The following is a 72,089-nucleotide window of genomic DNA, read 5'->3' as shown; positions in this document are numbered from 1 at the left end:
CTCATCGGATGAACCATGATGTCAAGGATTCAAGCAATCCCGCATGCAATTCCCTTTGTCAATCGGTATGTTACTTGCCCGAGATTCGATCGTTGGTATCCCAATACCTCGTTCAATCTCGTTACCGGCAAGTCACTTTACTCGTTCCATAATGCATGATCCCATGACTAACTACTTAGTCACATTGAGCTCATTATGATGATGCATTACCGAGTGGGCCCAGAGATACCTCTCCGTCATACGGAGTGACAAATCCCAGTCTCGATTCGTGCCAACCCAACAGACACTTTCGGAGATACCCGTAGTGCACCTTTATAGCCACCCAGTTACGTTGTGACGTTTGGTACACCCAAAGCACTCCTACGGTATCAGGGAGTTACACAATCTCATGGTCTAAGGAAATGATACTTGACATTAGAAAAGCTTTAGCAAACGAACTACACGATCTTGTGCTATGCTTAGGATTGGGTCTCGTCCATCACATCATTCTCCGAATGATGTGATCCCGTTATCAATGGCATCCAATGTCCATGGTCAGGAAACCATGACCATCTATTGATCAACGAGCTAGTCAACTAGAGGCTCACTAGGGACATGTTGTGGTCTATGTATTCACACATGTATTACGGTTTCCAGTTAATACAATTATAGCATGAACAATAGACAATTATCATGAACAAGGAAATACAATAATAACCATTTTATTATTGCCTCTAGGGCATATTTCCAACAGTCTCCCACTTGCACTAGAGTCAATAATCTAGTTCACATCACTATGTGATTGTAATGAATTCAACACCCATGGGGTTTGATCATATCTCGCTTGTGAGAGAGGTTATTAGTCAACATGTCTGAATCTTTCAGATCCGTGTGTGCTTTACAAATCTCTATGTCATCTCCTAGATGTAGCTACCACGCTCTATTTGGAGCTATTCCAAATAATTGTTCTACTATACGATTCCGGTTTACTACTCAGAATAATCCGGATTAGTGTCAAAGTTCGCATCGGCGTAACCCTTTATGACGAACTCTTTTACCACCTCCATAATCGAGAAAATTCCTTAGTCCACTAGTTACTAAGGATATGTTTGACCGCTATCTTGTTATCCATTCCTGGATCATTCTTGTACCCCTTGACTGACTCATGGCAAGGCACACTTCAGGTGCGGTACACAGCATAGCATACTGTAGAGCCTATGTCTAAAGCATAGGGGACGACCTTCGTCCATTCTCTCTCTTCTGCCGAGGTCATGTCTTGAGTCTTACTCAATACTCACACCTTATAACATAGCCAAGAACTCCTTCACCGATCTATTTTGAACTTCTTCAAAATCTTGTCACGCCATGTATTCATTTGTCACATCCCTAGCTTCTGGTAATGCTCTAGGCTAGCTTCATGTGTGCATCATGTTTAAATTCTGAAATTTGAACTGAGGGAATTTGGAAGCCTCAAAACCCTAAATAAAAGAAGGGCAAAAACCCTAAAAATCTCATTCATTGCTCCAAAACGCTCTTCTTAAATGTTTGATAATTTTTGGTAAGGGTTCTGGTCCCAACCAAAATATTGAACATTTTTAAGGAATTATTTTTGGGACTTTGGATTTAAATCATTAGCTATTTGAATTTGAATTATATTCATATAATTAGAATATAATTTCAAATACCCCTGAAATATTTTATAAGCTTTTGGAAAAGTCCATCTAGCAATATAAAATATTCAGAGGAGCTTTGGCATTGTTTGAATTATTATTTTAATTCAAAACAATGGCAAAAGAATTAAATAAAAGAAAAACAGAACAGAATTATATAAAACGGAGCAGAAAGCCTACCTGGCCTTACCCGTGCAGCCCACCAGAGCCGGCCCAGCTCCCCCACCTGGCCGGCCCAGCCCACCTCCTCCCCCTTGTCATCTTCCTCCCCTCGCACCGAAGCAGCTCGGTGGCGAGCGCCGATGCCGCCTCGGCCACCTCCTGCTTCCACCGAGGCGTTCCCGAGCCTCCCCCTCACGCCTCGTGTCCCCTCGCCCCTCTTCCTCCCTCGCTGCTCCCTCTCTCTTCCCCGAACACTCTCCCCCTCCTCTGTTTCCCTCCCCGAACGGAGCCGCCGCCACCGACGAGAGCCACCGTGGCTACCGGCCACCCCACGGCTCCCCGACGCCTCCCAGAGCTCCGCCGGTCCTCCCTCTACCTCCTCAACGAGCCACGAGGCCCCAGACGTGCCGCAACACCGCCCTCGATGTCTTCTTCAACCTCGGGACCGCCGGCCATCTTCGTCAAATTCGTCGGCTCCGGTGCCTCCCCGAGCTCCCCGAGGCCACCGTCGCAACCCCTGTGAGCTCCACTCCGTTTCCCCTCCTTCATTTTGCTCGTTCCCGTGCCGTAGCACCCCGGCCACATTCCCGAGCACCGCCGTCCGCCATGGCCGCGTAGCTCTCCTGACCCGAGCCCCTCTGCTCGAACCCGTGGCACCAGCGCGCTTCTGGTGGCCCGCGGATGCCGTCTGGACCATCAGTTTCTCTCCTAGCGCGCCGCAGCCCAACCCCGCACATGGCCGAACTCCGGCCGCCGCTTCGGGCTCCACTCCGGCGAACCCCGGTCACCCCCGCACCTCCCGTTGGTCCCCCTAGATGCGCACGGGCGCGGGCTACCTCCTGGTGCCCTTGGCGCGTCGATCCGATGCCCCTAGCGCAAGTCCGGCGTTCCCCGCCGTGCTCTGTGGTCGTCGCCGGCTACACTCCGGCGAGAGCTGATGTGGCCGGTCATTAGGGCCTAACTACCCCCGCTAACCCAGGCCTTAGCCACTGACTGTGGGCCCCACGCCCTTAACTAACCACGGTTAACCCCCTGTTTAGTTTAAGTTAACCACAGTGGCCCCACGCGTCGGAATTGACCTAGCTGACGTGGCCGTTGACCGGTCCCACCTGTCAGTGAGTTAAAACAACCCTGTGTCACTGACGTGTGGCCCCCACACGTCAGGTTTGACCAGCAGCAGCGTCTGTTGACCTGCTGACGTCACGGTGACGCACTGCTGACGTAATAAATGTTTCTGGAATTTAAATAATTCTTAAATGATTTATTAAATTCAGAAAATGCCTAAAACTTCTAAAATTCATAGAAATTCAACCGTAACTCCAAATTAAATAATTTATATATGAAAAATTATCAGAAAAATTCAAGGAATCCATCTGTACCATTTTCATGCATGTTAGAACAACTTATAGCTGCTGTTTAGCACAAATCAATTAAATGGCATTTGAATAATCACATATGGAGTTTGAATTTGAATCTTGTATTCAAACCAACTTCATTTAATCTGTTGCTAGTTGCATTAGCCCAAAACACATTCATTTTGCCATGTCATGATCATGCATCATATTGTGCATTGCATTGATTGTGTTCCTTCTGTGTTGCCGGTATTTGTCCCCTCTCGATAGACGTGATACCGATGATGTGATCGTTGACACTGATGAAGACTCAATGTTATCTTCAGAAGTGCCAGGCAAGCAAAACCCCCTTGTTCATTCCGATACAATCCCTACTCTCTCGCTCCTGCTCTCTTTTACTGCATTAGGACAACAACGATTCATCTGTTACTTGCTGCGGTAGCTGAACCCCTTTATCCTTTGCATGACCTGTCATTGCCACAGTAAATAGATGAAACCCACTAGCATGAGTAGGAGTTGTTTGAGCCCTGATGTGCCTACTCATTCATGCTTGTTTGTCATGCCTGCTACTGCTTAGAGTTGAGTCAGGTCTGATTCATCGGGGATGAATCAGAGGCGTGTGAACATGTCCTACTGTGTGTGAGCTAAGTGTGTGAACACGATTTGGTAAAGGTAGCGGTGAGAGGCCATGTAGGAGTACATGGTGGGTTGTCTCATTGCAGCCGTCCTCAGGAACTGAGTTCTGTGTTTGTGATCCATGATCAGTTACTACCACACATTGGGCTCCGGGCGCTCCAAGCCCTCTCGACTTATTAATCAACTTGATCTCTGTCCAGGAGTTGCAACTAGTTTCTGGTGTTTGTAGGTAGTGTTAGTAGTCTACCAAGTGGCACCCGGTACAGGTGGGCTTGGGACAGACTAGGCACAGTGGCCCGGTGTACCAAGTGGCACCCGGTTGGTGGGCTTGGGAACCCTGCACACATCGTTTGGGGCCGTAAGCGACACCCCGGCCGGATCTCCTTGCGGATGGAACCCGAATAGGCGATAAACCTGGACTAGAGACTTGTTCGGTTAGTCAGGTCGTGGCCGACTCCCTCGCCCGGCTTCCGCTTGAAGGTTGCCGAGGTACATGACGTGTACAGGGCGGTAAGTGGCGAGAGCGTGTGTGAAGAAGTACACCCCTGCAGGGTTATCATTATCTATTCGAATAGCCGGATTCCTCGGATATGGAAACTTGGACCCCTTGCATAGTTCATAGACAAGTGAAAGTGGACACTCTAAAATACGCAAGATAAGCGTGAGTGCTATGGATGGCGTTCTCGTAGGGAGACGGGAGCGGATCCATAGTGGTGTATTGATATGGTGAATATGTGGACTCGTGTGCGCCACCTCAAAAGGGTTACTTGCAGTCGTAGTTCAGGTTAGCCACCGAGTCAAAGCTGGCTTGCTGCAGTCAAACTCCACCATCCCCTTTGTTGATAATGATGCATATGTAGATAGATCTGATGTAAGTCTTGCTGGGTACATTTGTACTCACGTTTGCCTATTTTATGTTTTTGCAGAGAGACTTCAGTCTCACTAGTAGTTCCGCTTGGACTTCGACGTTTAGCTTGTTACCTCAGCTACGATCTTGTGCCCTCGGCAGGATCTGGTAGATAGTCAGGCTTCTCAGCCTTTTTCATTTATAGATGTCTGTACTCAGACATGATAGCTTCCGCTTGTGCTTTGACTTGTATGCTCTGATTGTTGGGTCATGAGACCCATGTTTGTAATATCTCGCTCCTCGGAGCCTATTGAATAAATTACTTGAGTCGTAGAGTCATGTTGTGATGCCATGTTGTATTGCACATATCGAGCATATTGTGTGTATGTTATTGAAATGCTTGGTATGTGTGGGATCTGACTATCTAGTTGTTTATCTTTAGTAGCCTCTCTTACCGGGAAATGTCTCCTAGTGTTTCCACCGAGCCATGGTAGCTTGCTACTGCTCCGGAACACTTAGGCTGGCCGGCATGTGTCCTTCTTCGTTCCTGTGTCTGTCCCTTCGGGGAAATGTCACGCGATGAATACCGGAGTCCTGTTAGCCCGCTACAGCCCGGTTCACCGGAGTCCTGCTAGCCCAGTGCTACAGCCTGGATTCACTCGCTGATGACCGACACGTTCGATGCTGGGTCATGGATGCCTGTCCCTGTAAGTTTGTGCCACTTTGGGTTTACGACTAGCCATGTCAGCCCGGGCTCCTTATCATATGGATGCTAGCGACACTGTCATATACGTGTGCCAAAAGGTGCAAACGGTCCCGGGCAAAGGTAAGGCGACACCCGTGGGAATACCGTGCGTGAGGCCGCAAAGTGATATGAGGTGTTACATGCTAGATCGATGTGGCATTGAGTCGGGGTCCTGACAGCGTTGGTATCAGAGCTTGACTGCCTGTAGGATTACCAAGCCAAACTGGTCGAAGTTGAGTCTAGAAATTCTTTAGTTATATAAGGGAATTGATTGTGGGATGGAACGTAAGGCTCTTTTTACTCCTTATACCTCATGGCCTTCTGATCTGAGTCATCATCTTCTCTTCTACGGGGATTAAGAACTAGGCCATCTCCTTTTTCTATCAGGATCACGTGTTACTAATCCGTAGACTTGTAAGATTGTTGGATTTAAGCCTCAGTCCAGTTCCTACTATTTCGATATGTCTCTGATGATCTCGAAACCCTGATATTGTGCTTCTGAGTGGTTATGCCACCATTTTTGTGAATGTCTCAAATCTTTTCTGAGCATTTACAGCCATTATGCTGTCCGAGTCATTCCAGGTTTCTAAATAGTCGGATGCATTTGCAAAATCCTTTTCCTCTGGTTTCGATGCTCCTTTATGCCAGCTCAATCACACTAATTGTTGAGTTGAGGTATCCTATTGCCTTGACATTATGTTGGAGATATTATTATGACCCTAGGTGTCTCAGGGGATCATCTAGTAATTTAGCCATGATTTGTGTTCCCAGTGTGATGATTCTGGCCTTTATCCTCGAAAGCATTCTGTGATGCTACTTAGTAGTAGGTATTCTACTCCTGGGTTCTGAACCCGAGATTCACTCTACCTACTTCATGTTGATAGTAATTGCTAGTGCCTTTAGGATATTAGTAACCTTTGCGATAGTCCTTGGAGTCCGTGGTATCTTCTTCTTCCAAATACCATGAACTACTTATGGCAGAAGTTCCTCGTTGGACTGAACGATCACAACCAGAGTGCTCTTGATGAGTTCTCCATTATATATTGTGACTCTGCCAGTTCTACCTTTCTGCATGGGTTATCCGGAAGAAATATGTTGAATTCGTTCGACATGCTAGTCCATGCATCCACAACTTGGAAAATCATATGTTCCTTTGAGTTGTCCCTCTTTAGTTGTTTTCTGGCCCTCGTCTATCAATTGATAGTCAAGAGTATGCGTGCGTTCGTTTATCGATGCCTATTACTCTTGTGGTCCGTCAAGCCATTCTGTCCTGAATGACTTGGAGAAACAAACTCCAGTACCTCATCCATATCCAGGATTGGGTCAAAGAAGTTGTGCTCCATAGAACAAATTGCTAATCCAGCTTTTGGTTCTGTTCTACCTTGGAGTATTACCCCCTTTATGTCAGAATTGTCATGAGAACTGCACCAACTCTCATGAATTTTGACGTAGTGATACTTCTCACCATCATTAGTCATTCCTCGGCCCTCGTGTTGATGCAACCGGAATACCGACAAATGAATTGTGATGTGTGAAATCAATACTCCCAGCAACCTCGTTGCTTGGTAGTTAAAGGATAATAATTTCATTCTTAGCGTGTTGGTTTTTGAATCATCCTTCTAAGACTGATCGTGCTACCTAGTCCTTATTTCGGTACACCCTTCGATTGATGAGTTAGGATCTTGTCAAGTCCTCACCCATTTGATCATATCGTCTTGCCCTCAAAAGCGAGATTGTTCTCGAGCTTAGTAACATATCGGTGGTTCATGATTTCCGAAGATCTTCTCGGAAGTATTACCAGGTTGTCACCTGACCGCTATGTTGAGCTCGTGATCAAGTTGGTTTCTTGTGAACCACCTTCTCTCCAAGAATCGGTGTTAGATATCCCTGAGCCAGTTGGTTAAGCTAAACAACAACTTGGAGAGTTGGAAGATAAAAGCTTGTCCGACTTAGTTCATGTTAAGGGATATCTTTTTGTGTGTGTGTGTGTGTTGAAGAAAGATGATATCCTCATCAATTGGTCCTTGTGATCAATTGTTGGATCTATTATCTTACCCAAACCTTTGATTGAGTATGGGCTATCGTCAAATCAAATCAGTACCAACGATGCTCGTAATGTTGTCTTATTCGTGGTTGATCCCTCGAGCATACACCATTACATCTTTGGTCTGACCAATGCTATCACCGTGTTCACTTAACTATGGAATTCCTTTTAAAAGGAAACCTAGATGAATTGTTGTTGAGCCCATTGACAACATCCTTATCTCCTCCATGATTTTGTTGAACATTAAGCTAGTGTTGGAAACTTTTGAAAGCATTTTCTTCATGCTAGTTCATGAAGTATTGTTTGATGAAAGGAGTGACTTCCTCTATTCACGTGCATTTGATGCAAGTTGCCGCCATGAATTCGAGAAGCTTGTTTTTGCTCCTTTGGAATCATCCCAAGTCAGTCATGCACGTGCGAAGAATTCTGTGGTCTGTTAGACTGATCATCTTCATTCCATATGTATATCCTAGCACACCAAGCCACTGATTGACTCGTTCAAGGAAAAGAAGTCTATGCTTGGGATCTAATCCATGGACTTGCGTAAAGACTTCGATATCCTCGATGATGGCTCCCAACCAGAACTCGGTAGTGTTTTATTGTAAGACTACCATGTGGGCATGCTTGTCTGGAACAACGTGTTCACATGTTTGCAGCAGAACCAGCTCATGTTTTGGAGCTTGCTATCGTAGTTCATTTCCTGAGAATCTCGCAACGTCATCTCGTCGATTTGTGTTGCAAACTTTCATTTTTCTTCCTAGACTCGATGAGTCTGGAATATCCTGACACCAACCAGATCTGAGTCTCAGGCAGATATGATGGTTGGAATATTTCCCAAGAACTATAATATTGGTCCCTCGATAACCGATAAAGTGGATGTCGTGGCCAACACACCCTGCCGGAAGACCTATTATTGTAGTATCTTGTTTGAGGAAGTTGGCCACCTCCCCATAAGGATTTCGTAGGATTTACCTCCGTAACTGTTCCTTATGGATTCTATTGCTCCCGAAGTCCGACCTTTACTTGATGTTCTAGTTATCAAACCATATCTATGAATGGGTACACTAGCACCTCAAGGAGAACATTAGAAGCGGAGTGCTAAATGTCTCTCGGTCGATCATCCAGATTTTATTTCCTTGTCCCTGCCAAGGGTGAAATCTGAGAAGGTGTTATCTTCCTTTGCATCTGCATCCTCCATCATCATTCATCATGGTAGCAAGTTGTGTTGTCGGACCCTTGACACGGATGTTGGTAAAACCTTGATGATTATGGAAATGCTCAAGTTCTTGAGAGCACGCACAAGTGCTAGGTGTTTTCATCGGCACTAACTGGGTTTGCTCTCAGTTTCCTCGGCAATGCTATGATCTTTTCAAACAGTGAATTCACTCTCTGTTGTTGGGTTCCTCCCCAGTTACCAGAATCATTCCCAGCATTTGCATTTTGTTTCTAGCTTGCACCGCCAATGTGCCATTCTACCATGGGTCTCTTCCATTTCCGGTGATAAGCAAATTCATCCATTGCGTTGTCTTCAACAAGGTAATCCACATCATCCAAGTCCGAGTATGCCATTCTACCGACCCCCTCCAAACGATCGTTGTGAATTGCCTTAGGCTGGTATGAAGAGTTTCAATGATCTCTGAATCAAAGGTAATTCTTTTTGCCACTTAAGGGGATAATCTACGAATCACCCTCCTTCAGATGTTTCGTCGTGGTATCATGGCAACTCAACTCCTCGCTACATGGACAATCGTTTACCACCTTCTTAGGTGTGGAATCGTTGTCTACCTAGTGAACCTTCGTCATCCGTTTCTCTCCACCCCTCTTGATGTGTATCTCGTGTCTCAACCCGAGAGATGGTCATATGTCCCATTCCGTGAGATAATCCTGAGTTGTTCGTTCTTTAAGAAGATTAATCCTTCTAGAGTTTTCCTTTCCTCTTCTTGTCATGTTAGCTGGAGTTCTCAGAGCAAGACGACAAGACAAAGATGGTATTCAAATCAACGTTCATTTGAAGTGCAACCTGGATCGTGAAGATTGTACTAGTTTGCGTTTCCCCTTCATCCTACCCTACGCTTGAATCTCGAGACGAGATTCTTGTTTAGTGCGGGTGAGTTGTCACATCCCTAGCTTCTGGTAATGCTCTAGGCTAGCTTCATGTGTGCATCATGTTTAAATTTTGAAATTTGAACTGAGGGAATTTGGAAGCCTCAAAACCCTAAATAAAAGAAGGGCAAAAACCCTAAAAATCTCATTCATTGCTCCAAAATGCTCTTCTTAAATGTTTGATAATTTTTGGTAAGGGTTCTGGTCCCAACCAAAATATTGAACATTTTTAAGGAATTATTTTTGGGACTTTGGATTTAAATCATTAGCTATTTGAATTTGAATTATATTCATATAATTAGAATATAATTTCAAATACCCCCTGAAATATTTTATAAGCTTTTGGAAAAGTCCATCTAGCAATATAAAATATTCAGAGGAGCTTTGGCATTGTTTGAATTATTATTTTAATTCAAAACAATGGCAAAAGAATTAAATAAAAGAAAAACAGAACAGAATTATATAAAACGGAGCAGAAAGCCTACCTGGCCTTACCCGTGCAGCCCACCAGAGCCGGCCCAGCTCCCCCACCTGGCCGGCCCAGCCCACCTCCTCCCCCTTGTCATCTTCCTCCCCTCGCACCGAAGCAGCTCGGTGGCGAGCGCCGATGCCGCCTCGGCCACCTCCTGCTTCCACCGAGGCGTTCCCGAGCCTCCCCCTCACGCCTCGTGTCCCCTCGCCCCTCTTCCTCCCTCGCTGCTCCCTCTCTCTTCCCCGAACACTCTCCCCCTCCTCTGTTTCCCTCCCCGAACGGAGCCGCCGCCACCGACGAGAGCCACCGTGGCTACCGGCCACCCCACGGCTCCCCGACGCCTCCCAGAGCTCCGCCGGTCCTCCCTCTACCTCCTCAACGAGCCACGAGGCCCCAGACGTGCCGCAACACCGCCCTCGATGTCTTCTTCAACCTCGGGACCGCCGGCCATCTTCGTCAAATTCGTCGGCTCCGGTGCCTCCCCGAGCTCCCCGAGGCCACCGTCGCAACCCCTGTGAGCTCCACTCCGTTTCCCCTCCTTCATTTTGCTCGTTCCCGTGCCGTAGCACCCCGGCCACATTCCCGAGCACCGCCGTCCGCCATGGCCGCGTAGCTCTCCTGACCCGAGCCCCTCTGCTCGAACCCGTGGCACCAGCGCGCTTCTGGTGGCCCGCGGATGCCGTCTGGACCATCAGTTTCTCTCCTAGCGCGCCGCAGCCCAACCCCGCACATGGCCGAACTCCGGCCGCCGCTTCGGGCTCCACTCCGGCGAACCCCGGTCACCCCCGCACCTCCCGTTGGTCCCCCTAGATGCGCACGGGCGCGGGCTACCTCCTGGTGCCCTTGGCGCGTCGATCCGATGCCCCTAGCGCAAGTCCGGCGTTCCCCGCCGTGCTCTGTGGTCGTCGCCGGCTACACTCCGGCGAGAGCTGATGTGGCCGGTCATTAGGGCCTAACTACCCCCCGCTAACCCAGGCCTTAGCCACTGACTGTGGGCCCCACGCCCTTAACTAACCACGGTTAACCCCCTGTTTAGTTTAAGTTAACCACAGTGGCCCCACGCGTCGGAATTGACCTAGCTGACGTGGCCGTTGACCGGTCCCACCTGTCAGTGAGTTAAAACAACCCTGTGTCACTGACGTGTGGCCCCCACACGTCAGGTTTGACCAGCAGCAGCGTCTGTTGACCTGCTGACGTCACGGTGACGCACTGCTGACGTAATAAATGTTTCTGGAATTTAAATAATTCTTAAATGATTTATTAAATTCAGAAAATGCCTAAAACTTCTAAAATTCATAGAAATTCAACCGTAACTCCAAATTAAATAATTTATATATGAAAAATTATCAGAAAAATTCAAGGAATCCATCTGTACCATTTTCATGCATGTTAGAACAACTTATAGCTGCTGTTTAGCACAAATCAATTAAATGGCATTTGAATAATCACATATGGAGTTTGAATTTGAATCTTGTATTCAAACCAACTTCATTTAATCTGTTGCTAGTTGCATTAGCCCAAAACACATTCATTTTGCCATGTCATGATCATGCATCATATTGTGCATTGCATTGATTGTGTTCCTTTCTGTGTTGCCGGTATTTGTCCCCTCTCGATAGACGTGATACCGATGATGTGATCGTTGACACTGATGAAGACTCAATGTTATCTTCAGAAGTGCCAGGCAAGCAAAACCCCCTTGTTCATTCCGATAAAATCCCACTCTCTCGCTCCTGCTCTCTTTTACTGCATTAGGACAACAACGATCATATTGTTACTTGCTGCGGTAGCTGAACCCCTTTATCCTTTGCATGACCTGTCATTGCCACAGTAAATAGATGAAACCCACTAGCATGAGTAGGAGTTGTTTGAGCCCTGATGTGCCTACTCATTCATGCTTGTTTGTCATGCCTGCTACTGCTTAGAGTTGAGTCAGGTCTGATTCATCGGGGATGAATCAGAGGCGTGTGAACATGTCCTACTATGGGTGAACTAAGTGTGTGAACACGATTTGGTAAAGGTAGCGGTGAGAGGCCATGTAGGAGTACATGGTGGGTTGTCTCATTGCAGCCGTCCTCAGGAACTGAGTTCTGTGTTTGTGATCCATGATCAGTTACTACCACACATTGGGCTCCGGGCGCTCCAAGCCCTCTCGACTTATTAATCAACTTGATCTCTGTCCAGGAGTTGCAACTAGTTTCTGGTGTTTGTAGGTAGTGTTAGTAGTCTACCAAGTGGCACCCGGTACAGGTGGGCTTGGGACAGACTAGGCACAGTGGCACGGTGTACCAAGTGGCACCCGGTTGGTGGGCTTGGGAACCCTGCACACATCGTTTGGGGCCGTGAGCGACACCCCGGCCGGATCTCCTTGCGGATGGAACCCGAATAGGCGATAAACCTGGACTAGAGACTTGTTCGGTTAGTCAGGTCGTGGCCGACTCCCTCGCCCGGCTTCCGCTTGAAGGTTGCCGAGGTACATGACGTGTACAGGGCGGTAAGTGGCGAGAGCGTGTGTGAAGAAGTACACCCCTGCAGGGTTATCATTATCTATTCGAATAGCCGGATTCCTCGGATATGGAAACTTGGACCCCTTGCATAGTTCATAGACAAGTGAAAGTGGACACTCTAAAATACGCAAGATAAGCGTGAGTGCTATGGATGGCGTTCTCGTAGGGAGACGGGAGCGGATCCATAGTGGTGTATTGGTATGGTGAATATGTGGACTCGTGTGCGCCACCTCAAAAGAGTTACTTGCAGTCGTAGTTCAGGATAGCCACCGAGTCAAAGCTGGCTTGCTGCAGTCAAACTCCACCATCCCCTTTGTTGATAATGATGCATATGTAGATAGATCTGATGTAAGTCTTGCTGGGTACATTTGTACTCACGTTTGCCTATTTTATGTTTTTGCAGAGAGACTTCAGTCTCACTAGTAGTTCCGCTTGGACTTCGACGTTTAGCTTGATACCTCAGCTACGATCTTGTGCCCTCGGCAGGATCTGATAGATAGTCAGGCTTCTCAGCCTTTTTCATTTATAGATGTCTGTACTCAGACATGATAGCTTCCGCTTGTGCTTTGACTTGTATGCTCTGATTGTTGGGTCATGAGACCCATGTTTGTAATATCTCGCTCCTCGGAGCCTATTGAATAAACTACTTGAGTCGTAGAGTCATTTTGTGATGCCATGTTGTATTGCACATATCGAGCATATTGTGTGTATGTTATTGAAATGCTTGGTATGTGTGGGATCTGACTATCTAGTTGTTTATCTTTAGTAGCCTCTCTTACCGGGAAATGTCTCCTAGTGTTTCCACCGAGCCATGGTAGCTTGCTACTGCTCCGGAACACTTAGGCTGGCCGGCATGTGTCCTTCTTCGTTCCTGTGTCTGTCCCTTCGGGGAAATGTCACGCGATGAATACCGGAGTCCTGTTAGCCCGCTACAGCCCGGTTCACCGGAGTCCTGCTAGCCCAGTGCTACAGCCTGGATTCACTCGCTGATGACCGACACGTTCGATGCTGGGTCATGGATGCCTGTCCCTGTAAGTTTGTGCCACTTTGGGTTTACGACTAGCCATGTCAGCCCGGGCTCCTTATCATATGGATGCTAGCGACACTGTCATATACGTGTGCCAAAAGGCGCAAACGGTCCCGGGTAAAGGTAAGGCGACACCCGTGGGAATACCGTGCGTGAGGCCGCAAAGTGATATGAAGTGTTACATGCTAGATCTATGTGGCATTGAGTCGGGGTCCTGACATCATTTGAAAGTATTATTGAGCGTTTTTGATCTATCCTTATAGATCTTGATGCTCAATGTTCAAGTAGATTAATCCAGGTTTTCCATTGAAAAACATCTTTTCAAATACCCTATATGCTTTCTAGAAATTCTATATCATTTCTGATCAACAATACATCAACAACATATACTCATCAGAAATTCTATAGTGCTCCCACTCACTTCTTTGGAAATACAAGTTTCTCATAAACTTTGTATAAATCCAAAATCTTTGATCATCTCATCAAAGCGTATATTCCAACTCCGAGATGCTTACTCCAGTCCTAAGAAGGATTGCTGGAGCTTACTTGTTAGCATCTTTTAGGATTGTCAAAACCTTCTGGTTGTATCAGATACAACCTTTCCTCAAGAAAATCATCGAGGAAACTATATTTTGACATCCTATCTGCAAGATTTCATAAATAATGCAGTAGCTGCTAATATAATTCTAACAGACTCTTAGCATCACTACGAGTGAGAAAGTATCATCGTAGTCAACTCCTTGAACTTGTCGGAAAACATCTCAGTGACAAGTCGAGCTTTGTTAATGGCGACACTTACCATCATTGTTTGTCTTCCCTTTTAAAATCCATCTGTACCCAACAGCCTTATGACCATCAAGTAGTTCTTCCAAAGTCTACACTTTGTTTTATACATGGATCTTCTCTCGGATTTTATGGCCTCGAGCCATTTGTCAGAATCCAGGCCCACCATCGCTTCTCCATAGCTCGTAGGTTCATTGTTGTCTAGCAACATGACCTCCAAGACAGGATTACCGTACCACTCTGAAGCAGTCCGCGTCCTTGTCGTCCTACGAGGTTCGGCAATGACTTGATCCGAGGCTTCATGATCACTATCATCAGGTTCCACTTCAATTGGTGTAGGTGCCACATGAACAACTTCATGTGCCCTGCTACACACTAGTTGTAGTGACGGTTCAATAACCATATCAAGTCTCCACCATCCTCCCACTCAATTCTTTCGAGAGAAACTTTTCCTCGAGAAAGGACCCGTTACTAGAAACAATCACTTTTGCTTCCGGATCTGAAATAGGAGGTATACCCAACTGTTTTGGGTGTCCTATGAAGATGTATTTATCCGCTTTGGGTTCGAGCTTATCAGGATGAAACTTTTTTTCACATAAGCGTCACAGCCCCAAACTTTCAAGAAACGACAGCTTAGGTTTCTCTAAACCATAGTTCATACGGTGTCATCTCAACGGAATTACATGGTGCCCTATTTAAAGTGAATGTGGTTGTCTCTAATTCCTAACCCATGAACGATAGTGGTAATTCGATAAGAGACATCATGGTATGCCCCGTATCCAATGGGGTGCATCTATGATGTTCAGACACACCATCACACTATGGTGTTCCAGGCGGTGTTAGTTGTGAAACAATTTCCACAATGTCTCAATTGTGTACCATACTCGCAACTTAGATATTCATCTCTATGATCATATCATAGATATTTTATCCTCTTGTCACGAAGATCTTCAACTTCACTCTGAAATTACTTAAACCATTCAATAATTCAGACTTGTGTTTCATCAAGTAAATATACTCAGTATCTACTCAAATCATCTGTGAAGTAAGAACATAACGATATCCATTGCGTGCCTCAGCACTCATTGGACTGCACACATCAAAATGTATTACTTTCAACAAGTTGCTTTCTTGTTCCATTTTTACTGAAAACGAGGCTTTCAGTCATCTTGCCCATGTGGTATGATTTACATGTCTCAAATGATTCAAAATCAAGTGAGTCCAAACGGTCCATCTACATGGAGTTTCTTCATGCGTATATACCAATAGACATGGTTCACATGTCTCAATCTTTTCAAAAACGAGTGAGTCCAAAGATCCATCAACATGGAGCTTCTTCATGCGTTTTATACCAATATGACTCAAATGGCAGTGCCACAAATAGGTGGCACTATATCATTACTATCTTATATCTTTTGGCATGAACATGTGTATCACTACGATCGAGATTCAATAAACCATTCATTTTAGGTGCAAGACCATTGAAGGTATTATTCAAATAAACAGAGTAACCATTATTCTCCTTAAATGAATAACTGTATTGAGATAAACATAATCCAATCATGTTTATGCTCAACGCAAACACCAAATAACAATTATTTAGGTTTAACACCAATCTCGATGGTAGAGGGAGTATGCGATGCTTGATCACATCAACCTTGGAAACACTTCCAAACCATATCATCATCTCACCTTTAGCTAGTCTCCGTTTATTCCGTAGCCTTTTATTTCTAGTTACTAACACTTAGCAACTGAACCGGTATCTATTACCATGGTGCTACTAGGAGTACTAGTAAAGTACACATCAATATAATGTATATCCAATATACTTCTGTCGACCATGCCAGCCTTCTTATCTACCAAGTATCTAGGGTAGTTCTGCTTCAGTGACTGTTCCCCTCATTACAGAAGCACTTAGTCTCGGGTTTGGGTTCAACCTTGGGTTTCTTCACTAGAGCAGCAACTGATTTGCCATTTCATGAAGTATCCCTTCTTGCCCTTGCCCTTCTTGAAACTAGTGGTTTCAGTAACCATCAAAAACTGATGCTCCTTCTTGATTTCTACTTTCGCGGTGTCAAACATCGCGAATATTTCAAGGATCATCATATCCATCCCTGATATGTTATAGTTCATCATGAAGCTCTAGCAGCTTGGTGGCAGTGACTTTGGAGAAACATCACTATCTCATCTGGAAGATTAACTCCCACTCGATTCAAGTGATTGTTGTACTCAGACAATCTAAGCACAAGATCAACAATTGAGCTTTTCTCCCTTAGTTTGCAGGCTAAGAAACTCGTCGGAGGTCTTATGCCTCTTGACGTGGGCACGAGCCTGAAATCCCAATTTCAGCCCTCGAAACATCTCATATGTTCCGCGATGTTTCGAAATCGTCTTCGGTGCCTCAATTCTAAACCGTTTAACATTACTGAACTATCATGCAGTTATCAAAACGTGTATGTCAGATGTTCGCAACATCCACAGACGACGTTTGAGGTTCAGCACACCGAGCGGTGCATTAAGGACATAAGCCTTCTACGCAGCAACAAGGACAATCCTTAGTTTACGGACCTAGTCCGCATAATTGCTACTATCAACTTTCAACTAAATTTTCTCTAGGAACATATCTAAAACAGTAGAACTAAAGCGCGAGCTACGACATAATTTGCAAAAACCTTTTGACTATGTTCAGGATAATTAAGTTCATCTTATGAACTCCCACTCAGATAGACATCCCTCTAGTCATCTAAGTGATACATGATCCGAGTCAACTAGACCGTGTCCGATCATCACGTGAGACGGACTAGTCATCATCGGTGAACATCTTCATGTTGATCGTATCCACTATACGACTCATGTTCGACCTTTCGGTCTCTTGTGTTCCGAGGCCATGTCTGTACATGCTAGGCTCGTCAAGTCAACCTAAGTGTTTCGCGTGTGTAAATCTGGCTTACACCCGTTGTATGTGAACGTTAGAATCTATCACACCCGATCATCACGTGGTGCTTCAAAACAACAAACTTTCGCAACGGTGCACAGTTAGGAGGAACACTTTTTTGAAATTATTATGAGGGATCATCTTATTTACTACCGTTGTTCTAAGCAAATAAGATGCATAAACATGATAAACATCACATGCAATCAAATAGTGACATGATATTGCCAATATCATTTTGCTCCTTTTGATCTCCATCTTCGGGGCTCCATGATCATCATCATCACCGGCATGACACCATGATCTCCATCATCGTGTCTCCATGAAGTTGTCTCGCCAACTATTACTTCTACTACTATGGCTAACGGTTTAGCAATGAAGTAAAGTAATTACATGGCGTTATTCAGTGACACGCAGGTCATACAATAAATAAAGACAACTCCTATGGCTCCTGCCAGTTGTCATACTCATCGACATGCAAGTCGTGATTCCTATTACAAGAATATGATCAATCTCATACATCACATATATCATTCATCACATTCTTTTGGGCCATATCACATCACTTAGCATACCCTGCAAAAACAAGTTAGACGTCCTCTAATTGTTGTTGCATGTTTTATGTGGATGCTACGGGTTTCTAGCAAGAACGTTTCTTACCTACGCAAAGCCACAACGGTGATATGCCAATTGCTATTTACCCTTCATAAGGACCCTTTTCATCGAATCCGATTCGACTAAAGTGGGAGAGACTGGCACCCGCTAGCCACCTTATGCAACAAGTGCATGTCAGTCGGTGGAACCTGTCTCACGTAAGCGTACGTGTAAGCCGGTCCGGGCCGCTTCATCCCACAATACAGTTGACACAAGATAGGACTAGTAACGGTAAGCATATTGAACAAAATCAACGCCCACAACAACTTGTGTTCTACTCGTGCATAGAATCTACGCAATAGACCTAGCTCATGATGCCCACTGTTGGGGAACGTAGCAGAAATTCAAAATTTTCTACGCATCACCAACATCAATCTATGGAGATTCTAGCAACAAGAGAGAGGGGAGTGTATCTTCATACCCTTGAAGATCGCGAAGCGGAAGCGTTACAAGAACGCGGTCGGTGGAGTCGTTCACGAAGCGATTCAGATCGCGGCCGAATCCGATCTAAGCACCGAACAACGGTGCCTCCGCGTTCAACACACGTACAGCCCGGGGACGTATCCTCCTTCTTGATCCAGCAAGGGGAGAGGAGAAGTTGAGGGAAAACTCGACAGCACGACGGCATGGTGGTGATGGAGCTCGTGGTTCTCCGGCAGGGCTTTGCCAAGCACTACGGAGGAGGAGGAGGTGTTGGAGGAGGGAGAGGGCTGCGCCAGGAGAAGGGTGTGGCTGCCCTCTCTCTCCCTCACTATATATAGGGGGAAGGGAGGAGGGGGAGGCTCCCTAGGGTTCCCTAGGGGAGGGGCGGCGGCCACAGGGGAAACCCTAGATGGGTTTGGGCGCCCCCACCCCCTAGGAAACTTGCCCCCCAAGCCGGGAGGGGCGGATGCCCTAGGGGTAGCGCCCCCACCTCTCCTGGTTACGTGAGATGGGGTGGGAGGGGCGCTCAGCCCCTTAGTGGGCTGATGTGCCCTCTCCCCTTGGCCCATAAGCCCCCCCAACGCTTGCCGGGGCCTCCGAAACACCTTTCGGACACGCTGGTCATCACCTGGTACCCCTGGAACAATTCCGGACTCCAATACCCTTCGTCCAATATACCGATCTTCACCTCTGGACCATTCCGGAGCTCCTCGTCATGTCCGGGATCTCATCCGGGACTCCGAACAACCTTCGGTAACCACATACTATTTCCCATAACAACTCTAGCGTCACCGAACCTTAAGTGTGTAGACCCTACGGGTTCGGGAACCATCCAGACATGACCGAGACGTTCTCCGATCAATAACCAACAGCGGGATCTAGATACCCATGTTGGCTCCCACATGTTCCACGATGATCTCATTGGATGAACCACGATGTCAAGGATTCCAGCAATCCCGTATGCAATTCCCTTTGTCAATCGGTATGTTACTTGCCCGAGATTCGATCGTCGGTATCCCAATACCTCATTCAATCTCGTTACCGGCAAGTCACTTTACTCGTTCCATAATGCATGATCCCGTGACTAACTACTTAGTCACATTGAGCTCATTATGATGATGCATTACCGAGTGGGCCCAGAGATACCTCTCCGTCATACGGAGTGACAAATCCCAGTCTCGATTCGTGCCAACCCAACAGACACTTTCGGAGATACCCGTAGTGCACCTTTATAGCTGCCCAGTTGCGTTGTGACGTTTGGTACACCCAAAGCACTCCTACGGTATCAGGGAGTTACACAATCTCATGGTCTAAGGAAATGATACTTGACATTAGAAAAGCTTTAGCAAACGAACTACACGATCTTGTGCTACGCTTAGGATTGGGTCTCGTCCATCACATCATTCTCCTAATGATGTGATCCCGTTATCAATGACATCCAATGTCCATGGTCAGGAAACCATGACCATCTGTTGACCAACGAGCTAGTCAACTAGAGGCTCACTAGGGACATGTTGTGGTCTATGTATTCACACATGTATTACGGTTTCCAGTTAATACAATTATAGCATGAACAATAGACAATTATCATGAACAAGGAAATACAATAATAACCATTTTATTATTGCATCTAGGGCATATTTCCAACAGTGGCGTACCGCAAAACGGATGAAACGGACCTCCTACGGTCGAAACGGGGGTCCTGTTCATGGGGAGGGGTGTGGCGTACCGCAAAACGGGACTCCACGGGATACTGTTCAACTCCACCGTCAACCTCCTCCAGCCTCCACGGGCTACCGTCGACGTCCTCCAGCCTCCACGGGCTCCTATTCATCCAGCCTCCACCGCGCGCTACTCCACCGGCTACTGTTCAACCACCCCTCCACGGGCACCCCTCCACCGTCTACTGTTCATCCAGCCCTCCACACCACGGGGTCCTGTTCAACCACCCCTCCACGGCCACCCCTCCACCGTCTACTGTTCATCCAACCCTCCACACCACGGGGTCTTGTTCATCCGGACGCAACGCCACCGCTCACTATTCATCCAACCCCCCCCCCCCGCAACGCTCACTGTTCATCCAATCGATCGGCTTCAGTTAGCAGCAGTAGCGAAGGAATCGCTCCATCGGGTTCAGTTAACAGCCATCGATCGATCGCTCGGGTTCAGTAACGCGTAGCCTGTAGTGCATCGCTCGGGTTCAATTAGAGCCCAACGCCTCGCTCGGGTTCAGTTAGAGCCAACATCTCGCACACACGCGCGTACCTGTACGAGAGAAACATGCATCGCTCTCCCACCGTAACCGGCAACTCCCCGAAATTTTGCTCCCCCTCGCTTCTACCATGGTTTTTTCCGTCATGGACGGCCCAAAGAATACCATGCAGCTGCGTCTCCAGCCCGCCCAGGACGAAAAGCCCATTTTCTATCATGATTTTTTGTCATGGAAGTAGGAGCCCACCACATCTATGATGATACCGGGTTTTGTCACAATTATCGTCATAGAAGTGTCATATGTATGACAGAAATTTTTTTCGTTCGGCCCAAAATGTCACGGATGTGTCTTTTTTTTGTAGTGCTACTAAGTTTGCTAGCCAATGCTTGGATGAATTTGATGGCTTTATGGCTAGACAAGAAAACTTCAATGCTTATGTTGGTAGAAAATTTAAAAGTAATGCTTCTATGATCGGACACTTGAGTGATTATATGTCTAGAGTTAAGGGTGGACTTAAACTCATCAGTAAATATGCTTCTATGGTTACCATGCAAGCAGAACAAGTACTTAAAGCTCAAAGTGATTTGCTCGATGAATTAAATAATAGACATGACTTTGCTGTTAGAGTGGCTACTAGAACGGGTAAAATGACTCAGGAACCTTTGTATCCTGAAGGCCACCCTAAGAGAATTGAGCAAGATTCTCAGAGAAATAATGTAGATGCACCTAGTCCTTCTAAAAAGAAGAAAAAGAAAAATGATAGGACTTTGCATGCTTCTAGTGAACCTGTTGTAGAAACACCTGAGAATCCCAATGATATTTCCATTTCTGATGCTGAGACCAATCAGGTGATGAACATGAACCTGGTTACAATGTTAATGATAATGTTCATGTTGATGCTCAACCCAGCAATAATAATGATGTAGAGATTGAACCTGCTATTGATCTTGATAACCCACAATCAAAGAATCAACGTTACGATAAAAGAGACTTTGTTGCTAGGAAGCACGGTAAAGAAAGAGAACCATGGGTTCAGAAACACATGCCTTTTCCTCCTAAGCCATCCAAGAAAAAGGATGATGACGATTTTGAGTGCTTTGCTGAAATGATTAGACCTATCTTCTTACGTATGCGCTTAACTGATACGCTTAAAGTGAATCCTTATGCTAAATACATGAAGGATATTATTACAAATAAAATAAAGATACCGGAAGCTGAAATTTCCACCATGCTTGCTAATTACACTTTTAAAGGTGGAATACCTAAGAAACTAGGAGATCCAGGAGTACCAACTATACCATGCTCCATTAAAAGAAACTATGTTAAAACTGCTTTATGTGATCTTGGAGCCGGTGTTAGTGTTATGCCTCTCTCTTTATATCGTAGACTTGAATTGAATAAGTTGACACCCACTGAAATATCTTTGCAAATGGCTGACAAATCAACTGCTATACCTGTCGGTATTTGTGAGGATGTGCCTGTTGTGGTTGCAAACGTTACTATCTTAACGGACTTTGTTATTCTTGATATTCCCGAGGATGATAGTATGTCGATTATCCTTGGTAGACCCTTTTTGAATACTGCAGGGGCTGCTATTGATTGCAACAAAGGCAATGCCACTTTTCATGTTAATGGTAATGAGCATACGGTACACTTTCCCAGGAAACAACCTCAAGTTCATAGCATCAATTCTATTGGAAAAATTCCAACTATCATTATTGGAGGTTTTAAATTTCCTCTTCCTACTGTCAAGAAGAAATATGATACTATTATTATTAAGGATGTGCATATCCCCGTTGAGGTAACCTAGTGTTATTCGAAATTTCTCTGGTTCCATGTTATTCGGAATGAGTTTGTTAACAAGACTTGATCAACCTTGTTAGTGGATTCCTTTTGATGATCATGAGATGGATGAAGTTAGAAGGCACAACCTTCTATACCCTCTTTTTACTTTCTGTTATTTAGAATGAATAAAGCAAAAATAGTATTTTCTGTCTGTTTTCTGAATTATCCATGCAATAAAAAATACCCCCAAAATAAAAGTTCTCCAAATGCCCTGCAAATTTAATATGATTTTTTTGGAATATTTGAGAATATCTGGCACTGAGAACACAACAGGGGGAGCTGGCACCTGGCCACGAGGGTCAGGGGCGCGCCCCCTGCCTCATGGGCCCACGGTGGCCCCCCTCCACTTATTCCTACACCCATGCACTTCTTCTTCCTCCCAAAAAAAATCACTATCCAGCTCAAGCACGAGTTCTAGCTCATCTTGCTGCCATTTTCGATCTCCTTGCTCAAAGCTCCATTCACAAAACTGCTTTGGGGGATTGTTCCTTGAAAATGATGAAGAGATTTTTGAGGGGCTCTTCTAGCCAAAGCTCGAAGGAGAAACAAAGTAAGGAGAATAAGAAGGCCAAGTATAATCTCCCTCCCGTCGCGGAAGTGCGGCCGTGTGAATGGCCTTGTGATGATTTCTTGAGAGCAGTCGGGATTCATGATGATTTTTATTCGTTGGCTGACAATGCGGTCCTCACCGACTTCCTCCACGACAAGCTCGAACAGTATCTCTTACTCACCAATACTTTCGTGCAAAAATTTTACTTTCATCCTAAGAAATCACCTCCCTCAGTAGAGTTTCATTTATATGATGTGGCTAGGGAGATGTTACTATATGAATTTTGTGCGGTTTGCAAGATACCATTCGAGGGCAGATTAGAGGATGGATTTATTGATACTATTACTATAGGGGAAAGGAGGAAGGTTTCCGATGTAAGAATTACTAGCATACATTTTCCTGTTTTACGCTACTTTGCAATATTTGCTAGTCGATACTTAATTGGTCGCGGAAACTGTGGAAACCTTAGTGTTCCCGATATTATTATTTTGTTCCATGCTTTATTTCATGATAACTCTGTTAGTATGGGCGCTATTATTGCTAAATGATTAAGTCTAAACCATACAAAGGGCCCCATCTTTGGAGGTATCTATGCTTCACGCCTTGCTAAACACTTCAGGATACCTATTAGACATTTTGAGAAAGAAGAAAAGTTGTTGCCCCCTACTTTTCTGGATTACAAGAGCATGGTAGCGCATGAGTTTATTGTTAAAAATGATGAGAATATGCTTAAGTATAGTTTGAGATTTCATAAAACTCACAGTGAGACTATTATCCAGCCTGCACCCTCTTTGTTTGATTTAACTGCAAGCCCTTACCTCGTCTTGCCGGAGGCTGTTTATGCGTTCCGGGGCCAGACATCAGCCCCAGAGCCTGGGCCGGAACCACTGATAACCCGCAAGTATATGGGATAATTGTAGCCTCTTTCGATAAGTAAGAGTGTCGAACGCAATGAGGAGCTAAAGGTAGAACAAATGTTCTCTCAAGTCCTATCTGCCACTGATACGACTCTATGCACGCTTAGTGTTCGCTTTACCTAGAACAAGTATGAAACTAGAAGTACTTTGTAGGTGTGAAAGGATAGGTTTGCAAGATAATAAAGAGCACGTAAATATAAACTAGGGGCTGTTTAGATAAAGAGCAATAAAGTAAATATAGCGAGTGTGGAAAAGTGGTGGTAGGAGTTGTGGAATTGTCCCTAAGCAATTGACTACGTTACTAGACCGGTAATCACTATTGCAATTCTATTTGAGGGAGAGGCATAAGCTAACATACTTTCTCTTCTTGGATCATATGCACTTATGATTGGAACTCTAGCAAGCATCCGCAACTACTAAAGATCATTAAGGTAAAACCCAACCATAGCATTAAAGTATCAAGTCCCCTTTATCACATACGCAAACAACCTACTTACTCGGGTCTGTGCTTCTGTCACTCACGCCACCCACCATAAGCAAATCATGAACATATTGCAAACCCTACAGCGGGAATCCCTCACGCTTGCGCGACACGGAGGGCACAATAGGACATCACCAATAATAAAACATGCAATTCAAACCAATCATAGCAATTCATCAATCACCGATAGGACAACGAAAATCTACTCAGACATCATAGGATGGCAACACATCATTGGATAATAATATGAAGCATAAAGCACCATGTTCAAGTAGAGGGTACAGCGGGTTACGGGAGAGTGGACCGCTGGATATAGATGGGGGAAGGTGATGGAGATGTTGGTGAAGATGGCGGAGGTGTTGGTGAAGATCGCAGTGATGATAATGGCCCCCGGCGGCGTTCCGGCGCCACCGAAAGCAAGGGGGAGAGAGCCCCCCTTCTTCTTCTTCCTTGACCTTCTCCCTAGATGGGAGAAGGGTTTCCCCTCTGGTCCTTGGCTCCCATAGCTTGGGAGGGGCGAGAGCCCCTCGGAGATTGGATCAATCTCTCTGTCTCTCTCTGCTTCTGTGTTCTCAGATTCTGCCCTCTCATCGTTTTTTATATCTGGAGATTCGTAACTCCGATTGGGGTGAATCTTTCGCTCGGATCCTTCTCATAAAATTAGCTTTCTTGCGGCAAAAGAAGAGCGTCAACCGCCTTACGGGGGGCCCAGGAGAGTCTAGGGCGCGCCCCTATCTCTTGGCCCCCTCGGGCACCGTCTCGCGTTGATTTTACTTCCCAAAAATCGTAAATATTCCAAAATAATTCTCTGTCCGTTTTTATCCCGTTTGGACACTGTTTGATATGGGTTTTCTGCGAAACATAAAACATGCAACAAACAAGAACTGGCACTGGGCACTGGATCAATATGTTAGTCCCAAAAATAGTATAAAAAGTTGCCAAAAGTATATGAAAGTTGAATAATATTGGCATGGAACAATAAAAAATTATAGATACGACGGAGACGTATCAGCATCCCCAAGCTTAATTCCTGCTCGTCCTCGAGTAGGTCAATGATAAAAAAGATAATTTTTGATGTGGAATGCTACCTAGCATAATATTGATCATATGTCTAATCATGGCATGAATATTAAGACACGAGTGATTCAAAGCAATAGTCTATCATTTGACATAAAAACAATAATACTTTGAGTGTACCAATAAAGCAATCATGTCTTTTAAAAACAACATGGCCAAAGAAAGTTATCCCTACAAAATCATATAGTCTGTCTGTTGCTCTATTTTCATCACACAAAGTATTTAATCATGCACAACCCCGATGACAAGCCAAGCAATTGTTTCATACTTTATTAATCTCAAACTTTTTCAACTTTCACGCAATACATGAGCGTGAGCCATGGATATAACACTATAGGTGGAATAGAATATGATGGTGGAGGTTATGTGGAGAAGACAAAAAGGGAGAAAGTCTCACATCGATGCGGCTAATCAACGGGATATGGAGATGCCCATCAATTGATGTCAATGCGAGGAGTAGGGATTGCCATGCAACGGATGCACTAGATCTATAAGTGTATGAAAGCTCAAACTGAAACTAAGTGGGTGTGCATCCAACTTGCTTGCTCATGAAGACCTAGGGCATTTGAGGAAGCCCATCGTTGGAATATACAAGCCAAGTTCTATAATGAAAATTCCCACTAGTATATGAAAGTGACAATATAGGAGACTCTCTATATGAAGAACATGGTGCTACTTTGAAGCACAAGCGTGGAAAAAGGATAGTAACATTGCCCCTTTTCTTTTCTTCCTTTTTTTCTTTTTTTTCTTTTTTTTTCTTTGGGTGGGCTTCTTTGGCCCCCTTTTTTATTTAGGCTTCTTTGGCCTCTCTCTTTTTTCATGGGGCAATGCTCTATAATGATGATCATCACACTTTTATTTACTTACAACTCAATATTACAACTCGATACTAGAACAAGGATATGACTCTATATGAATGCTTCCGGCGGTGTACCGAGATGTGCAATGATCTAGCGTAGCAATGACATCAAAAAGGGACAAGCCATGAAAACATCATGCTAGCTATCTTACGATCATGCAAAGGAATATGACAATGAATGCTCAAGTCATGTATATGATGATGATGGAGGTTGCATGGCAATATATCTCGGAATGGCTATGGAAATGCCATGATAGGTAGGTATGGTGGCTATTTTGAGGAAGATATAAGGAGGCTTATGTGTGATAGAGCGTATCATATCACAGGGTTTGGATGCACCGGCGAAGTTTGCACCAACTCTCGAGGTGAGAAAGGGCAATGCACGGTACCGAAGAGGCTAGCAATGATGGAATGGTGAGAGTGCGTATAATCCATGGACTCAACATTAGTCATAAAGAACTCATATACTTATTGCATGCATCTACAAGCCATTGAAAACAAAGTACTACACGTATGCTCCTAGGGGGATAGATTGGTAGGAAAAGACCATCGCTCGTCCCCGACCGCCACTCATAAGGAAGACAATCAATAAATAAAATTGTGCTCCAACTTCATCACAAAGCGGTTCACCATACATGCATGCTTCAGGAATCACAGACCTCAACACAAGTATTTCTACTAATCCACAGTCGCCCACTAGCATGACTCTAATATCACCACCTTTATATCGCAAAACTATTGCAAGGAATCAAACATATCATATTCAGCGATCTACAAGTTTATGTAGAATTTTATGACTAACCATGTGAATGACCAATTCCTGTCATCTCTCTAAATTGATATAAGTGAAGCAAGAGAGTTTAATTTTTTCTAAAAAAGATATGCCCACGCTCTAACAAATATAAGTGAAGCAAAAGAGCATTCTACAAATGGCGGTTTTCTATGTGAAGAGAAACAGGCAATCCAGACTTCAAATGATATAAGTGAAGCACATGAAGCATTCTATAAAGCCGTACTCAAAAGATTTAAGTGAAGTGCAATGAGCATTCTATAAATCAACCAAGGACTATCTCATACTAGCATGGTGCATAAAAGAAAAGTGAAAACTAAATGCAAAAGACGCTCCAAGACTTGCACATATCGCATGAACGAAACGAATACGAAAACATACCGATACTTGTTAAAGAAAGAGGGGATGCCTTCCGGGGCATCCCCAAGCTTAGACGCTTGAGTCTCCTTGAATATTTACTTGTGGTTACTTGAGAATCCTCAAGCTTGAGCTCTTTCCTCTCTTCCTTTTCCTCATATCGAGACCTCCTCGATTAGACACTTCATCCACACAAAACTTCAACAGAAAACTCGGTAATATCCGTTAGTATAATAAAGCAAATCACTACTCTAAGTATTGTAGCAAACCAATTCATATTTTGTTTTTCCATTGTGTCTACTGTAACATAACTTTTCCATGGCCTAATCACTGATTTAAATTGATAGATTCATCAAAACAAGCAAACTATGCATCAAAAACAGAATCTGTCAAAAACAGAACAGTCTGTAGCAATATGAACATTCACCATACTTCTGGTACCCCAAAAATTTTACCAAAATTAGGAAAAATAAAAAATTTGTACATCAAGACAGTGCAAAAAGAAACAGAACCATTCGACGTTCCAGTTAAAAATGTAAAATCACGCACTACAGCCAAAGTTTCTGTCCTACACCGTACAAACCAACAAGCATTGTAAACATCCTAAAGGCAAACCTTGGCACATTATTTTTATAATACAATGGAATTGTACAAGGGGATAATTATTTTGCCCCTAATTTTTAGGTATGCTCAGTTTTGCCCCCCCCCCCCCCCCCGCCGTTAGTGTCACTTATAGAAATGCCCTCTTGCGCCGTTACTGTCTGGTCAAAAAACTTTGACCACCCAGAAAAAAATAGCAAAAAATCCAAAAAAATCTGAAATTTTGTGGGATCGAAGATAGTCATGTCCGCAAGGCACGTGCAAATTTGTGTGTCGTTCGGACACCCTGGGATCTCGTGGCAAAAGAAATCATAAATTTTGTATGCATGTGAACAGTAAATTCAAAAAAATAGAAAAAAAATCAAAAAAATATGAAATTTTGGGGGACTGAAGATACTTAGGTGCACAAGATGTGTGCACATTTTTGTTGTGTTTGGACATTGTAGGATCTCGCGGAGAAAAAAACAAAGTTTAGCTCCTACGAGCTCCTACGGTGTCCAAAAACAACAAAAATGTGCACACATCTTGTGCACCTAAGTATCTTCAGTCCCACAAAATCTCATATTTTTTTTATTTTTTTCTATTTTTTTGAATTTACTGTTCACATGCGTACAAAATTTATGATTTCCTTTGCCACGAGCTCTCAGAGTGTCCGAACGACACACAAATTTGCATGTGCCTTGCGGACATGACTATCTTCGATCCCACAAAAATTCAGATTTTTTTGATTTTTTTGCTATTTTTTTCTGGGTGGTCAAAGTCCTTTGACCAGACGGTAACGACGCAAGAGGGCATTTCTATAAGTGACACTAATGGCGGAGGGGCAAAACTGAGCATACCTAAAAATTAGGGGCAAAACTGAGTAGTGGGTTTGAGTTAAGGGCATAGATGTAAATGTCCCAATTATTTTTGATGAAGAGTTTCTGTAATTAAGATTCACAAAGTTTCCGTGAGCATGAACAAAGTTCACGGAGCTCTCCCACTTCAACAATGCTTGTCTTTCTTACTTTCACTTTCCTTTTTGAAAAGTTTTGGGTTCCCCTCTTTATATTTTTTGTTTTTAAACTATATAAAAGCACTCAACAGAAATAAATGACTCTCTAAAACTTTTGGGTTGTCTTCCTGGCAGCGCTTCCTTTAAAGCCATTAAGCTAGGCATATAGTGCTCAAGTAATGGATCCACCCGGATCCCAAGGTATATCAAAGCCAATTTTAATTAACAATGATTTGTAATTTAGTAGTGAGCACAAAGTAACATATATCATGTAACAGCGAAGTCTAACTCTCTTCCTATGCATCGGCATGTCATAAAAGAACAATTCATGTACACATAGTAAAGGCCAATGCATAGTATAAGCAGTTTCTTGCAATTCTATCATATTGGAAACATAGAGAGGTGGAGATATAGTTCCTCTCTCATAATAATTGCAAGTAGGAGCAGCAAGCACATGCATATTATGTCTATCAAATCATCATGTGTAGTAGTAAAACGCAACCCATCAATATAATCCTTAATAAGCACAAACTTCTCCGATATAGTGTAGTTTGGAGAATTCAAAAAGATAATAGGACTATCATGTGTGGGTGCAATAGCAACAATTTCATGTTTAACATAAGGAACTATAGCAAGTTCATCTCCATAAGCATAATTCATATTGGCATCCTAGCCACAAGCATAGCAAGCATCATCAAAAAGGGATATTTCAAGAGAATCAATGGGATCATAACAATCATCATAGCAATCATCCTTCGGTAAGCACGAAGGGGAATCAAACAATGTATGAGTTAAAGAGTTACTCTCATTAGAAGGTGCGCACGGGTAGCTAATCCGCTCTTCCTCCTTTTGTTCTTCGCTCTCCTCACCATCTTTTTCATCCAATGAGCTCATAGTTTCATCATTTCTTCTTCCATAGCTTCCTGCAAAATATTAATCTCTTCTTGGACAGCGGAGAATTTCTCAATATATAGTTTAACATAGGCATTAGAAGCATAATTATCATAACAATATTCAAGTATGGCAAAATTTTCAGATTTGTAAAGAGTGGCATCATACTTTTCAATCAAAGAAGCAATTTCATAAGCACCCTTAAAAGCAACAAATTCTACAATTTGTTGAACATCATAGTAATTATAAACACCCTTAGCATACGAAGGTACGATTCCATTATCAATAAACTCACATTGGTAGGGAAGGTGTTTCTTAGGGTTTTTAGAACAACAAGTAACATCATATATTTCACATAAAGTCCAAGCATAGCATTGCAAACGATGAATTTGATCCAGTAAAAGTTTCCCTTTTTCAGATATATGGTGTCACATATAACAAGCATGCTCATCTAAAGATTTGCCCTCAACTAAGCTAGTTGGGCTTTCAGCACGAGCACAAAGGGATCGAAGCTGATCCAGGTAAAAAGCTTCAGGAGTGTGATAGATTTTGAGTGGTTCTTCAACCATTGGTTCAGTAGGTACAACTAATTTTTTTGGTATTTTGCGTTTCCTACCCATAACTAAAGATAGAAAACAACTAAGAACATCAAATAAAAATTACTTAGTGATAAAGCAAACAAGCACACACGAGAATATTCACCCCACGCTATGACTCCCGACAACGGCGCCAGAAAAAGGTCTTGATAACCCGCAAGTATACGGGATAATTGTAGCCTCTTTTGATAAGTAAGAGTGTCGAACCCAACGAGGAGCTAAAGGTAGAACAAATATTCTCTCAAGTCCTATCTGCCACTGATACGACTCTACACTCGCTTAGTGTTCGCTTTACCTAGAACAAGTATGAAACCAGAAGTACTTTGTAGGTGTGAAAGGATAGGTTTGCAAGATAATAAAGAGCACGTAAATATAAACTAGGGGCTGTTTAGATAAAGAGCAATAAAGTAAATATAGCGAGTGTGGAAAAGTGGTGGTAGGAGTTGTGGAATTGTCCCTAAGCAATTGACTACGTTACTAGACCGGTAATCACTATTACAATTCTATTTGAGGGAGAGGCATAAGCTAACATACTTTCTCTTCTTGGATCATATGCACTTATGATTGGAACTCTAGAAAGCATCCGCAACTACTAAAGATCATTAAGGTAAAACCCAACCATAGCATTAAAGTATCAAGTCCCCTTTATTCCATACGCAAACAACCTACTTACTCGGGTATGTGCTTCTGTCACTCACGCCACCCACCATAAGCAAATCATGAACATATTACAAACCCTACAGTGGGAATCCCTCACGCTTGCGTGACATGGAGGGCATAATAGGACAGCACCAATAATAAAACATGCAATTTAAACCAATCATAACAATTCATCAATCACCGATAGGACAATGAAAATCTACTCAGACATCATAGGATGGCAACACATCATTGGATAATAATATGAAGCATAAAGCACCATGTTCAAGTAGAGGGTACAGCGGGTTGCGGGAGAGTGGACCGCTGGATATAGATGGGGGAAGGTGATGGAGATGTTGGTGAATATGGCGGAGGTCTTGGTGAAGATCGCGGTGATGATAATGGCCCCTGACGGTGTTCCGGTGCCACCGGAAGCAAGGGGGAGAGAGCCCCCCTTCTTCTTCTTCTTCTTCTTCCTTGACCTTCTCCCTAGATGGGAGAAGGGTTTCCCCTCTGGTCCTTGGCTTCCATGGCTTGGGATGGGCAAGAGCCCCTCCGAGATTGGATCTATCTCTCTGTCTCTCTCTGTTTCTGCGTTCTCAGATTCTGCCCTCTCACCGTTTTTTTTATATCCGGAGATCCGTAACTCCGATTGGGGTGAATCTTTCGCCCGGATCCTTCTCATAAAATTAGCTTTCTTGTGGCAAAAGAAGAGCGTCAACCGCCTTATGGGGGCCCAGGAGAGTCCAGGGCGCGCCTGCCTCCCTAGGGCGCGCCCCCCTATCTCTTCGCCCCCTCGGGCACCGCCTCGCATTGATTTTACTTCCCAAAAATCATAAATATTCCAAAATAATTCTCCGTCCGTTTTTATCCCGTTTAGACTCCATTTGATATGGGTTTTCTGCGAAACATAAAACATGCAACAAACAAGAACTGGCACTGGGCACTGGATCAATATGTTAGTCCCAAAAATAGTATAAAAAGTTGCCAAAAGTATATGAAAGTTGAAGAATATTGGCATGGAACAATCAAAAATTATAGATACGACGGAGACGTATCAACCACCACTTGACCCTTATCGACCATCTTGCTATCAGTGGGATCCGGAGGAGATTGCCAGCCAGTGGTACCAGGACGACACTCCTCAGTACACCGGAGAGAGTAGTCATGATCCATGGGCATAGACCAACTTAGGCCAAAATCCTAAGCTTGGGAGGGTACGTATTTCTCACTGACATTACATTTATGTTCACACACTCATTCTAGTTGTCGGTGCTCATACTCTTCCATTGTACCATCCATGCTAGTTAATTTTCTTTTTCTAGCTTTCTTCTTGTGTGTTTGATAAACCTGAAGAAAAACCAAAAAAAATTAGTTAGTTTACTTTCCATGCTTGTAGTAGTAATTAAAAGAAAACTCAAAAAGATTTCTCGTTCTTCTTTTGCTTGTTGGGAGCTTTCCCGTGTAAACAGTTTTATTTCCTTTCTTTTCTTTGGGGGTCGAGAGGAGAAGACCGTAATGAAAATGTTAACTGGCTCTCATATGCTTTATTGTTTATTTAACCAAGAGCCCATATTACCTTGTCTTCTCCCTTGAATTGAATGCTTGCAGATTCCAGCTTAGTCCCATGCACGTGCACTATTATTATTATCCACACCGTTCGGTCGTGCAAGTGAAAGGCAATAATGACGATATATGATGGACTGATTGAGATGAGAGAAGCTGGTATGAACTCGACCTTTCTTGTTTTTGTAAATATGATTAGTTCATCGTTCCTGATTCAGCCTATTATGAATAAACATGTCTGCAATGATAATTAGAGATTATAGTTGCTTATGCCATGCTTAATTATCTAGGAGTTTATAATGGTTTACCTTGCGTGCCAACATGCTATTAAAATGGTTGTGATGTGGTATGATAGTGTGGTATCCTCCTTTGAATTATTCGACTGACTTGACTTGGCACATGTTCACGCGTGTAGTTGAAACAAAATCAACATAGCCTTCACGATATTTATGTTCATGGTGGATTATATTCTACTCATGCTTGCACTCAGTGTTGATTAATTTTAATGCATGTTCATGACTGTTGTCGCTCTCTAGTTGGTCGCTTCCCAGTCCCTTTCTAGCCTTCACATGTACTAAGCGGGAATACTGCTTGTGCATCCAAACTCCATAAACCCCAAAGTTATTCCATATGAGTCCACTATACCTTCCTATATGCGGTATCTACCTGCCGTTCCAAGTAAATTTGTATGTGCCAAACTCCAAACCTTCAAATGAAATTATGTTTTGTATTCTCGAACAGCTCATGTATCAACTAGGGATGTCTGTATCTTCCATGTTAGGCGGGTTATTCTCAAGAGGAGTGGACTCTGCTCCTCATTCACGAGAAAATGGCTGGTCATCGAGATGCCCAGTCCCATGCTCAAATCTAATCAAAATAATTAAACAAAACTCCCCCATGATTATTGTTAGTTGGAGGCACCCGTTGTTTCGGGCAAGCCATGGATTGATGCTTGTTGGTGGAGGGGGAGTATAAACTTTACCATTCTGTTTGGGAACCGCCTATAATGTGTGTAGCATGGAAGATATCGAGATCTCTCAGTTGTTATGTTGACAGTGAAAGTATACCGCTCAAAATGTTATTTATCTCTATTTCAAAATCGAGCTCTGGCACCTCTACAAATCCCTGCTTCCCTCTGTGAAGGGACTATCTATTTACTTTTATGTTGAGTCATCATCCTCTTATTAAAAAGCACCCACTGGAGAGCATCGTTGTCATTTGCATGCATTACTATTAGTTTATATTGGGTATGACTATGACTGGATCTCTTTTACCATGAATTACAATGTTTAGTCAGTCCTTGATCTTTAAAGGTGCTCTGCATTTATATTTTGCGGTCCCAGAAAGGGCTAACGAGATACCATCTTGTTATATCATATTATGATTGTTTTGAGAAAGTATGGTCATCCAAGATTTATTATTATTGCTCGCTAGTTGATTATGCCATTGATATAAGTAAACATGAGACCTAAGTGTTATTGTGAATATGGTTAGTTCATAATCTTGGCTGAAAACTTGAATGCTGGTTTTACATATTTGCAACGACAAGAGCAAACAGAGTTTGTAAAAGTTTTTCTTTATCACTTTTAGTTTGTCAACTGAATTTCTTTAGGACAAGCAAATGTTTAAGCTTGGGGTAGTTGATACGTCTCCATCGTATCTACTTTTCCAAACACTTTTGCCCTTATTTTGGACTCTAACTTGCATGATTTGAATGGAGCTAACCCGGACTGATGTTGTTTTCAGCAGAACTGCCATGGTGTTATTTTTGTGCAGAAATAAAAGTTCTCGGAATGACCTGAAAATCCACGGAGCAACTTTTCAGAATTAATAAAAAAATACTGGCGAAAGAATCAGCACCAGGGGGCTCACACCCTGTCCACAAGGGTGGGGGGCGTCCCCCACTAGGGCGCGCCCCCCTGCCTCGTGGGCCCCCTGGACTTCCACCGACGTTAACTCCATATATATTCACTTTCACGGAGAAAAAAATCAGGGAGAAAGATTCATTGCATTTTATGATATGGAGCCACCGCCAAGCCCTAACCTCTCTCGGGAGGGCTGATCTGGAGTCCGTTCGGGGCTCCGGAGAAGGGGATTCGACGCCGTCGTCATCATCAACCATCCTTCATCACCAATTTCATAATGCTCACCGCCGTGCGTGAGTAATTCCATTGTAGGCTTGCTGGGCGGTGATGGGTTGGATGAGATTTACCATGTAATCAAGTTAGTTTTGTTAGGGTTTGATCCCTAGTATCCAATATGTTCTAAGATTGATGTTGCTATGACTTTGCTATGCTTAATGCTTGTCACTAGGGCCCGAGTGCCATGATTTCAGATCTGAACCTATTATGTTTTCATGAATATATGTGAGTTCTTGATCCTATCTTGCAAGTCTATAGTCACCTATTATGTGTTATGATCCGACAACCCCGAAGTGACAATAATCGGGATACTTCTCGGTGATGACCGTAGTTTGAGGAGTTCATGTATTCACTATGTGTTAATGCTTTGGTCCGATACTCTATTAAAAGGAGGCCTTAATATCCCTTAGTTTCCATTAGGACCCCGCTGCCACGGGAGGGTAGGACAAAAGATGGCATGCAAGTTCTTTTCCACAAGCACGTATGACTATATTCGGAATACATGCCTACATTACATTGATGAACTGGAGCTAGTTCTGTGTCACCCTATGTTATAACTATTACATAAGGAATCGCATCCGACATAATTATCCATCACTGATCCAATGCCTACGAGCTTTTCACATATTGTGCTTTGCTTATTTACTTTACGGTTGCTGCTGTTACAATAATACAAAACTGCTACTGCTACTTTTGCTACTGTTACCGTTACTTCCATACTAGTACTTTGCTACTAAATACTTTGCTGCAGATACTAAGTTATCCAGGTGTGGTTGAATTGACAACTCAACTGCTAATACTTGAGAATATTCTTTGGCTCCCCTTGTGTCGAATCAATAAATTTGGGTTGAATACTCTACCCTGGAAAACTGTTGCGATCCCCTATACTTGTGGGTTATCAAGAGTGTGTCCACGTACCCTTGTAGACCGAAAGCGGAAGCGTTAGTTAACGTGGTTGATGTAATCGAACGTCTTCACGATCCAACCGATCCAAGTACCGAACGTACGGCACCTTCGCGTTTAGCACACGTTCAACTCGATGACGTCCCTTGTACTCTTGATCTAGTTGAGGCCGAAGGAGAGTTTCGTCAGCATGACGGCGTGACGACGGTGATGATGAAGTTACCGGCGCAGGGCTTCGCCTAAGCACTATGACGATATGACCGAGGTGTGTAACTATGGAGGGGGGCATCGCACACGGCTAAAAGATCAACTTGTGTGTTCTAGGGTGCCCCCTGCCCCCGTATATAAAGGAGCAAGGGGAGGTCGGCCGGCCCTCCTAGGGCGCGCCCCACAAGGGGAGTCCTACTAGGACTACTAGTCCTAGTAGGATTCCACCAAGAGGGAGAGAGGGGGAAGGAAGGAGAGGGAGAGGGAGAAGGAAAGGGGGGCGCCGCCCCCCCCCCTTCCCTAGTCGAATTCGGACCCAAGGGGGAGGGGCGCACGGCCTGCCCTAGCCACCCCTCTCTCTCTCCACCAAGGCCCATGAGGCCCATTAGTTCCCCCGAGGGGTTCCGGTAACCCTCCGGGACTCCGGTTTTATCCAAAACTTCTCCGGAACACTTCCCGTGTCCGAATATAGTCGTCCAATATAAACATTTATCTGTTATCGACCATTTCGAGACTCCTCGTCATGTCTTTTATCTCATTCGGGACTCTGAACAAACTTCGGTCATCAAAACACATAACTCATAATACAAATCGTCATCGAACGTTAAGCGTGCGGACCCTACAGGTTCGAGAACTATGTATACATGACCGAGACACATCTTCGGTCAATAACCAATAGCTGAGCCTGGATGCTCATATTGGCTCCTACATATTCTACGAAGATCTTTATCGGTCAAACCGCATAACAACATACGTTGTTCCCTTTGTCATCGGTATGTTACTTGCCCGAGATTCAATCGTCGGTATCATCATACCTAGTTCAATCTCGTTACTGGCAAGTCTCTTTACTCGTTCCGTAATACTTCATCCCGTAACTAACTTTATTTACAATACTTGCAAGGCTTATAGTGATGAGCATTACCGAGAGGGCCCAGAGATACCTTTCCGAAACACGGAGTGACAAATCCTAATCTCTATCTATGTCAACCCAACAAACACCTTCAGAGACACCTGTAGAGCACCTGTATAATCACCCTTTTACGTTGTGACATTTGGTAGCACACAAAATGTTCCTCCGGTATTCGGGAGTTGCATAATCTCATAGTCTGAGGAACATGTATAAGTCATGAAGAGAGCAGTAGCAATGAAACTATAACGATCATAATGCTAAGCTAACGGATGGGTCATGTCCATCACATCATTCTCCTAATGATGTGATCTCGTTCATCAAATGACAACACATGTCTATGGTTAGGAAACATAACCATCTTTGATTAACGAGCTAGTCAAGTAGAGGCATACTAGGGACACTATGTTTTGTCTATGTATTCACACGTGTACTAAGTTTCAGGTTAATACAATTCTAGCATGAATAATAAACATTTATCATGATATAAGAAAATATAAATAATAACTTTATTATTGCCTCTAGGGCATATTTCCTTTATCTGCTAGGTAGTTGGCCAGGGCAACATATGAAGTTGCACATCTCACTAGCAGAGATAGTTGAATGGTGAAAATTTGGCATTCATGAGGGTATTGAAAAGTTGCATATAAATAGAGTGCTAAAGTTGCAAATCTCACAAGCATGGGTGGTTTGGGCCGGGTGCTAGCAGGGAAACTACACATCCATGGGGGTACGAGAGAAAGTTGCACATCACTGTTAGACAGTTGACCGTGACAGTATCCGAAGTTGCACATCCACTATTAGGCCATTGGCCGATGCAGCATACGGTGAAGCACATACACAGGGCGGGGGGAATTTGCACATCAACTACTATGCAGTTGGCCTGGGCAACAAACGAAGTTGCACATCTCACTAGAAGGAGATAGTTTGAGGATGGATGTACCATAATTGAAAATTGCACGCCTACGGTGTAGGAGAAAAGTTGCACATCCCTGTTAGGTAGTTGCACATCGACGGCTAGGCAGTTGCACAAAACGGAGAGAAAATTGCACAAAAAAAATTTCGTCGAAACATACACATGCGGGATCTTGTTTCGAAGAGCACGTCGCGAGGGTTCCAACAGTGAAAACGAATCTTAATTTCGATGCGCGGTTTGAAAGTTATGGTTTTTAAAAAAAAAACTAAAAACACGAATTAAGTGCGTTCACATCCGTTCACATGGATGTTTTGCAATTATTTATCCTCTTCACATATGACCACACATGTTTACTTTTCCTAATATGAGTCAGGGAGACAAAAACTTACCTTTTTCAGCCGGCCACCACGGAGGGCTAGTGGGCAGCCAGCCACCAGCTAGACCCATCCATAATTTTTTTTGTCTTGACAAGTGAGTCATTGCCCCCATGACTCGATCACGCGGTGAAGCGGTTCTCTCGTATTTTTTTCATGGTAATACATGTCTCATTCATATCATAAAGATCAAAGTACAAGTCATGTAAGAACCGACACAACAAAACTAAAAAGATAGCAGCACATCCTTGAGCTTGATACCAACGTCCGTCACCTGTCTTCATCCCCACCACAACAGCCACTGAAGAAAAGAATGAGGAATCACCTCCTCACCCGAGCTCGATGCGGCTCCGTCGTTGATATGCAGCTTTGCGGACGTCGAAGGTGGCTCACCAAAAGTGAAGCCCTTCCTGTTGAACGAATCAGACTGTGACAACACCCCGAAGACGTGATCGAACTCCAGATCTTGCATCCCACCACAACTAAGACGCCGAAGAACAAAACCATACATGTCATCCACGATCCGTGAACCTAGCACACGTTTCGTCTTTCACATGTCGTAGATGCAGTCTGCATCTGCTCCTATACTACCTCCCAAACTCCGCGCCAACGCTGGAGCAAACACCGTCGCAACGGCTGAGTCCGAGGACACAGGTCCACCACGAGGATGCCGGTGCCGCTATGCCATCCTTACTTGAACATACTGGTTTTTAAATGCATCCCCAGCCACATGACCGATGGCCTCATCGGGAAGAATCTGAATAATCTTTATTCAGCGTCATCATCGTCGCCGCCAAAACTAGACGATGGACAACCTAAAAATATAGACTACATTCTAAATAAAATCTAAACTACAAAGAAGTAAACCAGTCCACATGCGTGAATCCGACGACTCCTCACCACCGACGACCGAGGTCACCGGCGGAGGGGAGCCGTCGGAGGACGGCAATGGAAGATCTCGTCTAACTACTGATTTCGGAACGGAGCCTCACGCGGTAGCCAGCATCGAACGAGGGAAGGGAAGATGCACATTTGTACGGTTTCACATCTCATGCAGGATGGACAGCCCTCCCAAATCAAAAACATCAACAAACACAACATGATTCTACTCAATCTAAGCTAGCTCGTTTTTTCTTCAGCCGCCGCCGGCGCCGGCGCCTTGTCCACAGCCCCCCGCTCGAGGATCTTTTCCACGGCGGTGGGCCGCACGAGCTGCTGCGGCAGTCCGGGCAGCTCAGCCAGCGCGGCCGCGGTTGGCACGCGCGCGTAGTAGATCCTGCAGTTGTCCTGCTCGGCCGCCGCCAGGTCGGCCTCCACCTCCTTCCTGAGCCGCTTCACCGCGTCCCGCACCGGCGCCGCCGCCCTCCCGAGCGCGCCCTTGGCGCCCTCCAGGGACGCCAGCCCCTGCCTCAGCCGCGCGATCGCCTCGCCCACGCCGTCGCCGGCACCGCCACCGTTCTCGCGCAGCAGCCGCGCCGACCGCAGGCACGCCTCGCCGCGGAAGTAGGCCGCCTTGGCCTGCGCGTTCGCCGGCCACGACTTGTCGATGTGGTGCTGCTCGTGCGCCGCCATGGAGCGATGCGCCAGGTCGTAGTCCAGGCTCACCTGCTGGGCGACCTTGGCGCACAGCGCGGCCGGCTTGCCCCCGGCGACGGCGAGCTCGAAGTAGCACTCGAGCGCCTGCGCGAGCATCAACGCCTCGAACGCCGCCATGCACGCGCCGGACATGTGCCGCAGCTGGCAGCTCGCCGAGTGGTCTCCTCCCTCCGACGCCGCCCTCAGCAGGCCCGCCGCGTCGCAGAGCGCGGAGCACGCGCGCCGTATCCCGTCGGCCCCGCGCCTGTCCTCTTCCACCGCCGCGCGGGCCTGCTCCGTGGCCAGCGCGAACAGCGCCACCGCCCGCTCGGCGGCCAGCGCCGTGTGCGTCCGGCGACGGATTGTCCCGGCGTCCCGCCACGCGAAGCAGAGCTGGTGCCGTACGACCGCCTCGTCGAAGCGCGGGGCGACGGCGTCGAGCTTGCGGACGTACTCGCGGAGAAGGTCCCCGCGCACGGCCGCGGCGCCCTTCTTGTCCGAATAGGTCTGGACGAGGCGGCTGCGGCAGTGTAGCAACTCCCTCAGGTCGCCGTCGCCCTCCGCGGCCGAGGTGTCCTCCGCGAAGCCCTGCGGCGTCTTGCCAGGGAGGGACAGCATCGTCATCGGCGCCGGCGACGCCGGCGCGCGGCGGAACGGGAACTGCATGATCGTATCGCACGTACGTTGGCTACGTCGAGAGCGGTGGACTCAATCTGTTCGTTCGTTGGCAAGTAAATAAAACTTGTAGTGGTGATCGCAACGAAGAAGGAAGGCTGCGGGAGGGTTTAGGGAGGAAAGGAGTTGGATTAATAATAGGATCGGTGCGAGGAACTCGCGAGTTGGATGGCGATTAGGAAACCGAGTCTGACTAATTAAACGATGTGGTATTGTTGAGCTCTCGTACTACTACGAGTACTGCTCATGGCGGGGGCGGGAAGCGTGCCGGGCCAACGCGGTTCAGTTATTGACGTGGAATGTCAGCGGCTTGAGTTTTCCTTTAGATGGGCTTACTTTATTTATTTTTGCTTTGCAAATCATATTGTCAATGATATTATTTTTTGCGAAAACCCACACCCACCCACCCCCGCTTCGCCCTCCCTGGCGACACGGGGGAACCCTAGCCGCCGCCGGGAAAGCCACCTCCACCCGCCACCGCCAGAGGGCCGGCCGGCGAAGCCGCGCCGCGCCCCGGGATGGTGGTGGCGGGGTGGATTCGTTACATCCTGGCCCCACGGTCCGCCTCGTGCAGCCACCCCCCATAGTGGTGGTGGCAGGTGGGGCGTCTTCGCGATGGGGTAGTTGCTGGCGCCACTTCGGCCCCGAACCCGCGTTCTCCGGTCTCTCTGGGCTGCCGGCATCCTCTGTCGGGCAGCATCGGCCTCGGCGACTAGGAGATGCGCCTTCCAGTTTGTCTGGTTCGTTGATGTCCCGACGGCTACGCCCACGGCAATTCGGATCTGCGCCCCTCCAGTCCTTGCTTGCCGGTCATCGTCGCCTCTCCTCGCGGTGGTCCTCGCTTCGCCGACGGCCCTACCTCAAAGCCTCTGCTTTTGCCAGATCCAATGCTCGTGGACCCGGAGGTGGTGCCATCGCCACACCAACCTCCTTCCGACATGGCGGTTCCGACTAGCGTTGGCCTCCTCATCGTCGATTCCACATTTGGGGGATATGGGATTGCTCAGCCTCAGGCTAGGGAGAAATCTCTGCTCGGCTTGCCGATGCTGGCAGTGGCCATGCCTGTGGGTGTCGTTTCCCTTCTTGAAGGTATTGTCAAGGCGTTCAGCTGTGCCCCTCTTCGAGCTCAGGGGAAACCCTAGGTCCGGATCCCCCGGGCCGGATGGCAATGGTGTTGTCTTCCTTCTTGAAGGCATCACCTTACTCGCTCACGGTGTTCCCAAAGTTGGCTTTGGCGATGTTGGACTTATTGTTGGTTTGGTTTTGTCGCTCTTGGTTCAGGCTTGGTAGATTTTAGTTAGTTGTGTTGTATTTCTGTTCGGGCCAAGCATCCCTTGTCTCTTTGCTCCGCGCACCTTGTTCTCGCCTGCCTGTGTTTGTGCCGTGTGTTATATCTACATTGTACTTATTCTATTTTCATTGTGTGTTGTACCTCCACTGTACTTATTCTATTGCGCATTCACGAAAATGCGATTTTTTTTGGCAGATGTTAAGGAGGCAAACCGGTTCCCGTGAAATTTCCGCGGTGCTGTACACCGAATTCTCTTTGATGTGCCCCAAACTTCTTCTTTCTTCAGTATATATATGCATTACTCTATCTCTTGCACAATATAAACTAAAATTTACTCTTCGTACAAAAACAACTTCCTAAACATTTCAAGGCGGCAAACGAAGCTTCATAACCTGTACACGCTTGCTTACATTCCCTGCTGAAAATGACAGGAATGGTCAGAAACTGGGACATTTGCTTCCTGTTTAATGTTGCAAGTTTTTGTGGTCTACTCAGCAAAGTTTCAAGTGAAGATAGCTAGAAAGTACCTGGCAGTCTGGCACATAATCAGCCTGAAAAACAGGCAAGAGAACAGCGTATGGAAATGAAATCATCAATATCGGCAAAGTTGAACCGAGCAGCATATGAATAACCTTGATATAAATGCATGGAAATGACAAAGGAAGCTGTGTAATTCTCAACTTAAAACAAAATTTCCCTGACAAGCAGGTGTTTCTCATGAATGAAAGCATAGCACGTCGTCAACAGTCTTTGCCGAGCCCTAGCTCTACCTTGATTAATGCTTGGCTTTCTTCTTAGGGTGGGGTTTCCTTTTGGTTTTGGAGGATGCCTTGTTCAACGGTTGGTACTTGGTCCGTTTCTTTAGCTTCTCCTTCTTCTGTTTCTTCCACGCGCTGTCTGGGTCCACAAAGTCCTCGTCGCTGTCATCTTCAACGGGCGCGGAGCCATCCTCGTCTGATCCGAGGCCATCGTCCTCATCTTCCGCTTCCTCGTCCGAACTCAAGATCAAATCCTCAACCACATCCTCCTCCGCAGGCACATCATCGTCGTCACGGGCTCGTTTCTTGCTCTTCTCCTTTGCAGCTCTGCACCAGGAAAGGAGAGGAGGTAAACATCATGCCTTGCGCACGCAAGGAAACCGACCAGGAAAGAAGGGTAAAGGTTTGAACATACTTTGTTTTCTTCTTCTCCGCCAACAAGTTCTTACTGAAAGCAATGGGTTCTTCACTATCATCATGTTCCTCCTGTTGCTTCTGTGCCTCTGATAGCCTCTTCGAAAAGGTAGAGGACTCTGCACCCACGATAACACTGGTACACAAAGGAATGAATTAGTAAATAGCATTAATCAATACATTTACTCGGAACATGAGAGTGCATGAGTACATTTAGTCATACAAATTACTTAAGTATGGTGTGTGGTAAGATGATGGAAGATTGGAAGTCACTCAATGATAATGCGGTAATTTGCTTTATGGTATTATACACAAGCATCGACGGAACTAACCTTGTCTCATCCAAAGAATCGATTCTGTTCTGTGCTCTCTGATGTAGAGTAGCAACATATTCTGAGAGAGGGCTTGACCGTACTTCCTTCTCAGCCTGTTGGGAAAGAATATTATATGTTTTAACAAACACAACTGCACAAGAATCAAAATATACTACTCCCTCTGTTCACAAATGTAAACATCTTACATTTGTGAACAGAGGGAGTAATAAATAGTGTCCAGATAGCAAAGCCAACAGGACCACCTATACCTGTAGAAATGAATCTACAGCTGGATCATTGGGGGGGAATGTAATTCCGGCACGCTTTGAGCTTATGTACTCAACATTTGCCTCTACCTGGAATCAGAAACGGAAATCAGCACATGCGATCAATCAAGTACTATATATAGTTAAAATATTCTTTTATACATGCTTAGCAAACCTGACGAATAAGATCCTTCATCTCTTTTCGAAATCTGTCAGCCTTGATGGTTTTGCAAAAGTTCCGAAGTTGAACAAGTGGCAAAAAGGACATCTCGATGAAGGCAACAGAGTAGCTCCACTGCGCCAAATGCTTAGCCAGCTCATCAACCACAGAGTAAATGCAAGCTTCCTGAAAGGCACGTGTCTTCACCATTTTCTTATCTACCTGTAAGAGGACTACCTGTTATATGTTTGTTTTCAGAGGCATGTCCCCATAGAATTGTGTTACAAGGAAACAAACCTGTTTAACATTGAACATATTCACTGCTTTGCCAACACCACCATCTGGACGGCCTCTAAGTTCTTTCATTTCTAGCATATCAAGCAACAGAGAGGACACCGGAATAAAGGTACCGGTGGCTTCGGCAATGCAATTAAGCATCTTTACACATCTAATGCGTACAGGGAAGTAACGTGCACTCGGTACAAGACATGCTACACCGTGTATTATCTGGGTTAACGGATAGGCCAAAGGCCGGAAATCTTCCTCAGAACTACATCCACACACAACACCTGTCCAAAGCTCAAGGCAGAATATAAATTGCCAATCATAAACTTTTTGGTAGGATTTCTGCACAAGAACAATGTAAGCTTATCATCAGTTCACAACAGGAAAACGTTCCTCTTTTTGTCTGATTGACAACAAAAAATATCAAACTAACATACGAAAGGAACCAATAGAATTAGCCAAAATGAGCTGTTGTCAGCAAATAATCTAAAAGAATGATATCCCTCCTATGAGCAGACAACACTTGTGTTTCCAAAATACAAGAAAATACTTGGCAAAGACTAATAGAAATAGTACCTCCAGCTGTTTGTTCGTTGGTTTGTTTCTTTCTTTCTGCTTTTTGTCCTTTGATGTCTTCAAAAGATGAAACAAGAACCAAAAAAACTCTGTCAGATCACAAGTAATAAATGCAGTTCTAGCATATGAACATGACAGTTCAATGGACAAAATACCTTTGGTCCTCTTTCGGTAAGAGCACCTCTTAGGATAACTGCCAACTGACGAATGAAAACAAAAGCATGTTGATAAGCACTTTGAGGGTCCACGATATACAATTCTTTGACACAATTCCCAAGAAATTGAATGTGCTGCAGTTTCGATCCGCTGATAGACTTGGACAACTTGCAGTTCACCAAATAAGCCTTGTAGATACCCTTGAGGCATGTGTCAAGGCAATCCGGACCTACTTGAACACACAAGTCTCGGAGGAACAAAAACGAAATAAAGGGCATGGCACCTCGACCTCTAGCCCAGGTATACAACAGGGTCTAAAATAACACCACCAAGTTGAGAAAATTCTTGTCAGATGGACATCAGAGTAATGCTGAAAGCTACTTAAAATGAAATGAGAAGGCAAAGCTAACGCACCTTAACATACTTCCTAAGGAGAGAAGGGAAGGCTGCCAGAAAAACAGCTGATGCTCTGACACGGAGAATAGTAAATGCGATCATTTGGTCATCAGTCATCTCGGTTATCATATGGAGTGCATTGACAAGATACACCCTCATTAGATTGCCATTCCTCTTCCATGAATTAGTCATCATCAGCTCACTGATTTTCTCTTTCTTCCCTCCAGAGCTAGGGGCACCGAGTAATTGGCGAAGGATGCTATCCATGTTCTTCAAAACGTAGTGCATGACTTTGTCGAGTACACTACCGGACATGACACTGAATTTTGGTGCTGAATTGTCCCCACTGTCCTCGCCATAATGGCAAGCTCTCCTGAAGGCTTGAAGAATAGACCTGATAGATCCTATCTTCCCATCTTCGGCCCCTTTGCACCAGGAATCAACCATTTCCATCGTAATTGGTTTAACACTTTCTTTTGGCTCCTCCTTAGGGACAGATTTAGGTTCCTCGTCACTTTCTTGATCATCCTAAACACAAAGCAACCCAACTCATATAAACTTCTACAGGGAGAAGAAGGATTATTGCAAGTAAAAAGAGTAAAATTCATCTTACAGCGATGTCATCATCATTGAATTCCAAGAGCTCTTTATCACACTCTTCCAAATATTTAAAGAACTCGGGATCCTACAAAAAAAAAAAGCTCCGTAAGTTTCATAAGCAGTCAACAGTAACTCAACAGCACAGAGAAGAAAATTAGTGGTTACAAAATACGAAGAAAAGAAGAACAAACTGAAAAACCAGAATTAAGCTCCTGGCTGTGGCTGTGACATGTGTAACCAGAGTCCATACAGATATCAAAAAGGAATTGCACAAGCAAACCAACCAAAGCTAACCAAAAGACATCAAACAATTAGGGACGAATTCTCTTTACGCATCAATCACATGTCCAGTCGACAACAGAAAAAACAAATCAACAGTGGGGAGCTTATTAGTTAAAGCATAAGAAGACTATCCAAATGTTAAGTCAATGGCATATTCTTTTCGGTGAAAAGGGTCCAGTTAAGGCTTCAAATTATAAATTTGGAATTTTAATTCAATGGAACTACTTATGTTAGAGCATGGGTGCGCCTAACACGTACAGTTTCAGTTTCATTCATAACAACTACAGTGCAGCTGAAGCTAGTGAACATAAGGCACTCCATACAAAATGACAAACCGCCTTTGTCACATCTCTCAAGATTATTACCTCTGTAAATCAACAATCCAAGTTGCAACATGCTTAAAGCGTTCGTTGCTTAGAATGGTCAGTGCGATTCAGAGTTTATTTACTGTCATTCTTTTAAGTTACCAGACTACCATTGATACGAATGACAAACTGTATGTGCAACTCTTACAATGACTGCAGCCTGAATTCGGTGCGTCCAAAATTTGTCAGGCATGAGTATCCTGGGAGTACTAACCAGCGACCATTAATCGATTGCAAAAATAAGATTCCACTGAAGGACGGAGCAGAAACCAGAAGATGAGACGGACAGGAGACGAACCTTTTCCTGCAGCCTCTTGAGTTGGTCGACGTGCTGCTTGGCCTTCTTCTTAGAGCTTCCCTGCACCTCCTCCTCCTCAGCTTCGTCTCCATCCTCCCACTCATCCTCTTCCTCGTCCGAGACCGGCAGGTCCACTGAACGTCACACGAAGAGAGGAGCGAGTCGATCAGAAAAACGAAGGAGTAGATAGCAGGGGAAGGGGACGAGAAGGGATGGGAATCGCACCGTATTCGTCGGAGTCGGACATGGCGAGCGGCGGCGGCGGCGGCGGCGGCGGCGGCGTGTGGTGCTGGTGCCCTAGAGGGTGCTGGTTGCCGAAACAGGCGAGGGAGAGAGAGACAGCGCGGGCAGAGAGACAGGTGAAGGCTGGGGAGAGTTGGGTTGCGCGAGCGTCTTGGGCTTTCGGACCGCAGAAGAAGGCCCGATTAGAAATTGAGACCACCCAGCTAAATGGATGTCAATTTCTCAAAAAAATAATAAAAAATAGATGGATGTAAAAAAAAAGCTAAATGGATGTTTTGTCTCAAAAAAAAAGCTAAATGGATGTTTTTTTTTCTCAAAAGTAAGCCAAATGGGTGTTTTTTCTATTCTTAATAAATAAAACAAACAAAAAAAGTTCTGAATTGCACTGACCATAAATTAAGCTTGAACATGGATCGTTGCAGAGGAGCGACTAACCGATGATTACTCCCAGGGGTCCTTCCCGGTGGGAGCGAGGGCTACACGAGGTCATGTCGTGTGGTGCGTTGTTGTCAAGTGTCCTGCACTGGGCGCACCAGCTGGAGCACAATTTTGTTCACGCATTTTTTAGTTTTTTGTTGGTTTTTTCAGTTTTGCTAGGTTCTTTCTAGGTTTTATTGAAAAAAAATCCTCATGAAGCGCAGTTATGCTTCACTTGGAGGTAAAGTTGTGCTTCCTCCTGAAAAGGGAAAAGCCGGTTGTACTCTCTGATAAGTGAAAAGCACAATTGTTCTTCACAGTTTGTGCTTCCGTGTGAGACACAGTTGTACACCGTGTGAATCCGGCGGCTAATGCGGCTTGAAACTGCGTCGGTATTTTCCCAAAGAGGAAGGGATGATGCAATACAACTACGGTAGGTATTTCCCTCAGTTATGAAACCAAGGTTATCAATCCAGTAGAAAAACTAAGTAACACTATGTAAACGGTACGTGCACACAAAGAACAAATAATTGTATCCGACGTGTAAGAGAGGTTATCAATCCCTACACGGTAAAAAGATAGATTAAATTGTATGAAATTGGATAAATGGATCTAGCAAGAACACAAGAAAACAAGTAAAGAAAAAGTGCAGCAAACTATTTTTGGATTTTCGGAAATATAGATCTGAAAACAATATGATAAAAGATAGACTCGGGGGCCGTAGATTTCGCTAGTGGCTTCTTTGGAGAAAATAGCATACGGTGGGTAAACAAATTACCGTTGGGCAATTGATTGAAGAACAAATAAAAATTGCATATTTTCCTAACAAATTTAACGAGTAATTTTTGCTCTCTCAATCTTTGTTTGCAGTTTACACTGATATCTTGCGGCATGTTGGCGCACGGCTCATCTATCATCCTTTAGAAGGGAAGAACTTTTGTTTCCTAGGTTTCCCTATAGACATGCAACCAGAATGTTGTTTGATCCATAAGCAAATTTGAATCTGATCCATTCTGCCAAGTAGCAAGGTCTGCATAGTCCTATGATTTATGGAAGATGGGCTGTACCTGTAGATATTAGAGTATGCAGAAAATATAGCCCATACTCATTACTAACAGATGCAGAAAAATCAAATAAATTCCCATCTCCATATGTCTATGATGACAAACTTTGTAATTACCAACTCGTGCTTGAATGTCTTGTGAATTTCTTGCAAAGGAAACGAGTTAAACTGATTGATGAGCGTAGGGAATGCTTAAAATTGATATCCGCCCCCCCCCCCCCCCCCCCCCCCACACACACACACCATCCAAATTTCAGTTACTAATGCAGTTCAGAGGTTCTAGAGAAAAAAATTGAGAAATTCAGGTGTGCCTCAAAACGTCAATGCATCTCATCTGAAAAGGAAAAATAAAAAGCATCGACGCAATTGTTAGCTGTCGCTTTGCATCTGGTTTGTTACCATGTCCATGTAACAACCATGGCGGGTCCCAGCATTCAATCTGTACATCTCCAGTTGTAACTGATATTATGATTAAATTCCTCGTTCATGTAACAGCAAGTGTCAATCTCTGAACTTACCTTGCAAACAAGCAAGCCTATGTCTCTTCCAATAACAGCACCAACACCAAAATCTATTTGGCCGACCAGGGCAAAAGTGAGGAGAGATGGTAGAAACTTAAATTGTATTCCCTCCGTTCTAAAATAGATGACTCAATTTTGTACTAACTTTAATACAAAGTTGGGTCATCTATATTGGAACGGAGGTTTTTTTCAAAAAGGGGACAGAGCCCCGGCCTCTGCATCAGAACGACGCATACGGCCATATTATTAAGAATAATCCAAAAGGTTCCACAAAGGTCTTCCGCTCTGAAAAGCAGAAAAGCTCACAAAGAGCAAAATGAACATAACAGGAAAAGCCACAACCGGCAGGCAAAATAAAATAAGATAGGAACCTAAAAACCTATCATATTACATGACCGCCATCCAAACCGGTTGAAGATATCCCGAGTACCATCTCCCAACAGACAGATCCAGTAACCAAACGCTCCCTGGCCTCCGTCGGAGTGAGTAGCGACCACATACAGATCAGTGTAGTGGCCCGAAAGATAACCAGCAAGAAATGAATATTTGTTGTTCTGTTAAAAACCAAATCGTTTCTGCAGTTCCAAACAGCCCATAATAAAGCACATACTCCAACACGTATATGTCTCGCAGTCTCGGAGCCTAACCCATCTAACCACGTCCCAAATAACGTGTTAATGGTATTCGGAGGAGTAATATTAAAAGCTAAGTGCACCGTCCGCCATAAATTTTTTTGCCAAGGGACAATCGAGAAAGAGGTGTTTGATGGACTCATCCTTATCTCAGAAACTACATCTTGTAGATCCTGTCCAATTGCGTTTCACCAGATTATCCTTAGTTAGAATGACTTGTTTATGTACAAACCACATAAACACTTTGATTTTTAGAGGCATTTTGACTTTCCACACATGTTTCGAACGAGGAATCACACTAGAGTTGATAACATCCAAATACATGGACTTAACCGAAAACTCTCCATTCTGTGTGAGCTTCCAAATCAACCGGTCTGGTTATTGGGAAAGATCGACCTCCATGAGTCGTCGTACTAAGTGTAACCAAGCCTCCCAATGATTTCCCGCTAACGTTCTTCTGAATTGGATATTCAGAGGGTTAGACTGTAATACTGTTGCAACATAAGCTTCTCTTCGCTGCACAATATTATAGAGAGAGGGATACTGGAATGCAAGGGGCGTCTCCCCAAGCCAAGTGTCCTCCCAGAATCTCGTGGTAGTACCGTTTTCAAGGACAAATTTTGTCCTGTTGAAAAAGGCTGATTTCACTCTCATCAGTTCTTTCCAAAAAGGCGAATCAGTCGACCTCACTATCACCTGGGACAATGTTTTGGAGTTAAGGTACTTATTGCCCAATATTTGCGCCCACGTGGCCTCCATCTCTACAGATAGCTTAAACAACCATTTGCTGAGTAAACATCTGTTCTTCACCTCTAAGTTTTCAATACCTAGACCCCCTTGGTCTTTCGGTCTGCAAACGATATCCCATTTCGCGAGTCTGTATTTTCGTTTTAATTCATCACTTTGCCAGAAGAATCGAGATCTATAGAAGTCTAGTCTTTTCCTGACACCCACTGGGATCTCGAAAAAGGACAAAAGAAACATTGGCATACTTGGGAGTACTAGCGAGATAATAAGCCAACCGAAATAATTGCATCATCCGTATTGAAGTAGTTTCTAACATCACACTGCCCGAAATAAAAATAACATGTTCTCAACTTCCAGTGCTAAGTTTGTCGTTAGCACCATATGATGGTCGTGTTAGCACTGCTTCCAAAACAATATGGCAAAAACTTAACAAGTATATGACACAATACTAGCAAGTAGTAGGATGCAAGGGCCATGAGCTAAAGATCTAGCCATCATTGGAGGAGCCAACAATAGTGAAATCTGCCTTGACGACGCATCTCGATCCTAGGACATAGCCTCGAGACGGATCCTTGAATCTATTGACTGTAAGGAACTTGGGCCATCCCCAGCTGCTATCACCTCCAAACACCGAGAGACCTGCGATCACCAGAAAAGTAAGATCAACTGAAATCAGGAGGTAGCAAATTATAGTCGTCACTGATAGTTGCTAAGGAGAGCTGAACCTGAAGTGATGGTGGAGTGTTTCCCGTTCTTTTGGTCTAGGATGGATAGAGTCAATTCAACTACCTTCCCGGACTCGTCACAAAGCTTATCCGAGGACTCCAAGTATAAGAACAAGGAGATGTGGCCGGTGATGTTTCTGCAACCATGCGGATACATGCCAACATGCCTGTTCACAGACATGTAGAGTGGCAATCAAAACATAATCATCGAGTTTGCAGACTGAATATTCAGTAACACGTTAGGTGATGCATCGGAGTGTGTTTCTGGGTGTCTCTAAATATACTAGAACAAGAGTTGCTTGGTTCCTTTCGTAGAAATTGGGCTAAGATATTCAGTTGGAATATCTCAAGTGACAATGGAACTTGTGTTGCACAGACATCTGGATGTCCCTAATGTATGTTGGCATAGAGCACGGGAGAAGTACGTCCGGCCACTACGAAATTAGTAATGTAACATGGCATGGTACATTTATGATAAATGGACTAATGTTGCATGCACATTATTAATAAAAAACATTTATATGTAACTGATGGAAGATATGAGTACCATTTATGTCCACCAACTTCAAATGTAGGAGAACAAACATAGCGCTTCAAGTCCAATTCATGGTAGTTGTCCATGGTCCAGGTGTAGGTCCCTTTGATGAGCCCTTTCTTCTGGATAAAAAGGTTCTGAAGTGTGGTAGCCTTCTTCAGAACCATAACAGCCTTCTTTTCAGGAGAACACACTTTAATTTTCAATATCTTAACACCAAAGACACAGCTATCATCAACTAGAAAAGCAGATGATTTTAGTAGCTTCTGAAGAGGAATCAAACATTCATCCTTCGAGCATGTATTGTTCAAATGAAAATTGTGGGTAGCTGCATTCAGTTAAAGATTAGAAGATTAGTGAGTGAAAACTTGCATTTAAGCTGCACATACCCCAAACAATGTACAACCTCCGTTCACACCCTTTACGCATATATGCAAACATGGCAGCAATATAGTGAATCCCATGTAGGTATCATGTTCAATGTAAATCCCAATATAGAATTATAGCTCAAACTTATGTAGCATAGACATAAAGGACTAGGGAAGGGAATCCCAACTGTAATAGGTTGGACGTGCACAAAGAAGCAATTAAAAAATACCTTTGCGTCCATAGTATATCTTCTTTGCATGATTGTATACTGATAACTCAAACACGGCATTTACCGTGTCACCCGGCTTCAGGGTTGTCCGGCCTAGTTTAAGAGAAAGACCAACATATGGAGTTTCAGCGCTAGGTTTTTGATGCATTGGTGGTGTCACTTTCAGGAACCTGGTAAATCAATTGATGGACAAAAAAAAAGTAAAACAAAGTAGTCATAACTGAAGTAAGAATGAAATCTGATTTCTTCACTTCATGCATCCTACCAAAATGTTTGTTAATGGAATTATTATGATTGACAATTTGACTTCATAGAAGCATGATTAGCGAGAGTAATTCGCATCCTAAATTAGTGTTTTTTGTCCTAAATTAGTATTGCATATGGATATACAGATAGCAATTCTGTCTACTAAAAACAAAATAAATGGTTTAGTAATAATGCTAGACTGAGAAGCGTCATATTTGCATGTAACACATAGTAATTGTGTAACAAATCCTTCTGCAGTTATGATACATACCACTTATACCCGGAGCAGTGAAAATGAGCAGATTTTGCTGACTTGGCTCCTGTCTCAAGTAGCGCTGAGAAGTCATGAACCTTCCATTGTAAATGTGGAACATGAGACTTTCCTAAGCTTGCAGGAGCTGAAATTTCCACAAAGGCAGCAACTCAAAATTACATACCAGTCCAGGGAAAGGAAAAGAACGTATGCACCATTCAGAAAATTAATGTGCTTTTGCATTTGCAGATGGACAGGCTGCAATATCTACCATGGGCAATATGGAAGCAGCAGAACATCTTTTCATTGAGCAGAAAATGCAAATAATGTACATACCGAAAAAGGCTTTCGCCTCGCTTTATAAATAAAGCAACCATAAAGAAAATAATGTACATACGTGAAGGCATGCAATCTTAACAGATTTAATGTGATAAGTGGCCCCCTATCTATGAGAATAGTTATTCACTTGGACCAAAAAAGCATAGAACGGAACATGTCATAGTACTTCCTACATGTATATATATAGCCCGAAGTAATGCTTCATGTAGTCAGCAAGTATGCGTGTGTTCTCTAGAAATCTAGCATGCCTTCTTTTTTAGTCGCAAAAAAAAGTGTATGTTTGGTCATCAGCCATGGGTGTTCACGGTGGCAGCCAAAGCACATATCAGACGACCATGATCACGATCGATGATTGTTGCATGAGCGCCACAGGGGCACAAGAGCCACCAGCGCAACAAGCCCAGTCGAAGAGCAATCACCGCACCGGTACCTAATCGTCTGGCTAGTTACAGTACTAAAGATGATAGCGATGACAATAACTCCATTCTCTGCAGCATACCTAGAACTGTAGGACCATAAGAATTAAGCGCTACAATTCATGTACTACTTTTTACCTGATTTTGTTTAACAAATGAGCACTGTAATTGGTATCTGTGTTCTGTTTATAATATGCACAATCTGAATTTCAACTAGAAAAGGACCAAGAAGACGTACATGTACTCCCGGTGTTGCCCATAGCACCGGCAGGCCTTCCTCTGCTCTCCTCCTCTGGAAGCACCACAGGGCACGTAAGTAATCTCCAAAGTAGAGTAGTGCAAATCTTGACGAAATAATAACCACACCGCGCAAAGATAAATCACCATTCCTTAATGACTAATCACTTGGATGTAAATCAATCAATTTGCCGAGGACAAAATTTCCCCGATGATCTAATAATTAATAAATAAGTGATCAAGAAGTGAAATCCCACTCCATAAACATAAACCGGGTGGTTCAGGTTTGTCGAAAATAATTAAGGTAAATTTACAAGAACTTGTAGTTTGAACTGAAACCCCCTAAAACCCTTGGTGTAGAAAAACCCTAAAACCCTCTGCTCCGGGAATCGGTTGTTCTTTCCACAGAGAGGCAGGTGAAAAGATGGAGAAGGGCGAATAAAGGACTGGAATTCCCATGGACAGCAGAGCAGGAGGCGAGGGAGGAGAAGGACCTGGCTTGGTCTCGGGGGCAGATCGAAGCTGGAAAGACCTGGCTTGGACGGCCAACGCTGGGGAATGGAGGCGAGAGGGGGCATTTATATGGAGGATGTGATCGTGGGGATTCCTTCCTCTATCTTTTCTTTTTTTTTTTTGGAGAAAAAAACGGAATCCTTCCTAGCTCTAAGGAGAAATTAGTTTGGATATCATGTTATCCACAACAAACCCCTGGAGAAATTAGTTTGGACTAGGACACGTTTAACGCCCTCTGGTTCTCCTCCTCCTGGAGATCGAAACGAATGGACGGCGGACAAAGGAAAGAGCCTCTTTTTCCTTCTCAAAATAAACCATAGACGCAAAGTGCTTTACATTGAACCATGATTCATCAATCGGGGACATGACCCGCATGGGAAACCAAGCGAAAGATAACAAGTATTCAGCTGAATCCAACATGCATGTAGCGAGGCAAGCAGACTGACATAGCTGTGTCATCCATGCATATACAAGTACTTCCAGTAACATATTTCTGTCCGACACATATACATAGAAATATATATGCGTGAAATCATCTCACTTCTCAAATCCGGCCCATTACTACTACTAATCATTCCACAAGTTCTTAGAACTGCTACCACAACATTGTCTCATATATAAGTCTGGTTATTAGTAGCTACTAGGATTAAAGAGCATTATCTCTCCATCAGGCCATGAGGTAAAAACATCTAGCCATCATTGGATGAACCAATGATGGTAACATCTGCCTTCACAACGCAGCTCGATCCCACAACATAGCCTCCCGACGGCTCCTTGAGTTTCTTGAGTCCAAAGAAGTTAGGCCATCCCCATCCGCATCCTTTATTACATACCCAGAGACCTGTGATCAAGACAAAAGTAAGATCAACTGTAATCATCATGAGGTTAAATCACACATATCAATGGCACTGGTACTTGCTATGGTGAGCTGGACCTGAAGTTGCAGTCAAGTGTTTCCCATTCTTTTGGTCCAGGATGGATAGAGTCATTATAAACACCTTCTCGGAGTCGAGACGGAGCTCATCCGAGGCATCCAGGCATAAGTACAAGCTGATGCAATCAGTGCTGTATTTGTCACCATGCGGATACATGCCGACGTACCTGTTGAAGAAAATGGGAAGTGTCACTTCAAATATAATTGGGCACCCGGGAAAATGTATTTGAAGAATGTGGTTCTTTACTGAAATCAGAAAGTTGTGGCTGAGCTTGGCTGTAGTCAGGTTAACTTTGGACACGGCATGGTGTCATTACAATTGTACAAACACTCTGAACAAAACATCACTACAGAAGATAATGCTGTACAATGTTACGTAAAAACAATGTGAGAAAATAATCGATGGTGTGTGGCACATACAAGAACGGCTTGTACCAAATATATACATGAAAATGAAATTTCTAGCTTTTATTCAACATAGATTTTAGTACTACATTGTTTCGGAATTTTCGGTCCAGCATGATTACAAAAACCTGTTTCTATTGAAACTGGAACGCGCACCTCAAAACTCTAGGGGATCCGTGGGGATCCGAAGCCCAGGGGCGAGCTGGCGGCGTATCTGGCCTCTCTGCCCAGGTCTAGATGGTGTGGCGGTTGGCGGTGATAGGGGTGGCTGGTGGGCCTGTTAAGGTGGTGGTGATGCAGCTAGTGTCCGTCTGCTCCGGTGGAGTGGTGGGGCTCCGGCTGGATCTGGCCAGGGCGTGGAGGCGCTGGTGTTGCGGTGGTGGTGGGCGGCGGGCTCGTCCGCTTTGGTCGCTCCGGCGGCTGGTGGGCGGGCAGCGCGAGGAGGCATCTCCGGTGAGCTCCCTTGGCTGCTGATGCAGGTTGATTTGCTATCCCTCGTCGGCGGGCGTGTGATTGCTGGTGGCTTCGCGGGGATTTGTGCCTGCTGCCATGGTGGGGTGACACGGGGTGTGTTTGGTGGGGAGCTCGGTAGGAGGGATGGGTGGCCTCGATGCGGTCGCGCCACCTGTCGCGGCACAGGGGTGTGCCGGTCCGGATGTGTCCGCTCCTCCTTCTCCCCCTTACCTTGGCCACCTTCTCCTCCTTTCCTTGGCCACGGGTGGGTTGGCGCAGGTCTGCCCATGTTTGGCGGAGCGTCTGCTGGTGACTCCGTCGATCGGGGTCTGCTGGTTGGGCCAAAACCGGAGCCTTTGTGTGGTCTCGGGGTTGTTTGGTTGCAGGACGGCGGCCTTGGCGGCGAGAGGCGCGGTGTTCGTGGGCGAAGCACGCGTCTCGGGTGCGTGTGGGCAGCCATGGCCACACAGGTGGCATTGCTGTTGATGGTCGATGTTTGGCGTGGTGGTTTGGTGGAGATGGATGAGCGGTGGGGTGCATTACCTGCGCTGTTCATTGGCCGGCCAACGGTGGCGGCATCCGCGAGCGTCTTTCCCATCCTGAAGGCTCCGTTGCGGCTGGTGCCGTCTCCTCCAGTTTAGTCCGAGTGAAAACTTGATCTTCTGGATAGGATGGTGGCGATACTCAGATGTCGTGCCCTTCTTGGAGGCACCGTCTTAGTCTTTGCTATGTTGTGGGTCGGCGTCATTTATTCACGGTGGCTAGCTCATAGTGAAGGTCGCCGCCATCTCCAAGCAGTCTTATTATTATCGTTAGTGTGCTTGGTGGCGTTTGGGTGATGTGGTGTTGTGTGGCACCCTTGTATCTTGCCTTGGGTGTGTGTGTTGTGTGTTGGGTGGTTGGTTGTATGCATGATCGTTGCTTCATATATAAAACAGGGCGAAAGCCTTTTTCCGTAAACTGGAATGCGCTACGTATATCTGTAAATATACTAGAAGTACACTTCTTTGGTTATATCAAGCTAAACTGTCCAGTTAAAATATCTGAAGGACCTTGCCTTGCAAAAAGATCTGGCAATTGCTAATGTCCATTGGCTTAAAACATTAAAAAAGAAGTTCGTAAAGTGACTAGGTATGGTAAGTTAAAGGGCACGTATAAGCTAAAATGTTGGATAATACATGCATATCATTTATATAAATCATTTGTGATGTAACAGGTGCATACCATTTATGCCCGCCAACTTCAAATGTAGGAGAACGGACAAAGTTATCCGTGTCCAGTTCAAGGAAGTTGTTCACGTTCCAAGTGTATGTCCCTTTGACGAACCCCTTCTTCTGAAGGAAGAGGTTTTGAACTGTGGTAGCCTTCTTCTGAACCACAACAGCCTTCTTTTCAGGAGAAGAGACATCAATTTTTAATATGTCCACACCGAAGACACAACTATCATCAACTAGAAAAGCAGATGATTTCAGTAGCTCCTGAAGAAGAATCAAGCAATGCTCCTTCGAGTAGCTATTCTTGAAATGAAAGTTGTAGCTAGCTGCGGTTCGGTAAAAGTTAGAATATTAGAGAATGAAGAACTTGTATGCAAGACGCAAATATACCAAATAATATCTAACCAACCTTTACCCAAGCTAAGAAAGCAAGGTAGTGAATTACATCCAAATGATGATAATCAAATTTAAAGAGCAACATGTGTATACCATCTGAACATAATAGTCTCAAGTGTGAAACTTGTAATGTGGAGACCGAACCCGCTCTCTCCCGACCGCGACCGTGCCGCCCCCGCGGGCGGCCGGCCGCGCCCCTCCTCCTTCCCCGCGAGCCCTCCCCCCTCTCCTCCTCCTCCCTGCCGCCGTCGCCGGCGCCCGCCGCGGGCCTGGCCCGGGCAACGTTGGCGGCGGCGGCCCCCGGCCCTTACCCGTCTAGGGTTTCTCCGGCGCGGGACGGAGCGCTCCGGCCGGTGTCTTCAGGCGGCGGCGGTCCTGTGCGGCGGCGGGGTCTCCTGCGGCGACGGGGGCGAGCTCCGGGCGGCGGCGGCGCCGTTGGCGGCGGGGCTGCGCGGCGGCGCGGGCTGGCGGCGCCCGCCCGACCCAGATCTGGGCCCTTCGGGTCCCATCTGGGCCTGGGCGGGCCGGCGTCTGGCGTGGCGTTGGCGCAGTCTTCAGGGAGCGGTGGAGAGCAGTGATGATGATCGGCGGGGGCTGGTGGCGTCGACGCCAGCCTGCTGCAGCGTGGCCGGCGGGGCTTAGCGGGCCCATTTCGGGCCTGGCCGGGCCAGGGGTGGCCTGGTATGCCCCGCTGCCATGTCCGGACGGCTTCCGCGACGATGCCGGAGGCGCGAGCCTCCCGCACGACGGCGGTGGAGGTGGTTCCCTCCTGCTCGGCCTTGGTGCTGCTGCTCCCGTCGCGTGGATCTTCTCTCTGGTCTTCTTGACCCTGTGGTGGTGCTCGTAGCAAGACGGCGTTGGTGGCGGCGCAACCGTGATGGCGCATGGTTGGGCGGTGGTTTGGTTGGTCGGCTCCGATTGGCCGGTGGGGTTTGGCGTGCGGGAGAAATCCTTGCCGGTTCGTCCGGCTCCGATGCGGTGACACCGGCGGGTGCCACTATCCCTTCTTGGAGGGTGTCGGGAGCAGCTATCCCCCACCTCCCTCCGCGCACTGGGGGAAACCTTAGGACTTGTCTGGGCAGTAGCGTCGTCGGCGTCGCATTTCTTCTTGGAGGTGCTGCTTAGTGCGCGGTAGATCGGAGCCTCGGGCTGTGGTGGTTTGTTCCGGAGGGCGCTGCGGTCGCGGTTCTGCCTCGCTTTGTCGAGCTGCCGCAGTTGGCATTTATTTCTTTTTCTTTTTCTTTGGGCATGATGTGCTGCTTGCCCCAGCATCGTGTTTTGTACAATGGTGGTTTGCTTTGGAATACAAAGCGGGGGGCAACCCTTTTTCGGTAACTTGTAATGTCTACACAAAAACTTGTAGTGTCTCAAGTGAGAAACATGTGTATGCCATCTGAACCATCCAAATTCCTGAAGGTCTACAGGGAAACTTGACAGCAAAGCAAGTACAAAGCGACTTGTTAATGTGAAAACGTTGTATTTGATCATATTTCGATATTTACAGATATTAACTTGTAATGATGGAATCATGGTATTTATACCTCAAACTTATGACACATAGAGTATGGATGTAGCTGTAATATGATGGATGTGCTTGAAAAAACACATCCATGAGACTACCTTTGCATCCACAGTACATTCCTTTTGAATGGTTGTATATTGACAATTCAAAAACCACATGCATCGTGTGACCTGGCACCATCCTTTCTGGGGATGTCATAAGACGAAGAGCAACATATGGCGTTTCATAACCAGTTCCTTTATGCATTGGAATCACTTGCAGCTGCCTGGTAAATGAAATCATGCCAAGAAGTCAAAGTCAGTCTAGAATCATAACTGAAGTAGGAAAGTCTAATTTCTTCACTTCCTGCACCATATCAAGTTTTAGCGTCTGGCTGTTTGTTTATGAGATTGTGATTGCTAATTTGTTTACAGCGAAACATCATTATGAGTAAATGGCATCCTAAATCAATGTGTATATGGATAACATATAATTACCTTTTCTACTAAAACAAACCAGATGGAATTTCTCCACTACTATATAGTGAACCGGTTTTGGATTGGATCTAGAGCATCAATCATAACCATTGGTCCCCAAAATCCAAGGGCTAAGATCAGTAGGATTCGCCATGAACAGTAGACTGCTATTGCCTCTTCCGTGTTCTAGAGCATTCGTGTGGCCCTTCCATAAAAAAGAAGCCTATATATGGTGCCTCATGGGCCATATTGCCGGCTTGCCGCTGTGCGGTTTGGGAGGAGAATGGGAAGAAAAAGAAAATAGAGTAACATACAACTTTTCTACATGAACCTATAGTTGTTTTAGATGTGAATGTACAGTTTTTGTATGAATACTAATTCTTTTATTTTGCAGGAGGAACGAATATTAATTCCTACTCCCTCCGTCCCATAATGTAAGACGTTTTTTGGCACTAGTGTAGTGTTAAAAAACGTCTTACATTATGGGACGGAGGGAGTACTTAATTAATATCTGCATGTGTACATCACTATATTTCTTTTTCCCGAATCTATTAGCTAATCTCTGACCCTTCTTTATTTCTTTTACCAAAATCACTCCTTGTGCATTGCACATGTATATACATACTAGTAGGGATGAAAACGGAGCGGAAACGGACGGAACTGAGTGCTATCATATTTGTTTTCATATTTTTTTGCAGAAGCGGAAACGAATACAGAAACCCCGGAAATGAATACGGAAACAGATACTACCGAAAACGGACACGGAGCGAATACAAAGCGGATACGGAAACAGAAATAGGCATTGATCGGAACTTAAAAACCCCTTGAATCATAGAGAAATACACACAAAAAGAAACAAATTTAATGAGTTATTAACATGGCTACAAAATAATATCATTATGTTAACAACTTAGCGTAGTATTGTAGTAGTACCGGACAATTGCGTATAGGGTCAAGCTGAGTACATGTGTGGTAGTAGAAGTTGGGCCTTAGATCCTTTCTACTAATTGTGTCATTGTGTTCTCTTTGATGGTTGGGCTACAAAGCAGCTATAGGTCTAGTAAAAACAAAAATTCCATATTCACGGAAACAGAAAGTTCCATTTCCATGCATGTTCCACCGGAAAACACCGTTCTGTTTTTGTTTCCGTTTCCGCATACAAAATTCCATTTCCACTTCCGTTTTGAAAATTTCCATTTCCGTTTTCATATTTCCTCTCCGTTTCCATTCTTCCTCCGGAAAAACGAAAAGTTTCCACTCCATTTTCATCCCTACATACTAGTACATCTAATACCTGAATTTTGCGGAGTTTCTTTTGCAATTATGGTGCATACCAGTTATACCCAGAGCAGTGAAAAGTGGCAGATGTTGCTGCCTTAGCTCCCGTCTCAAGCAGCGATGAGAAGTCATGAATCCTCCATTCTAGATCTGGAACGTGGGTCTTTCCAAAATCCTGCATCCTCCATTCAGCATCCGGAACAACATGGGCTTTTCCTAGCAGTGCACGAGCTGATATTTGCACAAATGCAATAACTCAAAATTACAAAACAAAGAAAGAGAGAACATGCTATGATAAAATTCATGTGCATGTTGCAGATCCAAATAAACAAACTACAATATCGACAACCGCAAGAATGGGATACACGCATATAAGTTTTTTATCTTCTGATTAATAAATGAATCAAAATCTTGGATGCACATATTTATTCATGTCACCAATCAGGGGTAGAATAAGGCAGAAGACACTGTGTTTCAATCAACAAGACATCATTCAGGTACTTTCTTACAGTACTATGTCATTAGCATGTACTACTGGTTCTAACCAATAAGACATCAAGACCAGCACTCAAACAGCTTTGTGTTTCTAGATAAGGAGAGTGATATACTCAACACATGACTAGCTAGGCATCTTGCTAATTTATGAGCATGATGGTCAGAGCAAGTGCTCTTCAATTCAGAGCTAGGATTTCATCTTCTTACCCTGACTTTTGCCAAGGAATTAATGCTGTAAATTGCACCTAACTTTCAGTTTATAAGAGAGCTACATACATGAACTCTTGCAGTTGCCCATAGATGATAGATCTGCCCCTTCCTCTTCTCTTCTCTTCTGGAAGTGAGATTAAATCATACCACATGTCAGGTAAAGGTAGAAGCAGATGATGCAAAATACCACACAAAACAGATAGGGTAAAGTGAAGGCAACGGAAGGAGAAGGAATCAAGATAGGGCAGAGGGCCTCGACAACGCGCAACACTCAGTAGAGTAGAGACCGAAGAACGATCAGGAGCAAAGATAGGGCAGAAGCATAGAGCGACAATAACTAAGAACACAAAACAAAGAGCAAAATAAACAGAGGGGGAGATGAATTGTGTGCTTGGGTCCTCGAGATACCTAGCAACACCAACAAGCAAAGCAGAATCCGGGCGCAGAGCAGAGGAAGAAGAGGAGGAGGAGGGGAAAAGAGGGTTTTTGGGGCTTGGAGAAAGAGTGGGGAAAAGCGAGAAAGGGTAAGTGAATACCCCCACGCTGCTACTAAATTACTCCTACTCCGCGGGGAGCAGCACATTGTCGATGAGGGTTAAGAACATGCAGAATCTTGAGGGGCAGAGCCAATCTTGGTTCAAAATAATTACCACGGCTTGGCTCGTGAAAATCATTACCCGCGAAAAAAAATAAAGAAGAGAGAACAAGAAGTAGAAATCCCACTCCACGAGCAGATCGATTAAAAATCTACCCGTCGACCGACCACGAAAGAAAGCCAAGATGAACTTGCAGCGCAAAAACCCTGAATCCCTGTTTCGTCAAAAAATGAGAAAGTGTGAGCCTGAAAACCCCTCTACTCCAGAGTCCAGAAGAAGAAGTGAGGATGCCAAGCGCGCGATCTGCGGCAACGGGACGAAGAAGGGAAGAAGCGAAGGAAGAGAGAGACCTGAATTCGGGGGCTTCCTCGGCCGGCGTCCGTCAGGGTCCCGGAGGTGCGATGCAGGCGGAAGGGGGTTTTCACGACGGTCACAGCTCACAGAGAGGAACCACGTCGTCACTTTTTCCCCCTTGGTTTCTTTTCTGCGGGTTTATTTTCTCCATTGTTAAAAGGAAGCATACTGAAGAGTCCAATCTGTTAGAGCATGTACTATGGTTGATAAGATAATCTTATCTTAGGAAAACGTTTATAATCAATTGGATGATTTGTCTCTCACGTAAACCTGCTCTTCTGATCGACACGTGCCTTCTCTGAGGCCGGCCCACCGCATCCCAAGTATCCTCTCCACCTATCGATCCTAATCCACACGCGAGTCATCTTCCTCTGGAGTATCTCTCTCCCTCATCTCCCCCCTCTGGCAACTCCCCTGATGCAGACCGCTGGTAGGAAGCCGAGTCGGTCGTCGCTACTGCCGGAGATTTGCTCCTTCTCCTCCCCCTCTCCCTCCTCCCTGTCGAGTTCGAGGGATGCTGCGAGCCCCGCCGCCCAAAACACCATGAAGAGAGAGACGTGATGGAGCTGCGACGGAGGCAGCCGGTGTTGCGATGGAGCACCGTCGCATTGGAGACCACAAATTGAGAGTAGTTTCTACGCCGACCACTGCTCGCCATGGCCGCCTCCGTGAGCTGCAATGGAGCGTCGCGCGGTGTTGCGACAGTGACCGCGGCGAGTGTCAGGCAGTGGCGCCGCAACCTCGACGATGTTGCTTTGAAGCTGTCAGGGAGCACCGCCGGTGTTGCAATGGAGCAACGCTAGTCCGCTGGAAGCATAGTTGGCGCTGCAATGGAGCTTCGTCGGAGTTGCAATGGAGCTTCGCCGGCGCCCTCGGTGCTGCGTTGGAGCTCTGCTGGTGTTGCAATGGAGCTTCGCCGAATGTCGTCGATGCTACTTTGGAGCAATTGCCGCCGCACGTGCGCCATGAGAGCTGCAATGAAGCTTTGCCGGGGTGACATAGCCGCTACGTTAAAGCATCGTGTGGTTGCTGCTGCTGTGGCCTTGCAGCGATGAAATCATCCGACTTATTCATAGCAGCCGCCCTTATCTTAAGTTTTGCATGTAATCTAGAGATGACAAAAAAAGAGTCTACAATGGGTCATCTCTTAGCTTTATCTTCAATAACTAGCAATTCCTAAAAATGTGGTGAGACATATTGTGCTAAGAGATCATCTCTTGTCTTCTCTTAAATAAGAGAAGACAAGCCTTTTCTTATGAGTTATCTCTCCCCCACCTCATCATTTATCCTACGTGGCACTCTTAAGATAGAATCATTGTACATGCCCTTAGGTGCCAGGAAACAGTTTCCGTCCCTCGCGTGACGGCTCCAGTAGCTTCTCGTGAACAGTAAGCGTGGTGTTCGCGAATCCGGAAAATCCTTCGCACCTCGATCTGCAGTTGGTCTGCCTTTCCTCGGAGATCTCTTCCGCAGGAACCCCGTGAGCGAGTAGAACTGGAAACCCAAATCCCCTGATCTTGTGTAGCCCATACATCCGAACTGAAATCCATACCTACCCTTCCATCCATCAGCCTCTCGCAGTTGCTGGGGGTGGGCGGCTGTAATACACCAAAACTCCCCAGAATTTGGTGCTGAGGCGGAGGCGAGACAGGAGGCATGTGGAGGCGGGATCTATTTCGGTGGTACGACCGGTGCGACCTGAAGATGAGAGGATACGAGGCAAGGGAAATTGATGGAGTAGAGGGGAAGCTGAGGAATCTGAAGCTTTATGAGGCAGAAAAGAAAGGTATAAAAATCAGCACTCGTTTGACTAGTTCATCCGCTACAAGGAAGCTAAAAGCAGTAGGTAAGTTGCTGTCTGATAGACCTGCAAAAGCGGAGCATGTGTCAAGAACACTAAGGGAAGTATGGTGTCCCTTCACGGGAGTGGATTGCAAAGAGTTATGAAGGAACCGATTTCTGTTTTCGTTCCATGATGAGGCGGGGAAAAGGAAGGCTTTGAACAATGGACCTTGGAGATTCAATAAGGAGCTGTTGGTTATGGAAGATTTCACACCAAGCAAGACCATCGATGAGTATGAATTTAAGAAGATTCCTATTTGGGTTAGAGCATATGATGTTCCTTTAGGGGCAATGTGCAGAGAAACAAGAGAGTTGATAGGAAAACAGGTAGGAGAAGTGTTGGATGTGGATCTTGATGAAAATGATTCAGCAACGAGGGAGTATATGAGGATCAAGGTACACATAGATATCACAAGTCCGTTGATGAGGTTTTTCATACTCATTATTGGTGAAGAGGAAGTATATGAGAAAGAAAAGGAGGAGATGGAAGAGGAAGAGAGTGATGCAGAGAAGAAGAAGAAAGAAAAGATGAAAGTTATCACTTTTAGATATGAACATCTCCCTGACTTTTGTTACAACTGCGGAACCATTGGTCACAATGAAAGAGCCTGCCCAACAAAAGGTGTGAAAGCAGAAGGAAGACAATTTGGGGGCATGGATGCGTGATGTAATATTTAAGGGCGGTTCTAGTGAAGAGGGGAGGAGCAAGAGCTCAAGCAATCGTAGTAATTTTTGGAGGAGTAATAGCTCAGGTAGTAAAGGCAGCGACGGTCCTTCATGGCGCAAAAATCTGTCAAGCACAGATGGCGATGGGACAATTAATAAGGGAGAAGGAGAGGATACCATCCCACTCAAAATCATACTAGATGAGCAAACAAAAGTTACAGGGAGCAAGAAACTAGTATATGATGAGACGAACTCTGAATCTATTTCAAAAAAGGAACATAAAGAAGGATTTGAGTCTGAAGTGACTAATGAGGCAGCAGTACAATCATGTCAACGGGGTGATAGTGAGAGGGCTCATGACGGAAAAGGTAAAAATGTCCAAGGTGAAGAAAAAGAAAATATGGTGGTACAAAAGTTAGAAGCAAATGAGAAGCAGTATACATTCAGAAGGGTGAAGAAACCCAAAGGGAAGCAACATAGTGCTCCTGTTGTTGTGGGACCCAAGAATAGGATTGCCGAATACATGGAGTTCGATGATGAGGTGGAATTTTTTAAGAAGGCAAGGATGGAGGTTGATGGCGAAGAAGAGGAAGAAGATAGTGCAAAACAAGTTGCAGAAGGAAAAAGACCGGATGGTGGAAGCAGTGGGCTGCATGGACAACCCGGCGAGTCAAAATGAATATAACGGTATGGAACTGTCGGGGATTGGGGAATGGATTGGCAGTTCGAGGGCTTCTGGATCTCCAGAAGCAGGAAGACCTGGATATCATTTTCTTGCCTGAAACAAAAATGGACAGGAGAAGGATGCAATGGTTCCAACACTTACTGGAAATGTCAAAAATGATAGTGAAGGATTGTAAAGGTAAAAGTGGTGGTCTTGCTCTCATGTGGAAGAGGCATGTCAACACAGAACTCCACAACTACTCAAGATATCACATAGACATGGAGATAGTGAAGCAAGACGGATACAAATGGCGGTTTACGGGCGTATACGGTGAACCTTCCTCGGATAAAAAGGATAATACTTGGAAATTACTAAAAATTCTAAACCAACAACTCAATCTTCCATGGCTATGTGCAGGAGATTTTAATGAAGTGTTGTATGGCCATGAGAAAAAAGGAGGCCCAGGTCGTGGCCAAAAATCAATGGAGAAGTTTAGAATTGCATTGTTAGAATGTGGATTACGCGACCTTGTGTCACAACCCTAGTCAGTGCATGCATTAGAGTGACTGCATCATGTTTACTTTACTCAGAAACTTGGAAATGGGGATGACAGAACCCCCAGCACCCCTTAATCCAACTAGGGTTTACTAAAATCTTTTTCAATGAACCTGAAATGCCCTTCTAAAATGTTCACCATCTTTACCTTGGTCTAGAACCTCTGACAAAAATGGTGCACAATTTTCTAGGACATCCTAAGGTCACTGGATTAAATTATTTGTTAATTGCATTTGGACATTTAAATGCTATAAAATATTTTAAATGTCAAAATAATCATAAACCAAAATATTTACTGTTGGATATATCCTAAACAGTGGGCATGAGTAGTTTCATGATATTTGAAAGTGCCTAAGCATTTTAGAAAAGCCACAAACTTATAGAAAGAAAAACAGTGGCTTTGAGCTTGCCACGGCGCCACCTGCTTGCCGCTCGAGCTGCTGGACGCGTGGATGACCTCCATGTCGTCGCCCCGACCCCCTGGACACCTCACTCTCCCCCAGGGCCTCTCCCTCGCCCTCTCCCACCATGTCCGATGCAGCCGCACCCGTGATACGTCTCCGTCGTATCTCCCCCAAGATATGTTATAACCAGGGAGGAGGCGAACGAGTATGAGAGGAGGACGGAGGCAGCTCGCCTCCAAGCTGCAGCTCTTGAGGCAGTAGTTATTGCATCTCAGTACGACCCCAGTTACAACTTTGGATATCCGTCAGGCCATCCATGGGCATAGACCAACTTAGGCCAAAAGCCTAAGCTTGTGGGGAGTACGTATTTCGCACCGACATTACATTCATGTTTACACACTCATTCTAGTTGTCGCTATTCATACTTTTTCATTGTACTATCCATGCTAGTTTATTTTCTTTTCTTGCTTTCTTCTAGTGTGTTTGATAACTTTAAGAAAAAACAAAAAAATTACTTATAACATTTAGCTAGTTTACTTTCCATGCTTGTAGTAGTATAATTAAAAGAAAACCCCAAAAAATTTCTCGTTCTTCTTTTGCTTGTTGGGAGCTTTTCTGTGTAAATAGTTTTATTTCTTTTCTTTTCTTTGGGGGTCGAGAGGAGAAGACCATGATGAAAATGTTGAGTGGCTCTCATATGCATTATTGATTGATTTAATCAAGAGCCCATATTACCTTGTCTTCTCCCTTGAATTGAATGCTTGCAGATTCCAGCTTAGTCCAATGCACATGCATTATTATTATTATCCACACCGTTCGGTCGTGCAAGTGAAAGGCAATAATGATGATATATGATGGAGTCATTGAGATAAGAGAAGCTGGTATGAACTCGACCTATCTTGTTTTTTGTAAATATGATTAGTTCATCGTTCCTGATTCAGCCTATTATGAATAAACATGTTTGCAATGACAATTAGAGATTATAGTTGCTTATGTCATGCTTTATTAGATAGGAGCTTATAATGGTTTACCTTGCGTGCCAACATGCTATTTAAATGGTTGTGATGTGGTATGATAGGGTGGTATCCTCCTTTGAATGATTCAAGTGACTTGACTTGGCACATGTTCACGCATGTAGTTGAAACAAAATCAACATAGCCTTCACGATATTTATGTTCATGGTGGATTATATCCTATTCATGCTTGCACTCAGTGTTGATTAATTTTAATGCATGTTCATGACTGTTGTCGCTCTCTAGTTGGTCGCTTCCCAGTCTTTTTCTAGCCTTCACTTGTACTAAGCGGGAATACTGCTTGTGTATCCAAACTCCATAAACCCCAAAGTTATTCCATATAAGTCCACCATACCTTCATATATGCAGTATCTACCTACCGTTCCAAGTAAATTTGTATGTGCCAAACTCTAAACTTTTAAATGAAATTCTGTTTTGTATGCTCGAACAACTCATGTATCAACTAGGGCAGTCTGTATCTTTCATGTTAGGAGGGTTATTCTCAAGAGGAGTGGACTCCGCTCCTCACTCACGAGAAAATGGCTGGTCACCGGGATGCCCAGTCCCATGCTCAAATCAAATCAAAATAATTGCAAACAAAACTCCCCCGGGATTGTTGTTAGTTGGAGGCACTCGTTGTTTCGGGCAAGCCATGGATTGATGATTGTTGGTGGAGGGGGAGTATAAACTTTACCATTCTATTTGGGAACCGCCTATAATGTGTGTAGCATGGAAGATATCGAGATCTCTCAGTTGTTATGTTGACAGTGAAAGTATACCGCTCAAAATATTATTTATCTCTATTTCAAAATCAAGCTCTGGCACCTCTACAAATCTCTGCTTCCCTCTGCGAACGGCCTATCTATTTACTTTTATGTTGAGTATCATCCTCTTATTTAAAAGCACCCGCTCGAGAGCACCGCTGTCATTTGCATGCATTATTATTAATTTATATTAGGTATGACTATGACTGGATCTTTTTTACCATGAATTACAATATTTAGTCAGTCCTTGATCTTTAAAGGTGATCTGCATTTATGTTTTGTAGTCTCAGAAAGGGCTAACGAGATATCATCTTGTTATATCATATTATGATTGTTTTGAGAAAGTGTTGTCATCCGAGATTTATTATTATTGCTCGCTAGCTGATTATGCCATTGATATGAGTAAACATGAGACCTAAGTGTTATTGTGAATATGGTTAGTTCATAATCTTTGATGAAAACTTGAATGCTGGCTTTACATATTTACAACAACAAGAGCAAACAGAGTTTGTAAAAGTTTTTCTTTATTACTTTTAGTTTATCAATTGAATTGCTTGAGGACAAGCAAAGGTTTAAGCTTGGGGAGTTGATACGTCTCCGTCGTATCTACTTTTCCAAACACTTTTGCCCCTATTTTGGACTCTAACTTGCATGGTTTGAATGGAACTAACCCGGACTGACGCTGTTTTTAGCAGAACTGCCATGGTGTTATTTTTGTGCAGAAATAAAAGTTCTCGGAATGACCTGAAAATCCACGAAGCAACTTTTTGGAATTAATAAAAAAGTTGGCAAAAGAATCAACGTCAGGGGGCCCACACCCTCTCCATGAGGGTGGGGGCGCCCCCCTAGGGCGCGCCCCCTGCCTCGTGGACCGCCTGAAGCTCCACCGACCTCAACTCCAACTCCATATATTCACGTTTGGGGAGAAAAAAATTAGAGAAAAAGATTCATCATGTTTTACGATACGAAGCCGCCGCCAAGCCCTAAACTCTCTCGGAAGGGCTGATCTGGAGTCCGTTCGGGGCTCCAGAGAGGGGGATTCATCGTTGTCGTCATCATCAACCATCCCCCATCACCAATTTCATGATGCTCACAGCCGTGCGTGAGTAATTCCATCGTAGGCTTGCTGGACGGTGATGGGTTGGATGAGATTTACCATGTAATCAAGTTAGTTTTGTTAGGGTTTGATCCCTAATATCCACTATGTTCTGAGATTGATGTTGCTATGACTTTGCTATGCTTAATGCTTGTCAATAGGGCCCAAGTGCCATGATTTAAGATCTGAACCTATTATGTTTTCATGAATATATGTGAGTTCTTGATCCTATCTTGCAAGTCTATAATCACCTATTATGTGTTATGATCCGTTAACCCTGAAGTGACAATAATCGGGATACTTACCAGTGATGACCGTAGTTTGAGGAGTTCATGTATTCACTAAGAGGTAATGCTTTGGTCCTGTACTCTATTAAAAGGAGGCCTTAATATCCCTTAGTTTCCAATAGGACCCCGCTGCCATGGGAGGGTAGGACAAAAGATGTCATGCAAGTTCTTTTCCATAAGAATGTATGACTATATTCAGAATATATGCCTACATTACATTGATGAACTGGAGCTAGTTCTGTGTCACCCTATGTTATAACTATTACATGAGGAATCGCATCCGACATAACTATCCATCACTGATCCAATGCCTACGAGCTTTTCACATATTGCTCTTTGCTTAGTTACTTTGCCGTTGCCACTATTACAATTACTACAAAACTGCTACTATTACTTTTGCTACCGTTACCGTTACTTCCATACTACTTTGCTACTAAATACTTTGTTGTAGATACTAAGTTATCCAGGTGTGGTTGAATTGACAACTCAACTGCTAATACTTGAGAATATTCTTTGGCTCCCCTTGTGTTGAATCAATAAATTTGGGTTGAATACTCTACCCTCGAAAACTGTTGCGGTCCCCTATACTTGTGGGTTATCAAGCCGCACCGCCGTCATAGCCGCGGCCACCGTATTCTCCACGCCGCCTCGCCGTGTCCAGAAGCTCCACCGCGCTCCTCTTCGTCAAGCAGACCGAGCCCCGAGAGCTCGTTCGCCCTGGAGCCACCGCAAAAACCTCGCCCGACCTCGCCGTCGCCGAAGATCCCCTTCGCCGTCACGCTCGCTCCAGCTCGTCCCCGACCTCGCCGCCTAGCTCGCTGAGTTCACAGTGAGCTCCTGCCTGAAGGAAATATGCCCTAGAGGCAATAATAAAGTTATTATTTATTTCCTTATTTCATGGTAAATGTTTATTATTCATGCTAGAATTGTATTAACCGGAAACATGATACATGTGTGAATACATAGACAAACATATAGTCACTAGTATGCCTCTACTTGACTAGCTCATTAATCAAAGATGGTTATGTTTCCTAACCATAGACATGTGTTGTCATTTGATTAATGGGATCACATCATTAGGAGAATGATGTGATTGACATGACCCATTCCGTTAGCCTAGCACTTGATCGTTTAGTATGTTGTTATTGCTTTCTTCATGACTTATACATGTTCCTGTAACTATGAGATTATGCAACTCCCGTTTACCGGAGGAACACTTTGGGTGCTACCAAACGTCACAACGTAACTGGGTGACTATAAAGGAGTACTACAGGTGTCTCCAAAGGTACATGTTGGGTTGGCGTATTTCGAGATTAGGTTTTGTCACTCCGATTGTCGGAGAGGTATCTCTGGGCCCTCTCGGTAATGCACATCACTATAAGCCTTGCAAGCAATGTAGCTAATGAGTTAGTTACGGAATGATGCATTACGTAACGAGTAAAGAGACTTGCCGGTAACGAGATTGAACTAGGTATTGGATACCGACGATCGAATCTCGGGCAAGTAACATACCGATGACAAAGGGAACAAAGTATGTTGTTATGCGGTTTGACCGATAAAGATCTTCGTAGAATATGTAGGAGCCAATATGGGCATCCAGGTTCCGCTATTGGTTATTGACCAAGAATAGTTCTAGGTCATGTCTACATAGTTCTCGAACCCGTAGGGTCCGCACGCTTAAGGTTTCGATGACAGTTATATTATGAGTTTATGAGTTTTGATGTACCGAAGGAGTTCGGAGTCCCGGATGAGATCGGGGACATGACGAGGAGTCTCGAAATGGTCGAGACGTAAAGATCGATATATTGGACGACTATATTTGGAGTTCGGAAAGGTTCCGAGTGATTCGGGTATTTTTCGGAGTACCGGAGAGTTACGGGAATTCACCGGGGAGTATATGGGCCTTATTGGGCCATACGGGAATAGAGGAGAGAGGCCAAAAGGAAGGAGGCCTGCGCCCCCCCTCTGGTCCGAATTGGACAAGGGGCGCAACCCCCCTTTCCTTCTTCCTCTCCCCCTCTTTCCCCTTCTCCTACTCCAACAAGGGAGGTGGAATCCTACTAGGACTATGGAGTCCTAGTAGGACTCCACACTTGGCGCGCCCCCTCCTAGGGCCGGCCTCCTCCCCCTTGCTCCTTTATATACGGGGGCAGGGGGGCACCCCATGACAACACAAGTTGATCTACGGATCGTTCCTTAGCCGTGTGCGGTGCCCCCTCCACCATATTCCACCTCGGTCATATCGTCGCGGAGTTTAGGCGAAGCCCTACGCCGGTAGAGCACCATCATCATCACCACGCCGTCGTGCTGATGGAACTCATCCCCGAAGCTTTGCTGGATTGGAGCCCGGGGATCGTCATCGAGCTGAACGTGTGCTGAACTCGGAGGTGCCGTACGTTCGGTACTTGGATCGGTCGGATCGTGAAGACGTA

At 44.8% G+C, this 72,089-nt stretch overlaps 3 protein-coding genes across 3 annotated transcripts; all 3 read right to left on the bottom strand.

The window, feature by feature from the left end:
- Positions 1-42,306: 42,306 nt before the first annotated feature.
- Positions 42,307-46,953, bottom strand: LOC123122306 (nucleolar complex protein 2 homolog). Its single transcript, XM_044542493.1, has 12 exons — positions 46,795-46,953; positions 46,570-46,703; positions 45,638-45,709; positions 45,043-45,552; positions 44,628-44,942; positions 44,473-44,529; positions 43,909-44,238; positions 43,627-43,833; positions 43,455-43,541; positions 43,204-43,298; positions 42,873-43,007; positions 42,307-42,784 (listed from the first exon to the last, which is right to left on the bottom strand). Exons 1-12 carry the CDS (start codon positions 46,814-46,816, stop codon positions 42,475-42,477), a joined length of 2,274 nt encoding a protein of 757 aa, XP_044398428.1. The 5' UTR covers positions 46,817-46,953; the 3' UTR covers positions 42,307-42,474.
- Positions 46,954-50,522: 3,569 nt separating this feature from the next.
- LOC123091073 (uncharacterized) lies at positions 50,523-54,146 on the bottom strand. The gene is made up of 7 exons (XM_044512472.1): positions 54,036-54,146; positions 53,543-53,596; positions 52,568-52,694; positions 52,051-52,220; positions 51,465-51,780; positions 50,918-51,084; positions 50,523-50,831 (listed from the first exon to the last, which is right to left on the bottom strand). Exons 2-7 carry the CDS (start codon positions 53,562-53,564, stop codon positions 50,680-50,682), a joined length of 954 nt encoding a protein of 317 aa, XP_044368407.1. The 5' UTR covers positions 53,565-53,596; positions 54,036-54,146; the 3' UTR covers positions 50,523-50,679.
- A 361-nt stretch (positions 54,147-54,507) lies between these two features.
- LOC123122298 (uncharacterized) lies at positions 54,508-62,496 on the bottom strand. The gene is made up of 8 exons (XM_044542482.1): positions 62,363-62,496; positions 62,267-62,269; positions 61,483-61,542; positions 60,768-60,942; positions 59,077-59,243; positions 57,071-57,386; positions 54,989-55,155; positions 54,508-54,895 (listed from the first exon to the last, which is right to left on the bottom strand). Exons 3-8 carry the CDS (start codon positions 61,502-61,504, stop codon positions 54,744-54,746), a joined length of 999 nt encoding a protein of 332 aa, XP_044398417.1. The 5' UTR covers positions 61,505-61,542; positions 62,267-62,269; positions 62,363-62,496; the 3' UTR covers positions 54,508-54,743.
- Between the last annotated feature and the right edge of the window lie 9,593 nt (positions 62,497-72,089).

This window comes from Triticum aestivum, chromosome 1B, assembly GCF_018294505.1.
Source record: "Triticum aestivum cultivar Chinese Spring chromosome 1B, IWGSC CS RefSeq v2.1, whole genome shotgun sequence".
Lineage (NCBI taxonomy): Eukaryota > Viridiplantae > Streptophyta > Magnoliopsida > Poales > Poaceae > Triticum > Triticum aestivum.
The sequence above is the reverse complement of the archived record's forward strand: the minus strand, read 5'-3'. Positions and strand labels throughout refer to the sequence as shown.

What these genes read in the sequence shown, in the direction of transcription:
- LOC123122306 (XM_044542493.1), bottom strand. Translation starts at nt 46,816, where the DNA reads ATGTCCGACTCCGACGAATACG. An exon ending in TCAATGATGATGACATCGCT is followed by an intron (nt 45,553 to 45,637) that starts GTAAGATGAATT and finishes CTTTGTGTTTAG; the next exon opens with GATGATCAAGAAAGTGACGA. An exon ending in GATTCTTTGGATGAGACAAG is followed by an intron (nt 43,008 to 43,203) that starts GTTAGTTCCGTC and finishes TTTGTGTACCAG; the next exon opens with TGTTATCGTGGGTGCAGAGT.
- LOC123091073 (XM_044512472.1), bottom strand. Translation starts at nt 53,564, where the DNA reads ATGGGCAACACCGGGAGTACAT. An exon ending in GAAGTTGGTGGACATAAATG is followed by an intron (nt 51,085 to 51,464) that starts GTACTCATATCT and finishes GTCTGTGAACAG; the next exon opens with GCATGTTGGCATGTATCCGC. An exon ending in ACACTCCACCATCACTTCAG is followed by an intron (nt 50,832 to 50,917) that starts GTTCAGCTCTCC and finishes TGGTGATCGCAG; the next exon opens with GTCTCTCGGTGTTTGGAGGT.
- LOC123122298 (XM_044542482.1), bottom strand. Translation starts at nt 61,504, where the DNA reads ATGGGCAACTGCAAGAGTTCAT. An exon ending in GGGCAACTGCAAGAGTTCAT is followed by an intron (nt 60,943 to 61,482) that starts GTATGTAGCTCT and finishes TGCAAATATCAG; the next exon opens with CTCGTGCACTGCTAGGAAAA. An exon ending in AATGTACTGTGGATGCAAAG is followed by an intron (nt 57,387 to 59,076) that starts GTAGTCTCATGG and finishes ACCGAACCGCAG; the next exon opens with CTAGCTACAACTTTCATTTC.